This window comes from Mercenaria mercenaria, unplaced genomic scaffold (genome assembly GCF_021730395.1).
Source record: "Mercenaria mercenaria strain notata unplaced genomic scaffold, MADL_Memer_1 contig_3291, whole genome shotgun sequence".
Lineage (NCBI taxonomy): Eukaryota > Metazoa > Mollusca > Bivalvia > Venerida > Veneridae > Mercenaria > Mercenaria mercenaria.
The window spans coordinates 1,826-73,914 of record NW_026461416.1 but is presented as its reverse complement, the minus strand read 5'-3'; the positions used below and the strand labels follow the sequence as shown (position 1 = coordinate 73,914).

General features: G+C 32.6%; 1 protein-coding gene across 1 annotated transcript; it reads right to left on the bottom strand.

Annotated features, from left to right (window-relative positions):
* Positions 1-13,290: 13,290 nt before the first annotated feature.
* LOC128552921 (uncharacterized) lies at positions 13,291-51,462 on the bottom strand. The gene is made up of 5 exons (XM_053534000.1): positions 51,379-51,462; positions 49,844-50,501; positions 42,270-42,442; positions 29,299-29,519; positions 13,291-16,686 (listed from the first exon to the last, which is right to left on the bottom strand). The coding sequence occupies exons 1-5, from the start codon at positions 51,460-51,462 to the stop codon at positions 16,464-16,466; spliced, it is 1,359 nt and encodes a 452-aa protein (XP_053389975.1). The 3' UTR covers positions 13,291-16,463.
* Positions 51,463-72,089: the final 20,627 nt, after the last annotated feature.

Below are 72,089 nucleotides of genomic sequence, written 5' to 3'. Positions count from 1 at the left end.
CTTAAAATAGGAATTATTTTTTTCTATAAACTTTTAAAAATGTCATATATAAAAAAAAATGGTCGCCCCGGGGAAACAACCTGACCGCAGGGGCAAAAAGGGGTTTTCCACGGCGTTCCAAATTATAACGAAAGGGGAGGGTTTGTTTTTTAAGCCGTTAAATATACAATTTTTACGAAAAAAAGGGTTAAAACTTTTAATTCTCATGTGTTTCCGCAACTTTATAGTCTGTCAGTTACGTAAAAATTTTATACACCATTAATTCCATATTCTAAAAAAAATAAATCCGTGCCATGAAAAAACCAACTAGTAGGTTTCGCCCAGCATGGATCGAGACCACCTGCGCATCCGTGCAGTCGGGGTCGGGATCCAGCTTTTCGTTTTCAAAGCCTATTGGAATTAGAAAACATTACGAACACATGGATCCGAGCGACTGGGGGTGCGGGTCAAAAAACTAAAAGGTGGTTTTCTCATGCACGGCTAAATTTTATTTTTTTTTTCGTTCTTGGAGAAGTGGAGGCCTGCCTTTTTTTAGTTTCTTAAAAACTTTGCGTATTTCTTAAATTTTTTAACCCCCCAAAGTTTGCAACAATACACTAAAAAAAGATAATTTAATTGTGTCAAATGTTTAATCACCCTTTAAATTTCATTTTTATTACAAATTGCCTGGGATAAAAATATTGGGTCAGGTTTTTTCAAGCGGGCAAAAAAAATAGTTAACCCACTTACTACAAGTGATGGGTACTTTAAATTTTATGGTTTTTAGGTTTTTAACAAACCCTTTTAATACAAATTTGCGCCCGCGGGAAAAAAAGACGTTTGTGGTATATTTGAAGATTTACGCTGAAAAAGGAGTAAAAAGAGAACTGGAAAAAACCAGTCAATCGGAAATACGTCAACTTTAATTTGTAAAATGTCAAAATGGTCCTTGGAAATCGAAAAAAATTTACAGACAAGCTGACAATTACTTTTTTTTTGTACATGTATGGCCTGAAAGTAAATTTTGTTTTAGATGTATAAATGTAACGTTTTAAAAAATTGTTAGTACCTACCCTATTATAAAATTTTATTTTATTTAACAAAAAATAAATTTTATACAGTCGATTTGTCCGCATTTCACTTTATTTTAAATTTTAAAACTTCATTCAAGACATCGTTAGTAAACCTTTTCCCTGTAAATGCATCAGATAAAAAATTAAAATGCCCAAAGCTTTTAGTTATCGATTCACCCCACCCCCCCGTGTTAAAACAAAAACACTTTGAGGAAAATCGACAAATGGATTTTTTGTTCTCCCGTTTTATCGGTTTTAAAGATGTTATAAAAATGGTAATGCAAAAGCTATAGTATTATGTTTTTTGGGTCACTAAAAATTCTTATTTTTTCAGTTTAATAATCAAATTTACAAAATTAAAAATTTTTTTATTATTCCCAAAACCCCTTTTTTTAAAATACTTTGAAAAAAAAATACGCTTCACAACCGCTTCATAGACTTACAAAGTTGTAAAAAAAAATCTGAAATAGTATTAATTTCTTCAACTGAACTGATTTTTTCGAGAGAAAAACTTTTTCCCCTTCTAGACAGAGGCAAGAGATGTTTAATTTTTTGCAAAGTGCCATCTAAAAAAGCTTTTATTTTGTCAGATTCCGACCCATTTTAAAAAAATAAAAGATTGCAATTATTAACTTTTTTAAAGTTTTTCCGAGATTCCATTTTTTAATCAAATGAATGAACGTGCGTCCCGCCTCATTCATTTTTAAAAGTAGCTGGGTCCCTTTCTACGAAATAAAACTTCTACCCGGGAGTTGTTTTTGCCTTTCAATTTTTAAATTTTCCTTTTAACCCCAAGGGTTTTCATCAAATGATTTTTGCACGATTTTTTTTTTTTATTTCAAAACTTGAAAACTCAACTTTTGGTGATGACATCCTTGTAGACATCGGATGAAAGAAGAATGAAATAATAGTTAAAGATTTTTGTGAAAAAAATGACAATCGAATGAATGAACGAATGAAATATTTTAAAGGCTATTCCCGAATTTTTTTTATTAATTAAATTTAAAAAATTTAAACTGACTTTTTTTACGTTCTGAAAATTTTTTTAAAGCAATAAAAAGCAAACCCCTGTTTTGATTTAATTAAATTTTTAAATTTATAGTCTGGTTTTTTTACAAAAAAAAAAATAGTTTTTAAAAAATTAAAACATATAAACAAATAGTACTTACCGTGCTTTTCCCTTTTCCCCCGAATACAATATTCAGAAACGCGTGCGTCACTTGAGCCCAAAGTTATCGCCTGGGGGAATAACGCGCGAACGTGACGAAGCGTGTTCCCAACTGATTGGATACCCAAAATCTATGATTTAAAAATCCCCCAATTAAATTTTCGCTAATTTGTGTTAATTGGGATTCATCGAGTTTCTGATATGTCAATTTGCAGTAGAAAAATGTTAAAATTGTCAACGGGTTACCAGGGTTAGGGGACATGGCTACTACCGATTTGTCAAAATCATACAAATTTTTATCAATTTAAAGTTGCAGTAAAACTGTTCGGCAGAAAATTTTATGTACAGTTTATTTTCGTGGGGATGGGTAAATCGGTGTAAAACTTATATCATTTGATTTAAGAAAGACACTCATTAATCTTTTCCAATATTTTTCGGCGTTTCGTAATTTTTAAACATATTTGTACTTATACAGTAATCAGGGCAGCCATCCACGTTTCCAGGGGGTTTTAAAGTAATTGGGGGTTCGCTACCTGTTTTATCTTTATAAATTTTATTTTTTTTTTTAAAAATTTATTTTTTTTTACCGGGGCGGTAATGTTCTTTCTTTTTGTCTAGAATATTTAAAAAAATTACTTTTTTTACAAAGGGGGTATGTAACTTTTAATAAAGGACCTAAATACACGTGCGTTTTACAAAAAAGTGGAAAGTTTCAAAAAAATTTAGGGGAAAAATATGGCCAAAAATCGAAACCCCCTACCCTAAATTGGCGCTTAAAAGCTATGCCCCCAGCTCCGCACATGCGATTATAATATCAACTAAGAATTATATTGGAATATTTGTATCGCTATTCAGTTTTTGGGCTTGAAATGAATTTATGGAAAAATACGAAATATTCACATGTCTAGGTCAATACTAAAGACCCCACTCCCGAGAAATAAAAAAAATCTGCCCCAGTGTATACACAGTGGGAAAGAGGGGACATAGGGAAAATTTTTTTTATCAGTGCACACGTGTTAGCACCACATTCGCACATGTTAGATACCACTGCGAATGGCTGATAACACTGCGCACGTAAAACATCTTAGCTAACACGTTTGCATGTGATAGCTATCACGTTCGCAGTTGTAACGCACGGCGAACGTGAAATATTTCCAACGAAAATAATCGGATATCAGCCCCTTTTTTAAAACCCCTTTCTCGTAAATTACACTAACTATAAATAACACTTCCTTATGAAAGACATGCATTAGAAAAAAAAGCAGATCTTTTTTCGCTTTTTTTATTGATCACTAACCAGCGCCGTGTTAGTTTCAATGGGCACATGGAGTATAAAAGGCGTCACGCCACGTGATAGTTTTTCACCCGCACCGGTGAATTTCCACATACGACGTGGGAGCTAACACGTGCGCACAGAAAAATAAAATATTTCCTATGCCTCGCTATGCCACCGGTACGTACTATACTAAAACATCTGCAAAAAACTTCGAAAAAAAAGTCAAAGGAATGAAAATTTGTTTTTGCTTAAGATTTAAAAATTAAGTAACAGTTGAAAGGAAAATTTAATAAAAGGTATAAAAACATATTTTATACTCTTTAATTATATTAAACGAATACTCGGAGATTTGTGCTTTCTTTATTACCAAAAAAGCTATGTTATTACAGTTGGTTTTAAAATCGACCCACCTGGATTGGGTTTTCCCTGGTCGGTGGTTTAGATCATGATTCAAACCATTGCCCATCACCGAGCGGGTTAAGCCCCACCAGAAAGTTAAAAATTTTCCATTGAGGAAGACATTAAGAGGTGTCGCTCGTCACATGAAAAAATGCACTTAGGGCACCTGGGTATTCCTCCAACAAGAAAAAAGGGGGTCGCTAAAGGCCAAAATGGAGCGCCGGGCTAATCCCCCAACAAAAACCCCAAAAAACGACCTACTCGGGCGGGAGCAGACGATCGGATAAAACAACAAAAAACGTTGTTCGAATCTTTTGGGTCAGACACATTATATCGATTTTTTTTCGCTTAAAAATATTTAAAATTTATTTTTTAGTAAAGTACATACAAAGTCTTTTTTAACTTTTTTTTTAGACAAAATATAAATGGATTCTTCCCCGTTTTTCTATAAAATTTTTCCCGTAGCCCGGGGAAAAGGGAAAAAGAGTTAATTTATGCTTGCATTAGATTTTTACAAAGGGGGATCCCCGGGTGTATTATCACTACAAATAAATAGGTGATTGTTAATCCTTTTCTTTTTCTCAATCGGGTATTTAGATTTAAAAGTTAAAATAAACGGGAACCCCTAGATGAAATGATGGATTCACATGTTTTTATTTTAAATTTATACCCGTTTTGGCCGTGAATCTTTTTTTTAGTATGTCATTTATATTAAACATTTCTTTCTTTCAATATTGGCATTCATTTTTACATACACGTACACGTTTGAAAACATGCAAAACGTTTTACCTTTGAAATGGAGGAGAATAAATTTTCACTACACATATTTATTGCATCCCTTTTTAAAAAATAAATTATTAAACCCCTTTTCCGGCATATACGGGAAATATACGGGGTTGTTACCCAAACTAACGGACATATACGTCCCTACTTTCGAAATATACAAAAATTTTTTAAATCCCGTATTTTCCCGGGATATACGGGAAATAACGGAGTTTATACAAGAATAACGGGAAAATTTAATCCCCCAATTTTTAAAATATAAAACTTACTACCCCGAATATCCAAATATACGGGGAAAAATACGGGTTGTATACAAAAATTACGGGAAATTAAGTCCCGTATTTTTAAAATTACAAATTATTTAAATCCCCATTTTTTATATACGGGGGAAAAATCGGAGTTGTACACCCAAACATATACGGGACATATACTGCCCTATTTTCGAAATATACAAATTATTAAACCGTATTCCGGGATATACGGAAATAACGGAGTTTTATACGAAGAAAATACAAATTAAAATTTCCCCGTATTTTCGAAAAATTTCAAACATACATATCCCCTTTCCAGAAATACGGAAATATACGGGGGTTTTATATGAAACTATACGGGACATTCTCCCGTATTTTTGAAATATACAAAATTTTTAAATCCCGTAATTTTGGCAAACGGGAAAAACGGGTTTATCAAAGAATATACGGGAAATTTAATCACTGTATTTTTGAAATATACAAACTAAACATATCCCCTAACCAAATATGGGAAATAACGGGTTGTATATGAAACTAACGGGAAAAATACGTCCCCTTTTCGTAAAAATACGGATTTGTATTCCCGACACCAACATATACGGGAAATCGGTGTTGATACTCAGAATAACCTTTTTAGAATTTCACGTATTTCAAAAATATACGGGGGACGTTTACTAAAAATTCCGTAATTTTATAGTATACGGGAAAAACCGTATTTTATTATTACGGACTTTTTAAAAATACAAGCCCCCCCACGCCGTATTTTAGTTTTCCCCCTATTTCTTCCCCTATCGGGGAAAAATACGGGGGTCCCGTCACTCCCGTTTATTAACCTTTTTTTCGCAGTGGGGGCCTGGTAAACTTACAGACCACCCTTAAGGTGAAAGCCAAACAGCAGAAAAAATCGGGCAAATAAATAAAAGGGGGGGGGAATTCCATAGGGCTGTTTAACATGTCTTCTAATGATGTAACCATTTTCAATCTGAAAGAACAATAATGGGGAAAAAATATTCTATTCAAGGGAAAGCAGGGGGTTTTTTTTTTTGTTCTGTTTTAAATTTCCGTTCCTTTTACCCTTTTTAACTAAAAAATTTGTTTTCCCGTGGAAAAAATTTTCCAAAGGTTTTTCGCAATAATAAATAAAGAGGAAAAAAGGGGGGAAAAAATTTTTCATATTATAATTTCAGTTTTTTGCATTAATATTTCCGAATTGGAAACATTCAAGAAGTAACATTTTCAGATTATGTTTTTACGCGGTTTTTTTTTATTTTTGGCCCCTTTACAATCAAAATTTTAAAAGGGCCATTTTATTTCAATATAATGTTTTTGATTGAATTTTGTTTAAACTTCAAAAAAATTTTAGTTTCTGTTTTGATTTAAGTTTTTTCGCGGGAAATATCAATGCAAGGTTTATAAAACTGAGTATTCCCGCTTTAGGTGCCAAGGGAAAAGGGAAATTTTAAAAAAAAAAATACCAAAAAAAGTAACAGTATATCATTTTTATTTACTGGAAAAAATTTTTTCAATAAAAACCCGCTTCCTAGTCTGAAAATAAAAATGTATGAATACAAAGTTTGGTAATACACTATGTAATAAAGCACTGAAAATTGCGTGACTAGTTTATTTTCTTGGGGACTTGGGGGAATTTACTTTGGTTATTAAAAGGTAAAAGATAGAAGAAATTTTTATAATTCATCAGAAAAAAATTAAAAGGGTAAAGAATATAGTTTACATTAGTGTCTTTCCCCCATTTCTTTATTAACCGTTGATAGAATTAAAAATCTCGACAAGCTCGCATTTTTCTATTTTATTTACCTCATTTAAAAAAATTTAATTGAAAAACCCCATTAAATCATCTATGTGTTTTTTTTTTTTTGTTTTTTTGACTTAATTGAAAATTAAATATGCACACGCCCAGCACATTTTAAGTGAGGGACATGATTTTAGCGAGATAATCATAAACTCCTTTAAAAAGGGAAACTACTGATTGAATTTAGACCGACTTGACTCATTTTGCTGCAAAATGGAAGTCAGTATTGGGTGTTCTACATTTTTCGTAAAGGATTTGAAAGGGTTTTCCCAAAGATCAAAAAAGGGAAAATTTCAAACTTTTTTTATACAATAATTTTAAGAAAAAGGGGGGATCAGTTGGAGGGTTTGAAAATTTCAAAAATCAAAAAGCTGAGATAAGTCACCCTTCAAAAAAAGGATAAGGTTTTGTCGAGTAGATTGAGTTTTATCATGTTTAACTCCTACTACAGCTTGTATGCTAAATATGCGCAGTTTAGATACCATAAGGTAGGTAAAAGGGAAATAAAACAATATAACTCTACCTTTGCAGTCGGGGACTGAGGGTAAAATTTTAACAATCTGTTTTAGGTGGTAGAGTTTAAGGGTGCACTTATAGTTCTTCTTTAATTGCATTTATAGCAACGCGACAGGGTTTACCCCCAATTTTCTGCAACCACCCCTTGGGGTCTCTGTCGTTTATGGCCATTAGTCAACAATACCTACATTAGACTTTTTTGTTGATATTTTTCGGGAAAAGCGTACAGGAAAATTTTTTTCCCCGTTTCCAAAATTATTTTCAACGTTGCCTGGGGATTACCCGGGGGGCAATGCATACGCCCCTAAAGAGCGGGTGGCCCCTTTTTAAACTTAAACACTGATGCCCTCCCCCTAGGTGTGATAGGTCCCATCTGGCATAAATGTATCAGCATATTTTCAAATCTTCACCAAGAGATTTATGAATATTTGAATATGGCTCCCGGGTTTATATTTGATTCATATTAATTTATCATACCGAAAACAAACAAAGAATTAATATTTACAGAAAAATCAAAATAATTAGTTAAAAGATTTATTTAATGGACAATTACACCATATCCAATAAAGACAGTAAGAGTCTTGTCTATAGAGCACACCTAAATTGTGGCGAATTTTCGTTAGCAATATGATAGGTCACATAATCTAAAATTCCATACATTTAGCTTGTTGCGTCAAAGCAGAAACCAACATCAGTAACATTCGAAATATAAAAAAACCTGATAACTTCTTACTTTCTAAACGAAACGTATGCGTGATATCTCAGTTTCTTAATTTATTATTATTTTCTATCCGATCATCATACATTCGATGATAATTTAAAAAAACAAATGTAATCAAATTATGTTTATTTGGTTTTTTTATTCTATTTATTTATTTTTTTATTTTTTTTTGGAGGGTGAGCATATCATTAAAAAGAAAATAAAACGACAGGGTTCAAACAAGCCCAATTTAAATTTATATTATATGTATATAAGCGCCTCGTCATAAGTGATCGTTGCAATCTTTCATCAGTGCGAAAGTATCTAATCATCCAATTAGTATCACACGCGCAGAAATCTAAAATAGCACTGTTGCGCATGTGTTATGAAATTATAGATCATAAGCCTATCGCATGCTTTATTTTCTGTTCTGCGCAAGTGGTATGATCCTTAATTTTATAGCACATAAGCAACAGCGCTCTTTGTTTGTCTGCGTACGTGATGTCATTATTCATATCTCCTATTAAGAGATTGATACTTTCGCATCCGATTCGATTAAATGACTGAAACTATCAATTTTGACGTGGTGCTTTCTTACATTGTATATTATAGTATAAAATTACTTTTTCTTGTGTTCATGCATGTGTGAACCCTATAGATATTTATTCTTTTAAAATAATAATTTGCCGTTCGTGCCAAAGTTTAGAAAACAACTACCATTTATTGAATCGAAACTTTAATCATCGAATAGAAAATGATCTAACTAAGACAAAGCATGCTCAAACTTATATGAATCGTTTAGAAATAAGAATTTTCAAATGTTACTGCTGTTAGATTTGGCATTTAGCCTACACAACGTTGAAGTACGAGCATAAATATAGGGGTCAACGGTATGTAAAAGGTCTTAGCTAAACCTGTCATATTGCTTTGAAAAACGTCTCGTCCGGTATTCATTTATCTCGCGGTAAACATTTTCCATTATCATCCTCTCATGAATGCAATATCTATAAATTTTAAAGATAACTCTGATATGTGATTATCATGTTAAATACAAGGAACACTTTAAACGACAAAATAGTGATGGTACCTTTCCAAAGCATTCCCTTTCTGACTGAATGCATTTTATATTCATAAAAAGGTATATGCTCGTATACAAGGTCGAAATACACATCAAAACCTTGTTCAGACATGATTTCGCGCTGATCAGTGCAGACAAAAGGCATGTACTATGCATTGTGGATAATTATTAAAACGCACGTTCTATAAAAACGAATGTTTCATCAATATGTTCCCGTTTTGATTCTTTTGGTGGAAATTAAAGATAAGTACGCGTGTCTGTCAGTGTCATTCCTATTTAAGTAGGCCTACAAAACGTACTGACAGCACATTGCTCCGTGCATTTTGACGTCAGCTTGTTCCCTGTTCATGACGTCATACTTCCGATACATTTAACTTAATTAAACAGAAGTTAATGGACCATGTTACACCAGATAAAGAAGGTAACCAATACTAGCTCATAATACTTCGTGTGCTGATGTAATCTTATGTGTCTTGCCCAGTATGTACATAATTGGATCTAAAGGTAGTTCGTTCTGTTTATCGCAGCTTTAGTCTTATTCTTTCGGTAGTAGTTTGCGTTGCTGAGTATCTAATTATTTAGTATTTATATTAGCTTTCTAAAATGAATGCATCTACACATGGACCACTTTATTTCACTTCGTTGGCAACCGGCTAGGTGCTAGTCTGATTTCCCGGCACTGTCCCGGTCTATCCGGCGTACAGTGATTTTCACCAGACTAATCTGCAAATAACATACTAGTATTTTCGCGATATAAATTCGGATAAACATTTGAAAATTTGCGTTTATTAACAATGAAGGAAGAAACAATATTCAAGAGATATTTTCTTTCTTTTTTAAACAGGATACAATAGGAATCGATACAGGTTAGAAGTGTTTTTTTTAAAGCTCACGGGACATTCGTTGTTTCAAAGACCGCAGAGATTTTTTTCTTGTCATTCACGCGACCAGCAAAGCCCGATGGATGGGAAACAAATTCAACCAAAGAGAATGGGCGTTTTCGACGGCTATAGCTCCAGAGCTTGTTTTTTATTTGTCTGTTTAATCAACAGATATCGGAGCTAAAAAACAGAAGTCATCCTCGTCTGATTTTTTATCGAAATATCATGTACTAGTATGCATGCAATTATAATCAACATACGTACCGCTGTGAAATACAGTTAAAATGATGAAAGTGTATTCCTTATTATAAATAGACCAGTAGATGAGGGATTAGTTCAAGATTAGTTCAAGATGGTTGCATTTGATATTGAAATAGGAACAAAAATTGTATATTCAACAGTAATAAAATATAATTATACCAAATGACCGGAAACGTAGGTCTTACTAAATGTGGTACCCGTTTCTACTTGAAAAAAAAAAAACCTGATAATTAACTTAGTATCCGCATATTTTCCAGATAAAATCAGGCGGTTAGATTCCGCATGCCATTCTATTGCAAATCATAAAAGTCACAATTCTCCGAGTTAAATCACAACTAATGAAAAATAAGACGTAAATAGTGACTGTTTGAAGTTGTTTAAATAAAATAAATACTGTAAATCACCTACTTTGAAGATACAAGCTATTGATTTAACAGGGTTACTGTCACGTAACGTCATGAGTTTCTGCTGTAATTATTAATTATTTTGGCCTTATTTAACAATTTAGTGTCAAATCAGAGACAGGTTTACGTAATTGTTCATAATAGTTTAAAACAAAAACCATCTTTAGTTGTTGTTACTGGATATATTTCCTTTAAAAAATGTTGGAAAAAACTCCCATTGGATTTTTGAAAAGTACTCAGGAGACCGCTATTTGATACAAATTACGTTCTCATATACATTATATACAATAACCAATTGTTTATACACACTTTGAACAAAAAAAAATTTCCGCCCGGAAAAAATCCAGCACGCCAAAATATGGGGAAAAATCCGATTGCATTTTTAAAAATTCCAATCGGATGCCAAATATCCGATTGGAAATTGGAAAAATCCAATTGGACAAATTTTTTAAATCATCTTTTTTGTACATAAGGAAATTAAAACTAATGCAAAACTATAGCATTTATTGCTCATTGGACCCTAAACTACCATTCAAGCTAAAACAAAAGTTCCTAAGTCACTTAAAAATGGTAGCGAAGTTTGCCAAAATCCTGGTTTTGCAAAGATATCCTGGTGACTGTTTGTACTGAAAATGCTATCTCGTATGCCCTGGAAACGACTTTGCGACGAATGCGCACAGACAGAGTCTTTTTGTGATGTGTTGAACCAGACAGAAATGCTTTATTTTATAATTCATATCGCTTAAGCGAAATTAAATTATTTATCACATAATAAAAGTTATGTGACCTTCAGTCTAGAACAGAAAAACAACACCAAAAAAAAAGGATGATGGCCTTCGCATTGTTTAAATATCATTATACAACTCAATACAAAATTATAACATTTTTGCGCAATCAATTAGCCTAGTCCTCTGTAAACGGATGAACTTTAGAACTCTCAACCTGTGCATTTCGATCAGGTACAATTAGACATTTGCGAATTAAGACGAAGTGGAGTGTGAATACCTATGGCGATTGATTTTTAACGGGGGCCATCTCAGCATTATTATATCGTTTGCGGTAGGAAAAACGCGTGATAGGGTGATTTTCCTGGCTTATTATGCCACCACTACGCGGTAAGGGATGTATATTCGGCTTCGTCTGTTCGTTCATCCGTCTGTCTGTCAGAGAAAATTTTTAATACACCTCTGACAAAAAGTATTGAACAACCTTCGCAAAAGGTATTGAACGATCGTTATGAAATTGTGGGGGAATGTTATTTTCTAACCAATGTGAAATGTAGGTTAACTTTGAAACGGCGTTTAATTCTGGGTAAATAAGCCAAATAACAGAAAAGCCTTGTAAACACCCTAGAGTCTAAATTCTTTACCGGGCTGATATGAAACACAATCATAAAATTGCCAATTCTAGGTCAAGTTTGAAGCTTTTTCATCTAACGTTAAACGATAAGACAGGAAATTAAATGACACAAAAAACATTCTTTAACCTCTAAATGCCATATTTACTACATCAAACTGAGGCAGAACATTTCTCTTTATAAATGTAGAAATACTGTTATCTATATAGGATATATATAATATATAATAGAAAAAATACTTGAAGCACTCTTCGAACCTTTTATCTATGTTGTCACTCAATTTTACAAAGCTTCTGACCAATTCGCAATACACCTGGACCATAGTTGTGTTCAAAGCGAAACTATGTACGTCGGACGACGACGAAGGACGATTCACTGGGCGATCACACTTACTAAACTTGACTACATTGTCTCAGGTACGTGAATGTAAAGAAGGACATTTCAATAAAGTGTAATAATGTCAGATCACAAACTTTTGGTAATATATTTTTAAAAAATCGTTCTTTGACTTACAGACGGACGGACAGACAAAACCAAGTCTATAACCCCCACCGCGAAATGGTAGAAAAACAAGCAAATTACGTGAATTTATATCCCTCGCTAAATAAGTTGTTTCGTGAATGAGGGGAGTATATTTTGTTCAAGATGTACACATTATTTTTACAAATTCTATGGGTGAAAATCTGCTTTGTAGTGATCTATAATTTTCATGGTGACATCAATGGATAACATGTATTTTGTTTAGTGCGAATTAATTAATTTCTGAAACTATTAATGGGCAATAGTTCTGTAGTTACTGAAGAGATTCTGATTGTTATGTTAGTACCTCAGTGGGTCGTAAGTTCCTTTCGTTAATTGTTGGTATTTTCAAACTTTTCGGGTTTTAAGTTATTCTCTAGACTTTTCGTTCTCTCTTTTTGAAGAGTAAGCAACATGTTTTTTCGGTTTTTAGCGGTTCCCGCAAAGATGTTAAACGATTCTTTTCATGGCCACACGGTGTAAGTTTAAGGCTTTCTCTATTTTTCTTTGATATAAAACTTCTATCATATATATTAAAGTAGACTATTTTCCGCATGTAGCGTACTCCAATGCCTGCTATGTAAATTTACATTTCGTACTAAAATATTTCGTACCCGATGTTTCGTACCTGAAATCCACTTTAGAGATTACATTTTTATATTCTTTTTTATGCATCGTAATATGAATGTATTCAACTGTTTTTTAACAAATGTAGAAACTGTTTTGACATAATAGATAATTGTATTTCCTTTCTCTGTTGTAGCTTTTTACCATCGCTCAATAAAGGTGTACCACAGAATTATTGGGTTGGTTAATCAACTGTCATAGGGACAGAACACTGATGAAAGGCACGCATGCATCATCGCCCTATAGTGGTCTATAATTATGTTAAATTGAAGTTACTTTGTTATGTTAGACTTTATCGAATGCAAAATATTAAAGGTCAATAACTCAGTTTAATGAAAAACTCCTAACAAACACGCGAGTACACCACTGCCCTATGGTAATCTGTATTTGTGCTTCATGAAGATCCATGAATAGGTTACTTAAATACTATCAAAAACTCCTATGTTTTACCAAATTAGGAGGAAATATTCTGCTTTTACTGCCTAATTTGGTGTATGTGTGTGTGTGTGCAATATATTTTTTTTTTATCAAATCAACGGAAAAAGCTCTGTTTTACTTGGTAATAAGGGATAATACTGTGCGTGAGCAAAGGCCATGTGCTAATTAATATTTATGAGAGGTTTGGTTATTCTATCTGAAATACTTTTTGAATTGTAAGTATTTTTTCAAGACAACTCAAGGGCGAAAACTCTGGATCAAGGGGAATAATTCTACGAACGAGCAAATGATTCTAGCTTACACACTGGCGAGAAGGTCGGTGGTTCTACCCAGGTGCCTGCTAGTGATGAAATAATGCACGGAGGGGCACCTGGGGTCTTCCTCCACCATTAAAGCTGGAAAGTCGCCATATGACCTATCATGTGTCGGTGCGACGTTAAATCAAAAAAAAAATGCACACAATGCATTTCAATTTCCGACGGACGGACGCACAGCCGCAAGGACGGGCGAACATCCGGATGAACAACACAAAAACAATATGCCTTCGCTTTCTTCAGTGGATAGTAAGACAAATCTTATTGTTATTATGGGCATGTATTTTCGTCTGCACATAATATAAATATTTTCGTCTGCACATTATATGAATTAAATGTTGAGATTCCCCCCTTAAAATATCGATCGTCCTAGGTGTCCACAGTCCAGTTCGTCTTAATTCGCAAATTTCTATTAAGGCTATATCTATACGGATAGCAACTTTAAAATCTGCCCAAGGAAAAAATAACAGCCACGGATCTTTAACTTTGATTTATGATTTAATCAATATGAAACAAGCAAATTCAATGAATTTCCACCGAAAGGGTTTGTGGTGAAGAATGGCAAAACAATTACATACGACAAAAAGTTAAGGATGTTACTAAGAAGCTAATAATTTCATGAGTCATAATCAGTTAAACAGTAAACGTTGATCCTGACTAATGAAATTATTTTGAATGGAATTTGTTGTGATCAGCTTAACTTTTAGAATTAATAGGAGTTATTTGAAATATGACCTTTAAGTGTAACTAGAACGAAATATTGTCTTCGAGTAGTTTGGCACCTAGTGGTTCTACAGAGAAAACATTTCCTGTGATGTCAAGAACATAACATACGTCATTATATGCCAGGGATGTCAACAGGAATACATAGGCGAAACGTGCAACCTCCATAATCGAGTTACTCTACATAATCAGCACATCCGAGACACTACCAAGAGAGTACTGTATGTAAGTGAACACCTGGACGTTTGTGCGGGAACGCTATTCCCGAAGTACAAAAATTCCCATTTTTTAAAATGTTCACGAACAGTGTAGTTAACAGGAAACAAAAAGATTTTTTTTATATCAGAAAATTAACACCATTATTGAATAGAGACGGCGCATTTACTTAAAAAGTGACAGAAACACGTTAGTTTAAAGACAAACACAAAATAACGCCATTAACATTCGTAAATATTTTACACGACGTCATATTAATAGAGTGACGTCCCCTGTTTCTATTGAGGACGTCACATTGTTTAAAATCGATTTGATGGTATTTTTGAAACCGGTAGTCGATTAAATATTCATTTGATAGATATATAAACCCTGAATAACCTGGTTTCTTGGAACATTCTTTTGTATATGATCTATGATCGTTCCAAGATCCCAACAAAAGAATGTTCCAAGATCCCAGGTACATATAATGGCACATTACGGAATGAATAGAATTACGTTATATACCGTCGGATGTGCAGGTAGCTATGTAAACAAAGCGTTTCGCTGCCATTATCATCATTATGGGTTCAGGGTCTACGTCTTCCACAAATTTTATACGTGTCATGTTATTTATAGTTCATCTATTAAAAGTTACCTAATTTACCCGTTGTAAAACAGTGGAATAAAATTGTTTTAAACGTATCTTCGATAAAAAGACAAATCACCTGTCACTAACTTTCCAGAGACTATAAGAGAAAACAATTAAAATCCATAAAATATAATCCATAAAATAATGCAAGAATAAAACAGGTATCGGTAACATTACATTATATTACACTATAAAATTCAAAGTGCCAGTTCAACACTAACGGACAATATATGATGATTATGATGGTTTTAGAAATGACTTAAATATTTGCAATGCAACTTGTATGAGACTGTAAGAAAACTGTACGTCATGGACTTTACTAATCTAGGATATAGAAAGCTATATCTTATTAAATTTTTAATCTTATAGATTGATGAAACAGATTCCGAAATATTTTACGGATATGTTTTGTTTTCTTAAAGAAGTCCTCGGTTCTATCTAAATAACATTATACAAGACATTACATGTATACATGCATTTACGATCACATTGCATAGATATTTTACTGCTTAAAGAGGATTCCTTACTGTTCTTACACCTATCTATTAATTGTCGCTATGAGAAGGTGATGTTTATGCCTCGCTCCCGGTCCAGAAACTGGACATTTCTGTTATACTCTTGAGAGGCCCCTGCCTAACTAAGAGGTCTGTACTTTCTTCCCTGGAAAGACGGTTTTGCGTGTATCAATGCTATACAACGGTCATGTTAAAGAACCAGGCTGTTTATTTGCAAAGAGGTGGGCTAAGATAGCCAGACAGGTCTGTATCTTAAAAGGATTTCTCTCTATCTGTTCTTGGGACTTTATTCCACTCTTTATTCCACGGGCGCTATAAGAATCTGGTATTATAGTATAATAATAGACTTTTTCAGCAAATTTTTGCAGTTAATCATATCGCAGACAAAAAACTAGTGACTTAGTGAAAACAATGTTTTGGGATCAATTTAGAGAAAAAATGTTTCTGTGCAAGCAAAAAAAAAAAGAAAATCACACGCACACACATCGCAAATATCTGACTTTGCACAAAATTTGCCACATTCTCGCAAACATATAGTTTACAATAATCAAATACGTAGCTGTTTATAGGCTTGAAGGATTTTTTTTTCCAGTGTAGCAACGTTCATCTGTTTAAGCGGTGAAAAACGCACTCTTCTAAAGTCGTTACACGTTACATTTAAGTATTTTACAGTGCCATTTCTATAAATTTTTGCTGTAAATGGGTCCAACCATTGCCGTCTGCACAATCGGAAATGGTGAATTGCAGCCTTGACAGGGTCGAGAAATATCCTGAAAAATATATTAAGAGAAATTGTATCAACATATTAAATGATATATATAAAGCGGTACTAATAACTGGCAATTAAGAAAAAATGAGATGCTTGATATCCTATGCGTATTTTTCTTACAAATTTGTTTACCAGGTATATTTTGGTTATGACTTCATATTAGCCTTTTTGACGACCATTTTGAGTCGCTTGCCAAGATTAACTGCACAGGTTTTCGTCAACTGAAGTTGATTATGTTGTCAGAAGTAGGCTTATTTGTCTAAAAGTGTGCAGTTATTGGTACCAAAATTTAGTGCAGTTTATTGCCAGTTCAGTGTGTTTCGATTATTTTCAAAATTTTGACATTTGTGGGGATTACTGGCTAATCAAAGCCAACGGGTCAAAAACGGAAGTTGTAAATATATATATTTTTGTCAGATGATAAAAAGGCGGCCTGTTTCTCAAACATTATTTTGTTTAAATTTTGTGTGTGACCACCTCTACTATTTATTCCAGCATTCATATGGCAAAGCTTAGGCCTAACGTAACAGTAGAATGACGTCACGCCATTCTTGAGTAGCGGTTGCCATTCAATATCTGCTGGATCTATCGTGCACAGCAATTCGACCTGTTAGCTGAAGTTGCTGGTGCAAAAGAATTATGACATTTTTTGACACCCAAACGTTATGCTGACGTAAATAATGTCACTTCAATTTGCTGAGTTTTATTAGGTCGTGGCATTTTATTACAGCATATATCTGAAATTAAATGCGTTTTTTTCACCGAAGTTATAAGAAAATTGACAAAACACATTTTTGTATACGTTTTCATTTCCTATGGGCAGCACGTGCAAATCGTGCAACAGTCCACTACCGCTATTGACTCCACCCAGTTCTTATAGTGAAATTGAAGGAACATCAATAGTGCATGCTTCGAGCAAAGTATGTTGCAAATTGTAGACGGATACATCTTTTAGAATTGAGAATATTCAGATTTAAAAAGTGCACACTTCCTTTTGCGTTTGAGTTTCTATAAAAAGGCGCGTTCCACCTAAATGAATACACTCCAAATCGGCGATTATACGTCGCCACGGATGGTCGTTAACACAAACTGGTAAGATTTAGCCCATTTTTGTATCAAGAAGCATTTCTCAACTATTTGAATTGAGCCAGTTGAACATGGCATTACTAAGATGTTTATGTTTAACATATTATCAACAAAAACTATAGGTAATTACAAACAATAGCTGCCAGGAGTATGTTCATTTGCTTTTTGGATGCTGTAAAACAGATTTACACAATGTGAATGAAAACTATCATTTTTAATTTCTTATAATGACGTGCATTAATATCAGACAATGAAGCTGTAATTCAAATTTTCACAGTTCAATTATGCCTGTCTAATACAAATTAATTGAAAGCAAATGTGGGTAAGTAAAAACGCCTGTGAAAACTGTCCTTTTTAAATTCTTTATCTGACAATCATTTATATCGGACAAAATAAAAATCGCTTTACTGACTACAAGCCTTGTATTAGGCGGATTGGAACAATACACCAAGGTTGTGGTGGGGTGGTCGGAGTGCACCAATTTAAACAGTATTAAATTATTATTATTAATATATCAATTCTGCGCTTTCTCCGTTCACTTCAGATCCAAAATGGTAACTCACAAAATCAAGCTTTTACTGCCCTATCAAGCGCCGTAATTAGGACACTTATCAAAGGAAACATGCACCTATCACACAGCGGTTTCGTACAATCCTCACACCGTTATAAATAGCACCCGACAAAAATGGATGTTCAGTATGTACGACACATGAGGGTAGATTGAATTGTTAAACTGTCCAACAGGTCAACCCGAACAACTTTTTGCACGAAGAAAGTACCATTTTCTTGATTTTTGAATTTCAAACATTTGTGATTCAATGAAAGAAATTAGACCTAAAATTAAACAGGGAATGCCACGTACCAAAAACGCAGCCTCCACAAAACGAAACCCACAGCACGCAACCCATACTTTGCGTACAATCTATCTTTATAACATGTTTTGTTGTCAAAGAAATAGATTAGCATAAGTTTTCAATGAAAATTTGTATTCAAGACCTTAGCAAATCGATTGTTGTAAATATGTTGTGTATATTGTATCGATGTATCAATAAATAGAGAATATGTGTTTATTTTAAAGCGAATATAAAATATATCTCACTGGAAAGTGAGAAAATTTCAAATATTCACATGAGCGTGTTGCGCAAGTGAATTTGTGAAAATATTCTTTCTTTGAGGTGAGATATATTCTATATTTACGAAAAGCAAACTAATTTGCTTTTCATTTCATGTTTGATTTCATCGAGATATACATTTTGCAACAAATTTTAATCTCATTGCGAGAAACAGACGTGCGTAAACGAACTTGACATCAGACATGTTGTGACGTTAGACAGACGTAAGCGACATAAAGTTCCATTTTACGTTATTTTTTTGCTGTATACCGAAATATAGTATAAAGAACAAAATTATTCAACGATCTAAACAGTAATCTTTAAGTGCCGTGTGTTATTGTTTATTCTATTTATTTAGACAGAGTGTATACTATGCAAGCAAACAAAGTGTGAAATTACTTTTCTTTGTTGCCTTGTTTGCCTTTATAGGATTTTGTTTTATTTTTGTTTGGTTTTCTTATTACCCTCATTTTCATTTGGGATTCATATTTTACTTAAAAGCTGAACAGTTTACGTATTTTCCCACCAATGTTGAGTGTATGAGATAGATCTGGACGTATTTAATAAAAATTTCTCTCGGATTAGCGATAATTCATTCAAACTAAATCACTACCACAATATACCAGACTGATTCCGGGAAAGCGCCTGGTAGTACAAACGAAAACGCACATTCCACAGCAAGTCAACTAACCCAATAAGATTACTTTCGCTGCTGCTTAATATATACGAGCCCGAATTGTACTACCCATTTGTACTGATTAGGTTGGACGCTGCTTTATATACGAGCTCGAATTGTACTACACATTCGTACTGGTTCAACATATGTATATATATACTCAAATCTGTGTTTCCATGTCTCACAAATAATTAGTGACACTTTAGTCCTTTTAACTGTTTGGGACCAGAGAAGCTATATTTTTTCTCTCTGAAAGTAAATTCAATCTCGAGGATACATTGAATATGTATATATAGTTTGCATTAGGGATAAAATTGAATTCAGATCAGTTGACTTTCCCATACGTGAGATCCGCTAGAATACAAGTTCGCATTGAAAATTATTATATAGTAGATAAAATTTATACGAACTGAATTACACTGGCTTCCAGTTAAGGCTAGAGTTATATTCAAAGTCTTAATACTAGTCCTCTGTGTCATCAATGGTACAGCTCCAGTATATCTGAAGGAAATGTTTGTACCTACCCGACAACTGTACATACTTCGCTCACAAAGTGACACTAACTTTAACATCCCTAGACGGCGAACAAAATTAGCAGACAGATCTATGGCTGTCGTTGGTCCCAAATGGTGGGATGTTCTACCTAGCTATTTGAAATACATTCAGTCTGAAGTGTAGTCTTATTTAAAATATCAGAAATGGTGTAAAATAGTATTCAAACATGTCCAAATCTCTAAATCTAAGTTCTAGAATCCTGTTCATATTTTGTATGTATATATTTTAAATGTGTGTTATTTAATTGTAAAGCGCAATATAATATTTTAAAGTTTTTGCGCTATATAAATGCCATTTATTTGTATTTATTTGTACTATAAAAGTCCTTTATCCAAATATTTATATAATGATCATCAAGTGACTCTAGTCTCAAGCCGCTTCCCTTTTAAATCCAATATACCATTCCTATTTCTTATTTCATCAAATGCTTAACGGAAAGTATTTTTTTATTTTTTATTTTTTTTTTATTTTATTGATTTCATTTTCATTGAATATAGTTAAAGGCTTTGATTGAAAATAAGCTGATTTATTTATTGTATCTGGTTTTTTTTTGCAAAAGGTTATTTCTAAAACAACATGTATTTTTCTATCTTTTAAAGTTTTAAAATCTGATTGAAGAATATCAAATGAGTGTTTTATAGCAACATATAGTTGATATCTATCTTGCCTATATGTAATTTTAATTTAAAATTTCTTAATATATTGATTTAAAGACCTCTCAATTTCTCTAAAAGGCATCTATATAGTATATTTAGAGAAAAAAATCATTAAGCAAAAACAAATCAAGATTAAGTGGAGGTAAAATATTTAGATCTATACTTTCTCCCATTTGTTTTCATTTTTTTCTTTCACGGCACAATTTAATTAATATCAAGATCTTGAGATGCTGCATAAATACTTTCATATGTTCTTTCATAACCAGGGTCACACTCGGTTGCAATAACTCTTTTAGGAATGTTTCGACAATTATTTGGTCTGGCACAACCACATAATCTTTCATTATTTTCCTCTTCTGGTAATAAACAACCACAATCCCATTCAAATAAATCTATGTACTTTTTAAAAAAAAAAAGATAATGATCTACAATATTTTGCAATCACATGTTTTTAATATAACGTTTCTTCTTTATAGTACTTTTTATATGAATTTTTATCTTCATTTGTTATTTCTCCTAAAGTGCTAGATAATTTTGATATAATCATTGTATCTACCTTTCAATTAACCATATATATAATATACTTATAGAAAGAAATCTTTAAAAACGCACGTAAAGAAATAAATGTATTTAATGAAACTATTTTTTTGTATTTCTGTATCCGTTAAGTTTAAATTTCTTCATATGCATTTCAAGAGGCATTGAACAGTTATTTTTTCTTTCTTCATTTCTAACAGTATTGTAAAAATATCTTGAATAACTTTTCTCTCATTTTCTTTATTTACTTTTCCTATCCGTGATTTTGTCATTAGTTGTTTTATTTTGTGATGATGCAATTTCAAGTCCTCTTGTCATGAATTTTTAGTTTATTAATAGATATAGTAATTACCGATAGAACGGCGCCAGCAACTGCTACAAATAGAGTAATAACAGGAACAAGCTCTAATGAAGCCGAGCAACCAAAAATACCTGCTGTAATTTGTAATCCTGTATTTACTCCGCCGCAAAACTGATAACATTCTTTTTTCTGTAAGCAGCAGCAAGTTTAGTCAAGTAAATAGTTAATTGATCTATTGTTTTTTCCATTAGAAATTAGTATTTCACTCAATTATATAATATTATATTTGTTCAAGATCACTAAAATAAACCCAACTATTAATTTGAATCCTGAAAAACGAACTGATGGCAGGCCGTTTGATCATTTCATATACTACCTCAATATTACGTCAATTCTTTATTTTACTCATAGAAACTCTAAGATTGATATTTCCATGATTTATTTTCATTTTATAAATGGCTAAATGAAATAAAAAGACATATCTTAATAATATGTAATTCAAGGAATATATGTATGTATGTACACTAATGAGCCGATAGGTGAAACTAGTTTGTATTTTTATAATTAAATACTGTTGGAAAGGCATGTTTATTCTTTATTTTTATTTATTTATCTTTGACCTGCCTACTTAACTCAACAGTAAGAGCGCGGGTCCCAGCGTCGGGAGGCGTATGTTCTCCGCAATGATTTAACATTATCTCCACCTCAGATTCATGTGTGAAAGTTGTCACTTACTTACGGAGAAATGATTTGTATTCAAACTTGTACAGAATACGGGACCACTAGTTAAGTTAGCTGTCAGCCGTTACATAACTAAAATACTGCTTTGAAGACGGCGATGAAACCAAATAATTATCTATCGTTGTTATTTTAATCACATATTTAAAATCCTGTTGGCATATCTCTCATATGTTAACTATAATTTTGGTTTTAAACTGATGAAATAAATATCAGATATAGCGTCACAATCGTACAACGAATCAAGTGGAGAAAAAAATCTGAACAGAATAGAACATATTTTTAATTTCACCCAGGCATTTTTAATGTAGCAAGGGTAATATAACAAAATTTGAATGGTTCAGGTACAGGAAAATATACTAATGTTACAGTTATGACATAACATGTAACAAACATTTCAAGGTTGAGTAAAATAAACATACAGTCAATATTAGTGACTGTGAGCAGGCATACATTTACCATTAAACGCTAAGGAAAACCTAAACCATATTACGTTTAGTTTACTTTTTGACAGAAAGATATAATATCGAAAATGGATGTCTATTTAGGATGGGTTAGGGGCAATGCAAAAGCGTGCTTGATACGCACCTTCATTACATCACTTTGCTGAGAGTAGTTCATATATTCTAATGAACTGTATTATCAATAATTATAGAAACCCAAGAAATAGGAAATATTTTAAACATAGAAGAGTTTTGAAAATATTTATATTTGTATCATCTTGTAACAAAATGGGTTTTAATTATCAATATGTTAAGAGAATCGATCGGAGCTACATGTGAATATCGAGAATCTCATGCGTAGAAAATTTTACGTTTGTCATTCATTATTTTTGGCAGTATTATAAAAAAACAATCATTACCGATGCTATAGTAATTACGCACTGTTGTAGTAATTCGAAAAATAACTTTGAACTCTTGCTATCCTAGGTTATCGTTTGATACAAATTCAATAATAATTTGTTTTCTAATTTTTCTCAACTATTATTCACATATTAGAAAACTAGAAATTATTAAAAAGCATATTAATTGCAATTTCACAATATATGAAAGAAATATTTCTTTAAAATTCACTTGTATAGAACACCATCACCGGAGCCAATAGACAAGTTGTCATCATAATTGCTAAATTGATTGTTTATTCGATTAACCTACACGTGCCTGTACATCACCATGCAATTCATATAGGCGTGATTATCCAATTAATGGTGATAACTTGTTCGAAAGAAGCAAAAAAAATGGAAATTAGGACAGAATAGGTACTAAATAACAGTAACACAATATTGCACATGTATGTATATTTATTTAGTAAGTATGCTTAAAAATGATATTAGATTTTAAATGATAATTGCCATTAATAAACTGTCCAGATCGGGCACAGAAGTCCATTTATATTCATTAGTATATGTCCGATTTAGAATTAGCAAAAGGTATGAGAGGTTCGCACTAAATATTTTCGTAGTTTGAGTTTGGCGCTTTAAGCACAGTTATGTATAGGAAATATAAAGTATACGAGCCAATAAAAGTGATAGAAAACATACACTGAAATGACAAATAAAAGCAATGTTTTAATATTAGAGGAGTTATTTTTCGTATATAGGTATGTACATAAATGAGCATAATAAGTAGAAAAGATAAAGTCAAAACAAGAGCAAACTGTAGAGTTAAAGCTAATTTTCTCATTTTTTAAAGTTATTTGCGTAGTCGCGTTTGACGCAGGTAAATTAATATACTTGTTAATTGTTTATTGTTTGTGAAAGATCTTTTATATTTCGTTTGAAAGTGTGTTTGTATAGGATTTATATAGTGAGAAAATACGAATTCAAATTAAATGTAAAACAAAAAAAAGTGATGTAGTTTATTTTCGTAATAATATCTTACTTTCGCAATTTAGGCGAATCAATTTTAAAGTGGTATATTAGTAGTATTCTGGAACCGTACTGTAAAACCAGAACACTGTGTAGCCATATTTCATTTCTACACTTTTAAAGCAGTAATCTATTGCGAATGTAAGGAATTAAAAGAAGGCATTTGTAATTTTATTTGCGATAATCGATCCACTCATTTGACTTGCCCACTAAGCTCTTGACTGGCTAAACAAATCTCGATTCGCACTTCCCGTTTAGGTATCATTTGATTGGATGATGACAAAGTTAACCGCTAGTGAAACCGTTAGTGCCATGACAGTGTCAAGGGCGTGTATAAACGAGATTGCACGGAAATTTATCGCAACCTCCACTGTAGAACATGAATGTTTGCTCATACTTGAACAACGCATACATTTGTTTTAATTTTTACAACATTTTATCCATGTTTAATATTTGAGATAGTACTGACATTAAAGTGAAGATTTTACTCACATCACATTCAGCAACCCGGTTGTTTTCACTTTAAACAGAATACATTACATCATTTAACCGTCTTATTCTCAATTTCTTTAATACATCGTAACTAATTATTCAAATTTACATCTTAATACAAGTTTAACATATATCGTGTGAAATACGCATTTTTCAAACAAATCAAACATAAGGGCTTCAATGATAGATCCATAGAAAATCTGACCGTATATAATGCAGCTATGCATAAGCTAATATTCTTACACTTCCTATTTATTGAAAACACCAATCAACAATATAAAAACAAAGACAAATTTCAGACAGGGAATGCCACGTACCAAAATCGCAGCCTCCCGAAAAACGAAACCTACAGCACGCAGACGTGCACACCACAAACACACACACATACACGTGCACACATACAAAGCCAACACACGAGGACAAAAAAACGAACAAACAAAGGAACACACACACACACGCGCACACACATAAAGCCGACACAAGAGGACAAAACGAACAAACAACCTTTAATCAAATAAATCGGTTTCTTACTTTAATAGTTTCGTACAGGTTGATAAAAGTTGTAAAATTCTTTTTTCTATTGAGACAAAACGCAAATGGCTGCTAACAACATAAAATGCACAATTGTCATTAGAATAATCAAGTAAATTATATTTCATTCGTTTTACTTTCTATGTTTTCAGACTATTCTTTTTATCGATAAAACGACATTCAGGACCCTAACAAAATTTGTAATTGTATTAACAACATATCATAATTGTCATTTACTTATTTTTTTTAGCCTTTGTACGTTGCTTTCCAATGTTCACGTTGATGCCTTGCATTTGCTACGATTTAAAGTTAACATTCTTAATTTAATTTATTTTGATTTAATTTAACTTTTATTAAGTGGTTTAGTATATTTCTATCATTGATAAAACTACAATTAAAATTCTTATACAAGCCTTAAAAGCAGTCATCACATAACTGACAGAAACGTTAATTAATACTCCAGTGTTTTGTTAAACTAGTGAACAAAACATATCTTTTAAATAATATATCCTTCGACGGCCAAAATATATTTCATTTTAGGTAGATTTAATTAATTTATCACTTCAGGCAACTGAAACATAGCTTTTAATTAACATCATATCAAAAAGATTCTTCTCCCGCTGCTTTATCAGGAAAAATACAGATTGCCAATCAAATGCGCTTTATTTCTATAGAACCACTATTTCACTATTTCATCTTTCTGTCGTTTTAAATTAATAAATAGATTTTCATTGTGAAATTGCATTCATATTTCTTTAAATCATCCCAAAATCAGTCATATTTTATAAGTTTCAGCATTGCATCATCGTGATCCAGATGAATTTTAAGTTAAAAAGTACAGTTTTTCAGTTCGCCAATCAATTAACAAATCTCAAATGCTATTGCTGATATTTAGGACATTATAACAGATAATTAAGGCCGTATATGTAAAATGTAAACCTTTGAGACATTAAGACTAACCAATTAGGGAGTAAGCGGATGTTAGGTAGACTAAACGCGTTCTACTGTACTGCTAGGTAACCTGTAATTATACTGTGTCTTATAATGGTGGTAGTTTGCTAAAAAAGTATCCCTGCTTGTCTTTGATGCAAATTGGTCACATTCGCACGTATAAATATGGAAACCTAAACCTGAAAGGAGTTTTATATCAGTCATACATAGAGATACTTATTCTGTAAATAGCTAATCAACAACAAACAAAAAATACCATTCAAACCGTATCCAAATTAAACAGGTCTTTTGGAAAGTTTCTGCTACTTTACAACATTAATGGATTAATGGTGTAAATATAATCTGAAAAGTAGATCCCTCGGAAGCACCTAGAACAATGCAAACAGTGAAAATTGCAGACTCGGTTTGATTGAGTCTGTTCATGAACAGTAATGGAAAATGCAACACTGCCCACGCCCCCTAGCACCGGCTTAAGCAGTATTCAATCTTCAAATCTAAATGAGTGGAAATCAATGATCCCGAAGGACCAGAAAATATAACAACACTGAGATGAAGTCGGGGCGACTTTTTACGGCCGCCACACAGCACTTAACACCCGCTGTTGTGAAGTAAATATAATCTGAAATGTAGATCCCTCGGTAAGTCGCTTTCGCTTTTAATAAAGGAATGCCATTGAAAAAAGAAGGAACTAGAGCTAAGGTGATGAATGTATCCCCCGCATGCACTGACACAGTACATTGCAATTTGACGCACACAAGATTGCATAATTATGTGGACTGTATGTATATAGACTGTATGTATACAGTATAGTAACAAAAAACAAAGTCCCATTACTATGCAGAATATTTATCTAAAAGAATGTAACATGCACCATGCACAACTAGGGTTGGTACTGATCACTTGTGTGAAGTTTCATTAAATTGTGTGCAAGGGTTTGGTAGATTAGGCACGCACAAGATTGCATATGCAGACTGTATGTACATAGTATGTTAACAAGAAACAAAGTCCCATAACTCTGCAATTTTTGTCGCTGAAAGAACCAAACATGCCCCATGCACAACTACTGTTGTTACTGATCACTTGTGTGAAGTTTCATTAAATTGTGTCAAGGGGATGAGGAGAGATGGTGCGCACAAGATTGTGTCTATGTATATAGTATAGTAGCAAAAAAACAAAGTCCCATAACTCTGCAAAAAAAATTTCTGAAAGAACCTAACATGCCCCATGCACAGCTACTGTTGTCACTGATCACTAGTGTGAAGTTTCATTAAATTGTGTCGGTATTTGCTGAAATTCAGTTATTCCTTTTTTTAATTCTTCATTGAATATTTTTCTTTATCTTCCCTCGTTGTAAAATCTTAGAAGCGGCCATGTAATAAACTGAGAAGGCCTTATATCTCAATTGAGATTGTAGACAGCTACAATGTATTGACTAACTTTAAAGGGACTAACCTACATATTTTACGCCTGAAAGTAATTTCTCTTAAAGTCCATAAAAAGTGAGTAATCTGAAAGTGACTTGTAAAATCTTATTGACATTTTATGTGCAAAATATTCTTAAATATAATCAAAAGTATTGTGCAGAAGGATGTAAACTCTTACAACGCTTTTGAAATATTGCTGATAACTTTCGTTCTCCTGGCATTTTAACCAAAATCCAACCTTTATTTTCATAAACTTTATCATTGTTCAGTATCGTATATACATTTTTGCAAAACGTAAAGGAAATGAAGATGTTGAATTTAATTTTTCTAAGATACAGGAACAAAGGTTCATAGAATACATTTTATATTCATAATCCTTCTCACAATTTATTCTTGTGCTGCAGAAAATCGTTTCTTCACAGCTGAAACTGTCAAAGGCAGTCTGCTTTTGACCTGTCTATTAAGATATATGAATTTTATTATACATCTATAGCACTCTTTTCATGATTAATACGGTGTCTTTATATTTTGATATAATTACTCAGGCAATCACTCAGGGTGCCAAATTTATCCCTTATCTAATTTATCAACTACCCTAATTTAAAAGACTTTTGCTAGAGAAAATGCTACTTTTCTCGTTTCCAATTTCGATAAAGCCTTTTTACTGGTTGTATTGTAAAGAATTGTAATATGTGGGCCTGTGACGGACGATGTTTGTAAAACCCTTTCCTTTTTTATTTAGGGCTGTTCCAGGAAAAAAGGAGGGGGGGGGGGTCAGAACGAGTACCTATTACTTCCCCTAGGTGGGGGTATTTTTTATTTAAACTTCCTTGGTTGGGGATGTAATTGGTATTTTAATTTAAAAAAATATTTCTCGAGATTTTCTATGCGAGTATATTTTTATCACGGACAATAATGCGAATTCGATATTTATTAATTTGATCGACGTTTTCTTACGCTCAGTGAAAAATGCTTGTATACGGTACACGAAACGTACGGAATAGTGCACTGAGTATCCGTGACATCTCTTTGACTTGAAATACTATTTCACTTTACATTTAAACTCTAATTGTTTAATAAGTCATTAATATTTAATTTCATTTTGTTTATGATCCAGGTTGCATAACTATTGTTCGTTATTATTGTAATTTTCACGTGTAATGTTATACATAGTTTGATATTGTTCCATATCAATCAAAACTGCTGCGCCTCTTTTATCTGCTTCTTTAATAGAATGAAATACATTAGTCTATTATTTCAAAATAGCTTTATCAAATTCAGTCGTTGAACTGCTTCTCAAAGACATGAAATATGTTTTCAATTCCCCCAGACTGACTTTTCGTGTTTCAAAAGTGGAGAACAAGTGAATAATGGAATATAACGAATAATTAACCCGAGATAATTCAGTGTTGCTTGGGTTTAGTTTTGCCAATCGTGTGTAAAGACAATATATCAACAGAATAATGACAAGGTGTTTAAAACTTTGGAATTATTTAATTCATTAAGACACTAAATCCTGTCGGAGATTTCAAGATAGCATTCCTTTCTTCCCTTTACTAAAAGTGGTCTGAGGGATTCAGAGTCTAAAGCTTACACGCATGACAGTTAGGATATGAAATATGCAAGTACAAATATATCTACTGATTGACGTTCCTTCATATAACATGAAAATTACTTATATATTCACCTTGAAAATCCTGTTTTAGGATAAATAGTATGCACTGTCCCTTCTCCATATTTCACTCTTGATGGCATGAACATGTTTTTTGGTGCTTCTATTAATGGTTCCGTCGCCTCTCCATATTGGCCAATTTGAAGCAAACTAGTTGTGTTTGTTTTTTCCCAGGAAGTAATGTGAACATATGCAAAAAATGTTACCACTCCAACATTTCTTCCAAAGGCATCTATCTTTATAAATAAGAAAGAATATAGATCTCACTAAGGAGTCAAAACAATAAACACCAAACTGTATCTAATGAAATGTTTGGATGTACAATACAAAATGTATGTCTTTATCACGCTTGTTAGTTTTAATTATCTTTGGTTTACTCTTCTAAAATATATTATTGCATCCAATTAAAATCCCAGACCCGCAACGCCACCCACCAGCACACACTCACACAAATGGTCTACCACGCATTTACATTTTGTACCGTCTAAATAACATAGTTCAAATTCTGTTAATTGTGCGGGAGTGTGGGAATACACAGATCTGTATCCAAATGAAAACGTCATTTTAGGCAAAACCAAATTATTTGATAATTTTTTGGGTACCAGCAGGTATAATGGACGCTAAATTTTTAGTAGTGACCTAAAATTGTTTTTAAAAGTGATACTTTGGGCTAAAATATATAAAGGATAATATTGGAGTATTGGAGTAAATCACCGAAACATAGGGTATGAACTTTTTGCTAGAAAATATAACGAAAATTCATTAAACACTGGACTTTTTGAAAGATAAAATGGAAAGCTAAACGTGTTTATTGGGCTGCAATGGAGAATGTAGCGACTCTATACAGACAGTGATAAAGTAATAGTGCAGTATAGCACGGAGATAAAAATATTTTCAATTAAACGCATGAAAATCCCGTGCATAGTTTACCTGTACAGCTGAAGTGGGAACCAGCAAATTTCATTAAGAAAATCACAGTGTACTATTGTATGCAGCTTTGTCATGCAGTAAAATATAATTATGTCGCAAGAAACGAAAGAAGTTAAAGTGATAGAAAAGAATAAAAGTGAAATTGAAGATGAAAAGAAAAGAAAAAGAAGTGAACTGAGCAGCGTGAGCAGCAATTTAGATACAAGTAATTTAGACACAAATACTGGTGCAAATCCAACCAGTGTGAAACAGAAGAAAAAGAAAAAGAAAAAAGATCAAAAAGACACTATAGGAGAAGAAAATCCATCTATAAGGGAAATGGAGTCACAAGCTCTAAGTAAGATAAATAACCAGTTAAAAGATATTAATGAAAAACTATCGAGAGTAATCACGAAAGATGACGGTAATTTAAGGTATATTATACGAGACACATTCCAACAAATGAAAGACGAATTTCTAAACTCGGTTTATAACAGAATTGATATCCTTGAGGGCAAACTATTTGAAAAAGAATCAGAAAATGAACACCTGAAACAAGAAGTCTCTCGACTTCAAACTAAACTGAAGGATCAAAAAGAAAAAAAATGATAGCTTACAAGTTGAAATGGAAAACAAAGATAAACAAATGCAAGGAAGAATAAATGACTTAGAACAGTATAGCCGAAAAACAAGTATACGGATAGATGGCATTGGAGAAACACCAAGAGAGTCACAATATCAGACAGAGTCAAAAGTCCTCACTACCCTCAACAAATACATGCCAAAACTGAAACTAGGGATAGAGGATATTGAGATCGGACACCGACTCGGGAAACCAAAAGATCCGAAGGCAGATAAAACACCTAGGCAAATCATTGTGCAATTCTGTTCACTGAAAACTAAAAGTGAAATTGTTAGGCAAAGAAAGCTACTCAAAGGCAGTGGCATCTATATCCTAATGAAGACTTAACTAGGCTCAATCAACATGTTCTTTCATGTATAAGAAAGAAACAACCTGACGAAGTTGAAGCGGCGTGGTCCAGAGAGGGCCACTTATTCTACAAAAGTAAAGCAGGATCTATTCACGGAGTTAATTTTGAACAGTACCAGGAATGGATAGATCTTCCGTGGCCTGAACCGCATAGATCAAAAACACAAAACAGCGCATGGGGTACATCCGGAACGGCGGTCGTACAGTCAGGCACTGTGAAAGATAACACAACTTAAGCTGACCAGCGGAGCAGAAAGTGTAAAAACTGTGTTTGATTTATAAATGTTGAATGCTATATATTAGTGACTTTAGAAAAAAAACCTGAATGGTTTTGGTTTTGGTTGCTTTGTTTTTGTAAATATAATATGCGTAATAGAATATTTTATAGGAAAAATACATGTAGAAATGAAAATGTACGGTTATATTGAATAAGATAATGATTTTTACATCTAAACTCACACACAGCTCGTTTTAAAGCAAGTTTTATATTAAAAGAAACAAGTATATTCGTGATACGGAATCATGAAAGAATATTTTATTCCGCAATATGAAATCATGTAAAATATGAATAAAACAAAACTGTTATAGCTTTAGAATGATTGTAATTTATTGAACAGACTACAAAATAGAAGATCTGCTCTTGTTGTTTTGTATATATTATTTATAAAAAATAATACTAATTCAGTAGCTTGTAGTCTGTATAGAAGAGATATTATACTCTTTGGTTATCCACTGACTGATGTTTTATAAAATGAAAGTTGATGTATATACTCAATATAGTCTATGTTCTTTTGCTATTGACAGTGAACAAGATATAAAAAATATAATACTGTAGTAAATCGAAGGAAGGGCACAGCATTTATATGTTATACGTATACTATGCTTTGCGGGTTTTTTTGCGATAGAATATGTTATGATTTTAGTGCTGTCATAGCTCTTTAGTACTTAGACATTTGTATTGATAACTACACTTAAAACATATTATTAAAAAACTATTTAAAATATGGACAGATATAAAGGACACTTATTTAATATGTTTTTGTAGGAGCACTATGTTTTTGCTATTATTTGGCGATAGAAAAGGGTATGAATTTTGGTGTGCTGCTATAGCTTCTCAGAATACATTTGTATCGATAACTTTTAGGAGAGAGGTAAAGTACACTTAGCTAATATGTTGTTGTGGGTGTGCTATACTTTGTTTTCTTCCAGCTCTTTATTATTTATTTGTATTGAAAGCAATACTTATTAAAGGTATACTCATTAAAACTCTCTAAAAATGAAAAGATGTAATAAAAACGTGCACTTATATAATATATCTTTAAAGGTGTACTATACTTCAAAGTTTTTTGCTTGTTTCTTTTTTGCGAAAGAAAAGATTATGAATTTTAGTGTGCTATTACATGTATAGTTTTTCAGTATATATTTGTATTGATAACTATACTTATTAAGGGTATACTGATGAAAATAATATTCTCTTTAATATGGAGATATGTAAAGTATAAGTGTTAGTTAAACTTCTACTTTGTTTGATTTGTGATAGAAAAGAATATGAATCTAGAAAGTTGCTATAGCTCTGCAGCATATATTTGTATTGATAGCTATACGTATTTAAAGTATAATGATCAAATTTCTCAAAATGTGGTCAGATGTAGAGTGCATTTTTAAAAATATTTTCTGTAGGTATGCTATGCTTTGGATTTTTTTTCTGCAATAGAAAGATTATGAGTTTAGTAGGCTGTTATAACTTTTCAGTTTATATTTGTATTGGTAATTATTCTTATTAAATTATACTGATCAAAATATATTTTGTAAGGGTGCTATACTTCGCGTTTTTGTCTCTTCGATAAAAAAGGTTTATGAATTAGGTGTGCTATTATAGCCCTTCAGTATAATTTGTATTGATAACTATATTTATTCAAAGTATACTGATCAAAACTTTCTTAAAACAGAAACAGACGTAGAGTGCGCTTATTGAAAATGTTTTTTCTAGAGCACACTTTTTGAATATATTTTTTGTAAGTGAACATTGCTTTTGTTTGGTTTTGTGGTATAGAAAAGGTTATAAATATAGAATGTTGGTACAGCTTTTCAGTATATACTTGTATTGATAATATACTTATTTAAATTATACTGATCAAACTCTCTAAATTATTGATAAAAAGTTAATATATTTAATATGTTTTGTAGGTATACTATACTTTGCGATTTTCGTTCTCTACTTTTCTTTAGAAAGACAAACACAGGTATTTATCTTTTAGAGAAAATATACTTAGTGAAGACGTCTTTATTATGTAGATTTTTTCGCAAAGACAATGATATCTATTATTATTCGATATATTAGGACTTTTATCCTAAACTGACCTTACCATTTTCGCTCTTTTTTCTGGTAAGGAAAAAAATAGGGATAGAAGAAAAAAGGAAAAGAAATTACAGTACAGTAGCACTTTATTTTGAAACATGAAAAAAACTATATATAGATATTGTAAAACACTGAAAAACAAAGTAATGTCATTAAATAACTAAGAACAAACAAAAAATATATTGATTCAGTTCACGATTATTAACCTATTAACCTATGGGTCAAACATGAATGGTTTTAGCTTACAGCATATTTTTGATCATATTTAGCATTACGCTTTCTGTAACAAAAGTAAAGGTCACGAACGCACATGTATGTGTATGTATGTATGTATGTATATATATAAATATGTATATGTATATATGTATGTATATGTATGTGTATGGGTATATATATGTATGCGTTCCTGTATGTAGTTGCTACATGTCTATTGCAATAAGATACAAATGAACAAAAACGAATAAGTTAATGTGTTCACCATTTCTTTGCGTTTTGTATCCATCTGTCGTGTTTCTGAATAGAGACTTTGTTTTATGTAAATGAGTATTAAGTTGTGTAGTCTCAATGTCAGAGGGATAGGAAATAAGTCGAAACGTAGAGTTATTCCATTGGCTAAAACAGCAAACATGTGATATATATCTTTTGCAAGAAACTCACTTAAATAACGATAAAAAGTAGTACTTGGCAATCAGACTGGGGAAAGGGATCATATTTCAGTGGGGAAAAAAGTAACAGTGCAGATACATGCATTTTGTTCAACAATTATTTTGCATTTGAAAACATTAGATTTACAGAAATAATCAGGGGTCATTTAATAGCAATTGAACTAGACATTGAAGAGAAATCTTTTCTGATAGTAAACATATATGGACCGAATAATGGTGATATTTCAATTTTTAGTAAATTAGAAGAATTTCTTACAGAGCATGAAGGCAAAAATGTTATATTGGGAGGCGATGTAAATACAGTTTTAGATCCAGAATTAGATAAAAAGAACGGAAATTCAAATACTCATAAAAAATGCAGAAAATTATTAAAAGATGTAATGGAAAAGTTTGGTATTTGCGACATCTGGAGAATAAAAAATCCTAAAAAATCACAATTTAGTTGGCACTCTAGCGATAAACCGCCTATTTTTTGTAGATTAGACTATTTTCTGATATCTCAAAGTCTTGTCAATAATACAAACTCATGCGAAATAGATGTCGGGTATAAGTCAGATCATTCAAGAGTAGGTTTAACACTGAATATACAAAATCAACCGAAAGGAAAAGGATATTTTAAACTGAATAACAGTCTCTTATTAAAAGATGACTTTCAAAAAGAAATAAAGAATATAATCAAGGAAACAGCTAGGTTAAACGAACAGGCAAATCCAAATACTCTTTGGGAAGTTATCAAGGGAAACATTAGGAATGTAACTATAAAATACGCTACAAAAGTAAAAAAAGAAGAGGAAAAAAAGGAAAAAGAATTTCAGTTAAAAATACAAGACATAGAAAAACAAATTTCACATGACAAAAACAATATTGAAAAACTAACAGAGGAATATGATAAGTATACAACAGAGTTAAATGAATTAAATGAGAAAAAGATACAAGGAATAATTATGAGGTCAAAAGCTCAGCAAGTTGAATATAATGACAAAAATAGTAAGTTCTTCTCAAACTTAGAAAAACAAAACTATGAGAAAAAATCTATGAAACAGATACATGTAAACGGAACTATTATAACTGATCAAAAGCAAATTTTGAAAGAGCAATAATGTTTTTATCAAATTCTATACAAAAAAGAAGAGCAAAAACATCACAATTCAATTTTATGGATCCACAAATAAACACCCTAAGTGAAATAGAAAATAAAACAATAAGTGAAGAATTAACAGAACATGAATTCAGCATTGCCTTGTGAAGCATGAAAAACAATAAAAATCCAGGATCTGATGGGTTAAAAACAGAGTTTTACAAAATATTTTGGAATGATTTAAAACAACATTATATAAAATCCGTTAAGTTCTCCTTTGAAACTAACTCTTTAACAGAGCTGCAAACACAAAGTATAATAACGCTTTTACCGAATCCAAACAAGGATACAACATATATTGAAAACTGGCGACCCATTAGCCTGCTGAATACAGATTATAAAATAATGGCTAAAGTAATAGCTAATAGAATTAAGAATGTTTTACCATCGTTAATAAATAATTGTCAATCAGGCTTTATGAAAGGGTGACACATAGGAGACAACATTCGTGTTATTTTTGAAGTTCTTGAACAAATGGAAAATTCAGAACAGGAAGCAGTCTTATTTTTCTCTGATTTCGAGAAGGCCTTTGACAGCCTAAATCATAATTCCATGTTTCAAACAATTGAATTCTTCAATTTTGGTAATTACATAACAAAATGGATAAAACTGTTTTACAAAGAAGCAAAAAGTTGCACTATAAATAACGGTCATATGTCAGAATATTTTGAAGTCGAAAGAGGTGTACGACAAGGATGTCCCCTTTCCCCTTACTTGTTTATTATTTGTATAGAGTTATTATCAAACTGTATTCTAAAAAACAACGATGTAAAAGGAATACATATCAATGATATTGAAGTTAAAAATGTGTTATTTGCTGACGATGCCACTTTTATAACTGATGGATCAAGAAAGTCTTTTGAAACGTTAATAAGTACATTGTGTATATTAGACAATTTTAGAACTATTTCCGGTCTAAAACTAAATGAAAAAAAAGTGTTAAGTATTAAAAGCTGGTTCAATACGTAAGACAAATTTTAAATACTGTACAAATAAAAAATTTAGATGGACATCAGATTCTGCGCAATCTCTAGGAATTACCTTTTACACATATATACAAAAGTCACAATCTAAAAATTTAGAAACAAAAATTGAATCCTTTAAGAACTGCCTCGAACAGTGGCAGCATAGGAAACTGACGCTACTGGGAAAAGTCACAGTTATAAAAAGTTTTGCTCTACCAAAATTGATTCACTATTTATCTGTTTTACAAACCCCACCAAAACAAACAATAAACCAATTAGAAAAAAAAACATGTTTGAATTCATATGGGATAAGAAACCGGATAAAATTAAAAGGGAAACAATAAAGAAAAACTATTTAAATGGAGGTATAAAAATGATAGATCTTTCCAAGTTTAATAGAGCATTAAAGGCCTGTTGGGTTAAAAAGTTACTGGATAATAATAACAAATCAATAATAAAAGCTATTTATATAAATAAACTAGAAAAAATAGGAGCAAACTTGATTTTTGAATGTAATTTAAATGAAAGAGAAATATTAAAAAAATATAAGACAAATCCCTTTTTAAGAGATATCATTACAGCGTAGATTGAAATCGGTATTCTGTCCGAATGCACAAATGTAAATAAAGAGATAATATGGAACAACAGGAAAATAAAAGTAAACGATAAAACATTTTTCTATAGAACATGGTTCGACAAAGGTGTGTTATATCTCGAACATTTATATGATTTCTGAAAAAAATCAATTCTATACATATGAAGACGTTAAAAATCTGTATAGTCTTCCTGAACATGACTACTTCAAATACATATCTTTAATATAGTATACCTATAGAACTAAAACAAAAAATCAAGATAGAAAATGTACCTTTAACTTCAGAAAGAAAAGCTATTTTGAAAAGGTTTACGGACACAAAAAGGGCAAATAAACTCTTATATGAACATCAAATAAAAAAAGAAGCACTGAAAAATAAAGCTGAAACGAAATGGGAGAATATTATTTCAAAAGCAAATTTAATATGGAAATCAATATATAGAAATATCTTTACAGCAACGATAGATAGTACATTTAGAAACTTCCAGTATAAATTTATACAAAAAATAATAGCGACAAATAAACTTCTACTAAAACAAGGTCTTATCGAATCAAACCTGTGTGATTTCTGTCAGATGCATGTTGAATCCATTGAACATCTTTTCTGGGAATGTCCACATATACAAACTTTTTGGAGAGATTTGAGAAAATTTCTTCAACAAAATAACGTACATTTAGAACTCACATATGAACCAGTTCTACAAAGTAAAGCTAAAAATGGTATCATTTTAACAGCAAAATATTTTATTTATAAAAATAAAATAAATAAAACTATGCCAATTTTGGAACATTTCTTAAATTACTTGAAGACAAGATTGGAAACGGAAAAGTTAATAGCGCTACAACATGACAAAATAAATGAATATTACCATAAATGGAATGGATTCCCTCTACAAATAACTACATAATTAAAAAAAAAAACTCTCTCTAAACATACTTTTAGATTGGAATATGGCAGTTGGATACAAAACGTAGATATACAACACTATATCTGCTGACATCACATATGTATATAAGGATATGTGTGAGTTTGTGTATGATTAGCGTGGGAGGTTGTTTTGTATGAAAATGTGTATGTTTGAGGGTGGGTGTGAGATTGATGTGAGATTTCAAGAAATTTCCTGATGTACATTAAACAAATGATAATATATGAGCATCAAGGTATAAAAATGAAAAACAATAGAAGCAGACATGTATTTGATATATAAAACTAGTTGGTAAATTTGTATATGTATTATGTAACGTTATTATTATTGTCTGCATGATGTACATAAAGGGAAAACAATAAATAAAATAAAAAAAAATATTTGTATTCTTGAAATTAAATTATTTTACACTCTGTGGACAATAGATTGTGCTATAATTGTTTTTATTTATTTATTTTCTTTAAAACCAGCTGAAGTTCAAGTCTTGTTAATTTCAATGTATTCTTGATATTCTCCAATGATTTGTCGGTCATATTATTTATTCATTTTATGTTTGAAAAGCGTGGCGGGGGACTCGTATTATTGAAAAATATCTAAGCCTTTGAATAACTTCGTTTTTATTAGCACAGTATAGTGACCTGGTAGTTTAGTGGTAAACAGCTTGACACTCATTCCAAAGGTCTGCAGTCCGAATGCCTGTCACGGCACTGGAAATTTCCGAGGTAATATTGAGTGTCTCCCATCTAATTTAGAGGCTTGTTCCGGGAAAGGCTATGTGTGTATTGATGCCATACACTGGGCACATTTTAATGAACGAGACTGTACCGTTAAGTTTAAATGAAAGGTTTTGCAGGCTTCTAAACTTTAAAGACAACTATATTTTTTATATATTGTTCCCCTAGATCTGAGCACATTAGTCCTGAAACATTTCCTTTTATACTATTTATTTACCAATCACTTTCCTGTCACAAAGAACAAATGCCGTTTTTTTTCGATTATTATATAGTTTGATCAAGTTTAATTTCTTTATAAACATAAAGCCAACAGCAGATATTTGAATCTACAATAAAATAAATAAGCTGATATATTTTATCCCCTATAATTGTAACATGAAAATTTCTACTTCGGTTCTATATACGTATTTTCTCCGTCGTCAAACGGTGGAAAACATCATTGATAGAACTATGATAAATTGTACTGGCTTTTGTGTGGGACTGTAAATACGTTTTGATTTCAACGAGCGGATTAGCTCAGTTGTATTTCAGGATTGATGTCTAAAACTATGACATCAAAATTCTTCATCCACAATTATAGATAGAAACATTAAGTCAAATAATACTACCACTGCCTTTTTATTTGATAATTTTGTTTACATATAATTTGCAAACTCTTAGATTATTAGTCTGTACATATTTCACAAAATTACGTGAACAAGAACAAACATCGATTAGTCTTGTTGGCGATGCAACACTTTCTAATTGTGGGGTAAATTGTAACTGCATATTTCCCGAATTTAGCAATGAGAACTGAAAAAAATATAAACATGTTCCAATAATTTTATAAAGTATAGAGTATCCGCAGTCGTTCGGATGCTAATTATTAATTTACTCGTGCTATGCATTTAGATCTGAATTTTAATAACTGATAAAAAACAATAATAGATTAATTTCTTCAAGCTATTAAATTTGAAATCTTTCATTAAACTATCTAATATATTTTCTTTAAATGTATAAATTCCTCATTTAATTTATCTAGCAGTACTGAATATACAAATTAATTTTGCATATATATCTGCATTCATGATTTTATGTCATGCAGTAACAAATGATTGTTAACAGTCATGCGATAGTGATAGTACCAATTTATATTGTGTTTATCTATAGATGTGCAAATTCTATACTACCATATTGCTCTGACCCTAACTCTTATCATAACCACATAGAACTAGTAAGTTCTTGTGTGTGTGTGTGTGTGTGTGTGTGTGTGTGTGTTCGGTTTAACGTCTTTTTCAACATTTTTTTCATTCATATAGACGACGGTGTCTACTTGTAGCAGTGAGCACAATGCACAATTTTATAGTGCTGCCTCACTGGAATATCACGCCGAAGACGTAGGATGAAGAAAACAAATCTAAGTTGCACTGGACTATTTGAATGAAAATTCAACTGTATGGTTTCAGACATTATTAAAATGTTTTAAGCTTTTTACTTTTGCATACAAAAACTTATTGAACTAACCCTTTGGAGCTTTAATCCATCTACTATGGACTTCATCAGCCAACTGTTCTTCTTTATGATGACTGGGGATTAAGATTAACATCATCCGAGGGCCTGAATTTTGTTCATGCTGTGTCCAATATGTACGGTAATTGAAAAAAGGCTGGTTCATACTTGTAATGGACAAATCAACTAACAAAGAGATTTTTAAGTCGCTGTTGGAGGATTTAAACACGTATAAAAAGTTACACGCCACATTTACGCTGTCTCATTGGAATCCATGCTTATTCTTGACCGGGAATCCTCTTGGTTTGAAAGGGGAGGGCGTTAATGAGGTGGTGTACGTCAGAGCATACAAAGCCGACGCTGAATAGGGACGTGGTTGTTTTCAGTTACCACATATATGGGACACAGCATTGATATTACTCACACCCTTGGGATGTGTTAATAATAATTCCCAGGCAATGCAAATAAGATCAATTGCCTGATGAAGTCCAAAGTAGATGGATGAAACTTCCAAGGTTAGCTTTCAAAACATTTGTGTGTAAAAGTAAGAAGCTAGAAACAGTTTTAATAATTGCATTGCACTAGACCATACACGGGAATATATTGTCCTTACACTCACATTATATTCGGGCTCTTTCTAAAAACAAGAATCTATAACAGAGTTATCAATGTTCACCGTATAGGGAGTTTTTTTTTATTTCACATATTGCATACCAGTGCAACATCTTCTTCTTGGAAAGATATGTTTTGGGAGGGAGAGTATGCAGCATATCTGTATTGTATATAAATAATGACTTTATATCATAAGGAAAGCAGGTAGTTTGAAAATGTTTTTGTAATCTAAAACTGGTGAATGTAGTATTTGCACTTTAAAGCCCTGCTCCCGTCCTACCTTTTAACATTGAGTTGTCACTGAAAAAGCATGAAAACCCTGACTATGAACAGTGACACTTGTTAAAATAGAGTCTATTTTATATAAAATTCTATATGAAATACCTGTGGTTTTGCGTGCTAAAGTGTGGCACGTGGCCATTAACTGTTACCTATTGTAATCATGGGTTGCATACACACAAAAGAATTTGAATAGCCGGGGAGCAGGGCTTTAAAGACTAAATGAGATAGTAAGAAAAAAAGAAATAAATATATAATGAAACCGTCTTACATAAGGGAGGTAATTGATAAAAAAACGAAATGCATTACATTTATATTGTACTTATAAATCTTGTTAAATAAGGTACATACGAGAGGAAGTCATTGCCATTGTTGGACAATACAGAGCTGCACTTCTTATCAACCTAATGCTTCGCAATCATAATGAAGCTGTATTTTCCTATATATACCTTAAACTACAACTTGTGTTTGGGTTTGCTTCTGGAAGTTTAAACTTATTCATAGCCTTTTTAATCTTTATCAAAGTACACCTTGACCTCTACGTGTGACTTTGATCTTTGAGTAAGGGATCTGGGTCCTGCGTAAATACGCCGACTCACGATGGTGAACATTTGAGTCAAGTTAGTTCAAAGGTTATTTGCGGTTGAAAAAGTTGTGGACCGGACACGAACGGAAACAGGACGATAGGAAGAACGGAAGAACGGACGGAAGAATGTCTTTACTTTTTTAATTTAACGTCGCACCGACACATGATAGGTCATATGGCGACTTTCCAGCTTTAATGGTAGAGGAAGACCCCAGGTGCCCCTCCGTGCATTATTTCATCACGAGCGAGCACCTGGGTAGAACCACCGACCTTCCGTAAGCCAGATGGATGGCTTCCTCACATGAAGAATTCAACGCCCCGAATGAAGCTCGAACCCACATCGATGATGGGCAAGTGATTTGAAGTCAGCGACCTTAACCACTCGGCCACGGACGGAAGAATAGACAGTATTACGCAGACCATTACTATGGCCTCTTTTTTCTCTCTGAAGAAGTGGGTGATGGCTAATGCCTCACATGGTAATGCGTATGAATGGTAAGTTGAAGACACCATACATATTCTTAAGTGATAACTATAACATCAAGGTTGCAAATAACGAGAACTGAATTAATTATTCACCTGTTTTCAGAAGTTCCCAATAACAGACAATGCAAGAATTATATGTATTTTGTAACAATGAAGTTAGGCCTTTACCTGGAAATCGTGCTTTCGCATTAAATTGCACAACGATAGGAATGAGGAAGACATTTCTGCAATGCAGTAAGCGTTAATTACTTACCAGTGTTTTCTTCGTTGGGTTTTTTGTAATATCATGTGGCAAAATGAACTCATCCGTGTCTAAATCACCAACATAATTATAATATTTAAGTCGTTCTCTGCAGTTCCAGAGTCCAACTTGTTCATCGTTGTAAAGTTCGGATCGAGGACTGTGATTGTGTCTATTAATGGTATCTAAATAAAGAAATAGAAACAGTGCATCACAAGTAAAAAATGATAAACGTATCATTTTGGCAATTAGTTGACGATGTAAGTCTATTTTATTTAAATGTGTGGAAGAAACATTTGCCACATTGTACGATTTGTTTACCGAAACAGCACACATGTTATATTTTGCTACAGAAATGACGTTTACACTTACAATAGAAACTATAATATTATTTGATTTAAGGGCAGTTCGTGTTTTTGGCAGTTTTTATACTTAACAAGTTCGCTGTAGAAACATCCAGGTAATATTTAAAAAGTGTTTTTTCAGTGGGTGGGGGTGGGGGGGAGGCGGTGGCGTAGATGTAAGCGATTTTTGTTTTAACACCCGTTTTTAGGTTACATTAAGATAGTAAACCCGTAATAGTAATGTTTAATAAATGCCTTTTCTTGACACAGTTCAAGTTTATGTGTTTCTTTTTAATTTTGTATAACAAATACAAAACACAACATTAAACTGTCGATAACATTTTTTACTTTGGAGCCTTAAGTAAAAGAGTTTAATCGAATAGAATTTACGCTCCAACACTGTAAAATTATGCCCTTGCTCTCTTAACTAAAAAATAGCCTATAAAGCCAACCTACATTTATTTCACAGTATGTAAACTAAAGAATAAATTCAAAATAAAAAACCTTTGCCACATGTTTTTGGTATTTTCAAAGTTGCTAAACCTTTACCATCCTGTTTCGGGAGTTAGATGTACCTTTATACAGCATAAAATAGCTAATCAAATGAAAAAATTCTGCCTTTGTAAAACAAATCAATAATAGGTATTGAAAAAAACAGTTTATCTGACTTGATAATTCATGCCAAACACCGACGGAGGGGAAGGAAACGGTAAAGGGCGAAATGGGGTCGGGATGGTGGTGGGGGTGGAGGGTGAGAACCCGAAGGGGAAAGCCGAACAAGGACGAACAAACAAGGGAATGCTATTTAGGAGAATGAGAAATATTATTTAGGAGAATGACACATATTTCCTTATAAAGTTAAATGTAAAGCAGCAGTTTAAATACCTAAATATATAATTATCTCCCTTTTGTTAATCATGAAATGGTTAAGAGTGTTGAAATGAAAAAAAATGTTTTAAAAAGGCACTGTGAAGTAATGACTTTTATTGAAATCAGTAGAAATATACAGCTTTTAAAGTCAAATTTAAATAGAGGCCATAATCACAAAAAGATGTAAATAGATTTTAAAAAATGCATTGTATATTGTATATATTTTTATTACTAATTTTGTGTTCCTGTTTCAAAATTAAATAAGATATAATTAATTTGATGTGCATATCCAAAAAGTGTAACATTGGCCCTTGAGATAGGTGCCTTGGATTTACATGTGACATTCTCTCATTACTATCACAAGGGTATAATTCCATGTTATGATTTTTTGACAGAATAATACTGCACGGAATGATATAAAAGTATGAATTGTGAAAACATTTAATATCAAAATGTAACATATAGCTTATTCTGTTAAATGCATTTGATTTAAAAATATGTGACCATGAATGTTTGACATAATTATTATGTATTTAACAAATCATAAACATAATATCAAAATGTTTCGGCAAAAAGTAATAAGGATTTGGCATTTTTTGTACTATATCATTCATCTGATAATTCTCAAAAGTACAAAATGAAAAGATAAAAAATAATACCGTAAAAAATAGATAAAGTTTTTCAAGTCCAACTGTATGGACATAATTATGCAAAATACAGAATGGCTACAAAACAAAGGGTCTAAACAGAGACTATAGGTAAAGTATAAGAAAGTACACTGACATTCTTTTTCATGTTATTAAACAAAACAGAGTATCTGTTTCAATGTATCTTTCTGACAAATAAAATATGATAATAACATATTTTTTGTAAATGTGGCACTAGACCAGACACTACACTGACTATAAATACATTTCTACAGTTTTTCTCTTATTGTTGAATACAATTCCATAAAGACAAAAGCCAGTCTAATTTAGAGATTTTCATACAGGAATGACGATAAAATTATCATGACATTGGACATAGGATATAGACTGGCTCAGTTTACTTCATTTAGTCATCAAAATGTAAAAAGATATATCAAAGTCTAGGAGCTAGCCTAATGTGGCACCTGACAGCATTTTACTAACTCCATCACTCATGACATTCTCATACACATATGCAAAATAAAATTCTGTCTGTGGAATATGCTTAGTTCTTATGTAATGAGTTTGGACAGAAAAAAATAACTAAAAAGTTTTACTTAATTTTCCTTTCACAAAATCCACTGCATGCAATTGACATCAACAATAATGTTTGTGGAAAACTTCAAACCAAAGAAAATACTAGTAAGATTCTTCGCCAGTGGTAGTCTCTCACATGTCTAGGAAGCAGCGGCTGTGATTAAATCAAAGAGAAAGATTTCTCTATAGTTTATGTAAGATAAAAATGTATTCCTTTTTAGCTATTGTCCAGTAACTAATTAATTTCTGGCTGTTGAAATACAGCACTTCAAATCCTATATCATGCAGTCTGCCTAAAAATCTCTCTTTCAACTAATTTCTGTTCCCATTAGTGTGCGTGTCATGGTCGTTGTGAGTGCTGTAAGATTTCATAGCTTCTCTTTTTTATAATTTATAAAGTAACAATAAGTTTGTAAACTACTTTAATTCTGTATATCAAAATTCTATTATTCGAATGCATGTATATAAGCAGCCTTAATATTTTCAAGTTCAGTTTATAGCTGTAACAGAGATGTCTGGGCAAATCTAAATCATCAGATGTTTAGACTGAAGAATAAAAAAAACAAAAACAAAAACTATCTGACAAAGTGACCATCCGCTACAATGATAAATGTGTGATACCGTACTTTAATTCACTACAGTCATTAAGAAATACTGTATATATATTGATTTGCAGTTTTGGGGAGTTTGTGCTTAAAATGTAATAATAACCATAGTTAGTTATGGTTATGCTTAATAAGTTATGTAATATTTCTGAAACAAAAATCATCCCTAATGAAAAGGCAGCATTTGAGTTAATAAATCATCTACCATTTTATTAACATCTGAAGGTCATGCATATGAACATTTCTAAAATTCCTGCAACATATTACATTGACTAGCTCTTTGGCTTTGATATTTATTTCTATCGTTTTTTTTTGAAAGTTGTGTTACGTTATCCTAGGTCCAATGTTACATTCAGTTCTTTGAGAAAACATCTTTAAAATAGACTGATATTAATTGTGTCACTATCATGGAAAACAAGGGAAAATCACAAAAATCTGAAATTGTGTGACAAATTATTTACTCATAGTCTAGTGGCCAGCCTATCTCTAAACCCCTTGATAACACTGATCAGTATGTATGTACAGAATGATACGCATCATTTAATTGGAAACTGACTACGATTGAACCGGCCTAAATGGCCACCTATTAAGCAGCCACTTGTCTTAAGCAGCCAATAAGCTAACTTCCCAAACATGGTCTTATAACAACTAGTCTGAAGTAGTCACCTGCTTTAAACAACCACTTAATACCCACTTAATACTTCCAAATAGGCATCAACATAAAGAATGATAAATAAACAACAGTTGCTTCAATAGCTCAATGGTTATGTGAGCTGAATACGGTCCCTTGTTGTGTCATACCAAAGATGTGGGAAAATTACTGGTAACTCCCTTGCTTGACACTCAACCTAATTTTAGGGGTTGTATCAGATGTTAAAATAAGCCCTAAGGCCATCATTTTTGGTGGTACAAGAACTTTGAATCTCATGTTCTTGTTTATCATAATTATGCTACTACCAATAATCATTATATATGTTACTTTTAATTCATTTGTTATTGCATGTTCAACGTATCTCATCATGATTTTAGACGGGTCAAAGTACTCTTTAAATCAGACTCTGCACGTTTTATCTGATTTTACAAAACTATCAGGGTTAAATATAAACTTTGATAAAACTAAGGTTGTATGGATAGGAAAAAAGAAATATAGTAGTGACAGTATAAAAATACGGTGGAAGATGTCATGAAATCAGCATAGCTTTAAAATGTTAGGCATAAAGTTTCATGTAGATCTTAATAACAAAATAGAACTAAATTATCATGAAAAACTGGAAAGGGTTCAAAATTTAATAAATCAGTAGAAAAGGAGAATTCTCACACCTATTGGTAAAATAGGAGTAATAAATACATCATTATGTTCACTGTTTAATCACCTTATTATTGCATTACCTACGCCACCTGAAGCTGTAATAAACAATTTTAATAAAATGTTGTTTTTTTTTTTTTTTTTGTTTTTTTTAATTCATCTGGCAGGAGAATGTCAAAATCAAAAATAATGTCATGGTTAAAGATTATCCCGAAGGAGGTTTAAAAATGATTAATATTACTGCTTTTATAATGGCATTAAAAACAACATGGTTAAGACGAGTAACAGGCGACGCAAGTTGAATAAGCATTATTGAAGAAAAATTTGAAATGCAGAAATTATTTCATTGTGGAAAACATTATATTGATAAGCTAGTAAAAGAAACAAATAACATGTTTGGAAAGACACTTTTACCGCCTTTTTATACACTTATCGGAGCAATTCCTATTGATGCAAACTCCATTGGAAAATTTCCACTATTTTATAACAATAATTTGTTAATAGATACAAAAAGTGTTTTTCTAAAATCATGGTTTAACGCTGGTGTACATTACATAAACGATCTTTTGAACAGTGATGGCTCTTTTGTATCAGTAGAAGAATTCAACGAAAAATACAACCTTCGAACAAATTACCTAGCTTTTCAGGGAATGCAAAATACAATAATACAATTAAACACTGTTTAAAAAATATGGTTTTACTGTAAATAACATAAGTGCTAGTTATGGACCAAAGTTACCAACATACATTAGATTTATAATAAAACATAACAAGGGGTCAAAAATAATGTATGACTTTTTAAATGCAAACACATCAAAGCTAACGAGTCAAGAAAAATGGATAGAAAAGTTAAATCTGGACTTTGGCGAAAACGAATGGAAATGTATCTACAAATTACCTTTTAAAATCACGAAAAACACAAAGATACAATGGTTTCAAATTTTGAATTCCACATAGAATTATAGGAGCAAATGATCTGTTGTACAAGATGAAATATTAAGATAGTCCGTTGTGCTCTTTTTGGAAACAGGAAAACGAAACAATCGAACACTTATTCTGGAAATGTGACACAACCAAAAATCTTATAAATCAGCTCTTGAAACCAACAACTCACCCATTTTCTTCAGTGAATGAAAGTATAATGATATTTGGATACAGCAAAAATGATGAATCGTCAGCAGCCAAAAACCTAGTAGTGATTTTTGTTTCAAAAACTACATTTATCAATGCAAAATGCTTAATTAGTCACCTACAGTAATAGGAGCTAAAAATGTTTTACATATTATTCAATTTAATATTGAAAAAAGAAACGGCAACACTAAATAAAAATATCAAACATTTTAAAAACACTTGGAAATCTATGAAAACTCTTTTGCCGGAGCTGTGCTGATTAAGACTGAAAGAAAAAGTAAAATAACCTCCAATATAACACAAAAAAATCATATAAGAGGTGTTTTTTTATTTTAGATTTTCTAAATATCTTATTTTCTATTCTATACAGCCAATTTATTGATGTAAATGAAAAAAGATATTATGTAGCCTTGTAAAGGTAAGAAGGGACAGAGAGAACCAGATTAACTTTTATGATGCTAGACACGATTAGATCTGCCTATGGGACCAGTGTGGATCATGATCAACCTGCACATCTGTGCAGTCTGATCGAGATCTGCACTTTTCACCATTCAGTTAGCTTTTCGGTGGGTAAACACCCCTACAAATAGTTAATGGGTCTGTCTAAATTGGATGATGGACAAGTTCGTTACATAAATTTTGCAGGGTAGGGGCTAATATATAAATAGAGATAAAGCCGACAAGTGTGAGAGGTTTTTTTAAGAAAAGAAATTAACTTAGTGTTTCTGAATGTTTAAATGTTCTTTTCTGTCATCATTGGAAAAAAATAAATTGGGCTCTATTGCTTTTCTATTCAAGCAAGAAATAAAACCCCTATTACAAAAATGTATTTGCACATAACATTTACGTATTATTGTTATAATGTTATAATACCCTGTAATCTGTAAGACTACTAGGGGATGTGCTTCGACCCTTACTGGTCATTTAACGAGGCAAACAAATGGGGTCACCTTTCAGTAGGGCCCGAAAAAACATATTTCATCAGAAAGAGAAGAAATATATACACTGAAAATCATCTCAGCAAGTTATTATGGTTTGTCCTGTCCAGTTTCCTTTATATTCTATATCTATTTTGGCAATTTAAATAGTTTTTAATATATTTTTAAATAAAACCTTTAGGTAAACGTTTAAAATGTTTATTATACAAAACTTATTGGCATTAAAAATATTCTAATAGGTTTAAATATTGGTATTTAACAACTATAAGTAGCAATTTTATTACCTCCCTTTATAAATACAGCATATAGATCAAGCATGTTTCATACTTATATATATTTGTTTTCATTAGTTTTAACAGTTTATGCAAGAGAAAGAAAGGTACATAGTGCAAATATGGGTAAGTTTTATACAGAATAAAGAACATTTTTAGATGGTGGGCCACTGCTATGAGTTACTCTTGTCAGCGCCGCATTCACTTTTTTTTATTTCGATATTATGTAAGCAGAGACAGTAGAAAAAATCCAGTAAATAAAGAAAATTATGCACTTGAACTTTAAAGAGACAGTCGGTTGTTAGGCACTGTGTGCCTTTTGATTTTCCATTTTCATATATTCATTGTTGTAAGCAACTTCAAAATGTATTGTTAGTTTTTTCCGAGTTCGTGTTTACTAGATCTTTTGCGAATAAATACGAAGAAAGTGGAGAACAACATCTGTTTCTGAACTGTTTAGTAGGGGTATATCCTACTTTTTTCTTATTCTGAGTTACTTGCTTCTCCTCTAAATTATTTGGCATTTTAACCATATTCAGCGCGGTCAGGAAGAACGATGAAATTTTTAATTTATTTTAGGCCCTACAGCAGTACTAAGTAATCCTATTTTCCAGTTTCATAATTATTGTACTAACTTTTCACCAACAGCAGTATTTTTTTTTTATTTTTTTTAACAAAAAGATTTAACGAAATATTTAACGTAGCTTCGCTAATTTAACAAAATGTTTATTGTTAAAAATTCTGAACAACATATCTGTTTAGCAGCAAAGTTTTACAAAATAATTAACAAGCCATAAGCTATTTAACGAAGATATCATCGTTAAAAATTCAACGAAAGTTTTGAACAACTGGGCCAATGTCCTTTAATATATATTTAAACACAAACATTTTATTTACCTTTAAAAGGAGCATTGATTTCCAGAACTTCAGCGAGTCCGTTCATTTGATAGTATTGTAACACAGATTTTGTCGACGACTGAATGGTCGATTCAAAGTGCACCAGAAACCTATCCACTCCCAAAGAACGATGAATTTCAAACCATTCTACTAATTTTCTGCTGTTTGGGCCACGACCATAAATATATTTGATACATATTGCCCACTTGTTTTGCTTTAGGTTTGAAGACAGAACTATTGGTTTGACGTAATCTTGTTCATTATTTGAACAGTTTGTATTTATGTGTGCAAGTGATACTCCTTGGATATCTAAGTAGATTCCATGTATTTCACATTCGACGCGCCTGGCCCTTATCAAACCCATATTATAGCAACATTGCGTTGCCTTTATTACTCGCGATGGAACTGCAATATGAGCACTGTTTAAAATACAGCATTTGACAGTGTCATTGATCACATTGCTTTTTTGCCATGCTATTAAAGTAACCTTTCTTTTAAGTGGATAATAATCTTCTTCCTCCTTGCCACTCGATTCCATCATATCTACAAATGCCGAATACACTACAGTGTTTTGGTTTCCTTCTGCATTTTTATTTTTATCTGCTTTAAGCTTGCTTCCAAACGGAGAAATGGATGGAGCCTGCAATGTCACTTTTTTCTGAAATGAGAAATGACTTTCTATTATCAAATAGTTGATGGATTCTGAGCCTCCATGATGGAATTGTCATAATATTTGCATTTTCGTCTAACCTCAATGTAAGTTATTTACAGGTTATTTATAGCAGTTGCTATTTCTGCAGCAAATACAGCCGTCTTCATTAGAAGTATAATACTTAAGAAATCAAATATTAGTATGAGGAATATGTGGATTGTGATTGTATTCTTTGTTAATGCATGTATATTAGTTCTAAAGTGTTCCCCTTGACCAATCATGAATTTGAAAGAGACTGTCGCGTTCTAAGGTTTATCATTACGGTATCATAAGGTCAAAGGGAAGAATTTAGATAAACTGTGCTGTACATTAATGATTTTTTTAATTTGCCACCTAAACTGGTTTAAACATTGTGTCTCAATGCCTTTAATTTTTTAGAAATGTTAATGAATGTATTTCTTTACTTATTGCGGTATATATTATAGTATACATATATATATCTAGAAATATTGACCGTTGCTAGCACAGTGCGTAAGAGCTAAGTTTTATATATGGGTCAGCGGCGGAAATATTTGAGAAGGTCATTTCAAGACCACACACATATTTAAATGCCAAAACAAAAATTTTGAAACCGCACTTCTTACATATTTACGTTAGCAAAATGTTGAGTTTTATGTTCTGATTCTAAAAAAAAGCACTGCAAACGCATTTATTGCATTCCACATTTCAGACAACAATATATATTAAATTTAGTCTTTGCGCAGATGAAAAATAATGATGATTTATAATAATATGTTTTAAGAATGTAAAGGAAATAATGATGTTTGTTTTGAGAAATCGATGCATATATAAGATATCTCATATTAACTGTTAAAGTCACTACGCTACCAAGAATTGATATGAACGCAAGATGATACTCTCTCTCTCTCCCTCTCTCTCTCTCTCTCTCTCTTTCTTCAGCATACATTAAGTGACGACAGAAATAAACACTTTGTTCGAAAATGCATCTTTCTTTACGAGCAATGTTTACTTATAAAGTGTTCTTCTACAGCAGAGAACGGATTTCAACACTTCTGGCAAAACGTTTTATAATATACTGAACAGCAAAAGAAACTATCCAGATGTATAACTAGGAATTCCTTAAATCTAAAAAAAAAATAATAATAATTTATAAATTTGACCTGTTGTCTTCATATACTGTCGCAAACGAGTTCACTTTCATGGGTCTACGAATGTGCACATCGCAAACTATATAAAAATGTTTTGGAGAGTCTTAAGTTTCCAAAACCAGTTGATGCCAGAATCCAAGTGCAAAGTGCTCAAGTTCAAGATGGCCGCCAATATGGCCTCCGAAAATTAAAAGTCATACTATACAAACTGACTTGACAATATATTTCAATCTTATAGGCATGGTCCTAATTTTATACAAATTTCTGTTGCAGAATAGATTGAAACATAGTATATATTCTATCTTAACGTAAATTGAAATATATTCTTATAAAATATGGAGGATATTGCATGCAAAATTATACTGTTTAAGATACATTCCTTTAATAATTCTATTATTTTTAATTGCTAGATTATTTTTACAAATGTGTTTTCTTTTCTGTTTAGAAATTTCATAAACTTTATCATCAGTATTTTACATGACAGCCTTTATTTAATTTACCTAACAATCAAGGACAAAGTAAACAGCTGAGTGGGTGGGGTAAATCTACGTACAGTGAGTATAATATTATAGTGTAATACTTTAAAATTCATGTTAAGTAAAGGGTTTTTAATGTCCAAACTGTTTGGACAAAACAATCACGTAAAAAAAGAATTATTATATGGTTAAAATTTGGCATATACCGACATTAGTAAAATTAAGTTGAATAATGGGTGTGGTTAATCTGCAAATGATGAAAATATATTATTTTCACATTATGACAATGTTCAGTGCTTAAGTAAACATATGTTTCTTAACTCTTTCTATAAAGTAATTAAAACAGAAATGTTCATTCGAAAATTAAAACCACATTTTATAAAAGATGTAGCAATTACATAAGATACTGATTGAATTACTTAGGAAATTTTCATGTAAAAAGAGAATGTAAAAACAAAATAATTCAAATACAACATACGTAATAATGTCTTCGACATTTTAAGTTTACTTGTAAGCTTGTTAGATATTATAACAACAGTAAAACATCTAATACTGCTCTGCAATGACATCTTTTTAAAATATGAATGAATAACATTTATAATGTTAATTGTAAACACAACATACATTGAACAAATGTAATTGATATAAACTCGCATAATATGATTTAAGTAATCTTAGTCACTAGCATACATGATGTGTATTTTGTGTACATTTTTACATATTTCAGTGTCTTATCTCCTGTACACGGGAAAAAAACAACATTTTTTTTATTTGTTATTTAAGGAAACCTGTTTCTATATATTATACTGCTATAGTTACCTCATACTACAAAATGTAGAAAATCCTTAATTTGAAACAGGCCATTGAGAACATATGTAAGAGACTATCTGGAAACTTATTAATGGGGTATATTTGTATACGTAAAATTCACACAATCATGCATATAATGTTTTTGCAATTTAAAGTATACTTGTAAAACGCAAGTTGTTTTTGTAGAAATAAAATACATGTACTGCTCTGCAGTAACTTATATCTTTGTTAACAAGTTGCAACATGTCCAGGACACGGCAGTTCGCGCCATCTCTAAGACGCCGGTCACAATCATATAACACCGATTCCGAAGGAGTTTCATTCGTTGCCAGTGAAATACAGGGTGCAGTATAAGGTTCTGACTCACACTTTTAAGGCTTTACACAATCAATCCCCTAATATGATAAAAGTATATAAACCGGTAAGAAACCTATTACCTAACCCTAACCCTAACCCTAACCCAGAAACCTATTATCACAAGACATGCTGTCACTGGTCATGCCAAAAACTGAAACCATGATGTATGGCAATCGCACCTTTCATTCACTGCTCCAAAGCTTTGGAACTCTTATCAAGACAAGATTATGGAAGCTCTCACGCCAGCTGCTTTCAAAAGCCTGCTGAACACCTTCTTTGTACAACATTTCGTTAACTGAGTGATATATTATTTTTCTTTTCAAAAAATATCGTAGGACATTAATTACTTTTAAATATGTATGTAAGTTTATCTGTATGTTTTACATTCACGATTGAAAAAAAAAGAGTAAAAATTAGTAAAAGGAGAACTCTTCTTGTAAGTTCATTTTACAAAAATAACAACATATATTTGAACAAATGTTGACTGATAGAATCTGACATAATATGTTTTGAGTCATCTGCATCACTGTCAAAAACGATGCAGGCTACAATTTCAAGCATATTTTTACAAAATTTTATGTCTTTGTCTGTATCTAGTGCACTGCTAGCGCAAATGCTACACCAGTCCTCATTTCTAATGATTGAAATATATATTTGATAAAATATGTGGTGTGGAAATTTCGTAAGATACTGCCTGAAAAGATATAAATCGGGCGATGCTGAAAATCTTTTGATGGAAGATTTGTACAAAATGCATGCCAAAAACACTCATAGGCGATATTTTATTGGTATTTTTAGTTTACTTGTAAGACGTGGTTACTTCTGTTTAAGTAACAAACATGTCTGCATATTCAAATATATGAAAAATGAGAAAGTTGATTCTTTCAAAGAAGTAACATACACCTGAATGAATATGAACTGTAACAATCAGGCATAATATCTGTTTAGTCATCAGTACGAACACCATGGTCTATGCTCCTGTATTACCATCGCAAAAGCTCTGGAGCAGCTACTGGCTGTATCATTATTTATGTTTTAAGTATTTATTCTCTCCATTGTAATCATAACCGATGTCTCTTGCTCGTGGAATTGCCTTCCGCCATACCATTAACTGATAGCAACATCGTAGCAAGTGCTGGTAAAAACTGTTCTCTGTTGATGGAAGATTTTTTGGCTTCTTCACAATTAGATTTCATAATTACTGTCAACAGAAACTTCGATTGCTTTAACACCTTGCCCACCAAGGTTTGATTAATACTCCATTGTTAGTGAGACTGTTCCTTGCATTTTGCAGTATATACTCTCTATATTATTATTAACTGAACGAGCAAGGTTTTATTTGTAATGCTCATTAAGGAGCAGACAACTTTTACAATATTTTTAGAACAGAGTGCAGTCAATATTTATCCAAGAGTCATGATTTGAAAAAAAACCCTGATAATAATAAACACCAAATGGCTTTATGGTTTTGGACAAGTAGATCTTTCCCATATCAACGAAGAACAAGAGACTCCATGGGCGTTGCATATATTGACCCCAGAGTCGTGATTTGAGAACCGCAAGAGCATGCCTCATACCAATATCTTTGCTCTAGACCGTATTGTTTAAGACAATAGAGAGTTTGAGATTTCAACCTTAGCCTTCCCCTTCAACGTCTCTTGCGAAGTTAACGTATGAAGTTGAAATTCGATAAAAATTCCTTGAGATTTCAATGTTTAGAATGGACCTTACTTTATTTAATCCGCCTATTCAATTTATCCGTAATTATGATCGTTTTTTTTTTGTGCATTTTGATATAAATTGTCCAAAAGGGCGGGGATTTTACAAGAGGTTTTAAAAATGAAAATTAAATAAAAACATTTTTATTAATATAATTATCGCATGGATATTAGTGCGATTACGATAAAAAAGCGAAACAATGTGAACAATGTAAAACCTCGTTGGTGTTGCTCCAAACATTTAGATTTTATGTAAAATGATGACAGTATACAATTAATATTTTTCAAACAAAAACATGCAACACCAACTAATACAAATGCATTTGTCGAAATACTTTGAAATTAAGTTAAATATATGCGATAAAGCAAACACAAACGTTTAAAATTACATTAAAGACGCGTTTTACTTGTAAACACTCATAAACAATGTACCTGATGAAAATCTAACCTATGTTGATAACATAAGCTAATATACATATGTTATGGATACATTTAACAAGCGAATTAGAACAAAAGTAAGATAGTCTCGTGATAGTATACGTGTTGGCATCATGACGCTCTAAATGACTCTGTATAATGCCAAACTCCCTGACAGCACAATGTCATCTTGCTAAGTCACCATGTGTCTAGCGAAACAATCAAGAAATGTTAGGAAGTTGTCGCACAAAATAACATGTGGGCATATACATGTATTTGTTTGAATATACTATTTTTATAAGTAAAGAATGTGCAGATCGAGGAATTTCGGTTAGGGGGACACCAACTTTAAACAGAGGGTCACCGATTTCAGAGGTGGGGGGAGGGGGGTCACATCGAGTTTCAAGACCGATTTTCTTTGTAAAATATAAGAATCAAATGGGGGATTAACCCACAATGGCCCTCTGCAAGGCTCTGGGTCCGTGCATGTAAAGAATGGAGTTATCCCATACGTCTGACACAGGAAACTTCTCGCATCATGATATTATAGATTTGAAATTGTCTGATACCTCAAAAGAATTTTCCGTCTTACTAGTACCATTTTATGTTTATTCTTAAAACGCAACTGTCGTATAAAGTGTCAGACAGAAATGGATTGTTTTTATCTGGTAGTGAAAATAAATGTTCTACCAAACGATAATCGCGCGTTATTATTTATTTTTCAAGTAAAATGACTGTCATGCCGTGTACCTCCATCCAGATTTCAGTCTTTGATGCCGAGTATGTGGACAGAGTAGTTAAAAAAAAGACTGAAAATATCACATCTTCGGACGTTCAAAACTTCACTTCATACGACAAAAAGGCCAATCTAGTATAATCGATACCGCCTGGGGACACAAATATGCCGTAGAAGTTAAAGTTTGTACAAAATCTCAATGCTTCTCAAAATCAGTTGAAACCTTCATACTTTCAGGTTCAATTCAATGTATTTAGTTAAAATTATTAGCAATACAAAACTTCATTATTCTTATACTTATTGATAGTGTTCCGCATCAAATTTAGTCTAATTATACATATGGATAATCGAATAACTTAATAAGCAGATATCCTGAAACAAAGCTTTTTATTTCACATAGTAATAAAGAGAAGTCTTAGGCTTACTTGATATAACATGGAAAACTTTAATAGCAACGTCGGATATAAATAAAATACACGCATATCGGTAACGTTTTACTCAAAATATATATGAGAGACGTTGAAGGGGAAGGCGAAGGTTGAAATCTCAAACTCTCTAATATTTGTAAAAGGTTTTTCTCTATAGAAGTCTTTTTATACCATGTGCTCCCAGGGCAGGGTCAGTTTTAACCCAAAGTGTATAATTTGAACAATTTTGTTAAAGGAATACTACACCATGCTACAAAACTTATATCAAAACCATAGGCCATGTGATATTGTACCAAAATATTTTCAAAGTTTTCTCGTATCAAGTCTATATAGACCATGTGACATCCAGGGCGTGGCCAAATTTGACCCAAGGAAATAATTTTAACAATATTATTAGAAGACCACTAGATGATGCTTCATACAAAATATCAAAGCCCAAGGCCCTGTGGTTTTGTACATGACGGTTTACATACTCTTCTCTATATAAGTCTGTGTAAACAATGTGACCCCCGGGGACATATTTGACCCTAGTAATATAATTGAACAATTTCGGTAAAGGCCCATTATATGATACTACATACCAAATATAAGATCCTTATACCATATGGTTTTGGACAATACGATTTTCAACGTTTTTCCTTTATATAAGTCTATAAAAAACATGGGACCCCAAGGGAGGGACCATATTTCATTCTATGGATATAATTTGAAATATCTTGGTAGAGAACCACTAGATAATGCTACATACCAATTATCAAAATACAAGTCCATCTGATTTTGTACCAAAAGATTTTCAAAGTGTTCCCTAAACAAGTCTATGTTAACTATTTGACACCCAGGGCGGGGCCATTTTTGACCCTAGGAGACAATTTGAACAATAGTGTTAGAAAAACTACTAGATAATGCTTCATACACCTAGTAATGGCTGGTAGCCTGTGAAGACGTATTTTTGTGTGCTCCAATATTATTGAAAATTCTCGCTTAAATATAAAACATAATATACAACAACTCTACAAGCAACAATGGGTATAGATAACATGTTATATCGCATGCATTTCGGAATGTTTAGGTAGCATGCATTTCCACTACCGTCCATGAACAGGCTCAATCAAACAAAGCCTGCAATATTTTCGTTTTTGTTGTGTTGTGCGACCTGTGGAGTTTCTACTTTTTTCTATTTATACATAGGTCTGCAAAGGTAAGCAACAAGAGTGAACGTTATACTCCTTATACTGCTTGCAAAGGAAATGATATTCACTACAGAGTGTTTGCTTCTTGTGTTATCATCGCGTATAGTCTTTTAGTTACGAATATAGTGCTTTACATCTTCAAGGCAAACCTACATACAGGAGAAAACTGTTTTCTTTGCAATGATCAAATTATGGTGGGTTTACCCCGATTAGCTGATCCAATTTCTGAAAATTTAAATGATGGTATGGTAACTTTTTGTTTTTTCTCCAGTCCCTTTACATACTGGAGTTACTGACCAGCTCTGCAACAGAAACTGTTGTTGCTCTCGAGCGATATTGAAGAAAACCCAGGTCCGGTATCAGAGGATGGTGAAAATAGAATTCTGGCAGCAATCAGCTCCCTCGAGCACCGGTTGATGTCAGAAATCAAAGATGTAAAACTAGATATTTCTAACATGAAATCTGATATAACAAACATAAAGTTAGAAAGTTACAAAAATATACAGGAAATGAATAAAATTAAGCAAGACCAACATGAATTAGCGTCGGAAATGTCTACCATGCATAACGAGCCGGACGAATTGCGGGAGTACAAGGAAAGGCTACAGTTGGACTTAGAATATTTAGGCGATCAGTTTGATTTGAAACAAACCAACATGGAGGCTATGGAGAAGGATATAGATTACTTAGAACGTGAAATGCGAAAAGGTACTAGTTGAATTTCCGGCCTATAAGAAGACGGCAATGAATCAATTCAAAAGTTAAAATCTAAAGTACTGAAAGAAGTTCTTATGGTGGCTTGCCCATTAGAAAAAAATAGCAAAGTGACGATATTAAGTTTGTATCAAGAACAGGCGAACAGTCTGAAACCATTACGCGAGAATGGTTTTGTTAACACTGAGATTTGACGACGATAAATTACAAGTGTACAGCGGAAGAGATATTTTTGGAGAAAATGAAATTCGGGAAAGTGACGATTTAACTAGGAAGCAGAGAGTCGAGCTATCTAGCTTGAAAAGTCAGGGTTAAAATGATTACTTTTACAAAGGAAAACTACATGTTTATGAATCAGCTAATAAAGCAGATTCACGAGTTAAAATGTAAGCAAAACGGAAAACGGTTCAGAGCAGTGGTAAAAACGGCGATTCGATGTACATGGAACCTGTTGAAGTCAGTCCAGATCTTCATTCTCCAGATAATACAGGTTCGAATTTAGACGGCAATGAAATGGTGATGGCAGATGTACAAGATATGAATATATAGGACTTAGGCCGAGACCCTACAGACACTAACAATTTAAATTGCCTAAGCTGGAATATTGATGGGCTGAAAACACAATTTGTGATTTAGACTTAATATGATATTTTAATAAGTTTACAATTATTTCATCATTAGAAACATGGCTAACTAATGATATAGATATCTGTTCGTTTTTACCTGAGTATGATTATTATTTTGTTTCAGCAGTGAAAAATGCTGTAGCCGGTAGAGCAATGGCTGGCGTAGTTGTTTTTGTAAAGCGTAATATTAGATATTTTGTTTCACGTGTGTTACCAGAATGTGATTTTGGGGTGTTTTTTTAAAGATAGACCAGTCCTTTTTGAATACTGGTAAAGATCTTTTTTGCGGATTTGTTTATTTACCGCCCTGTTCTTCACCTCTCTATAATACTAAATATGTAAAGGGTATACAGAGGCAAAACTCAACGGAACTTATTCATAATTACGCTTGTAAACGTTATATGTGTGTAAATCAAAATGCTGTAAATGCAGCTGTTTAGGTGATTGTGGAAGAATCCCATTGTATATAAACGCGGCTAAAAGAAGTATTAAATATTGGTGTAAAAATTTGAAAATGAATGAAGATAGGCTCCTTAAAAATGTTATTTGATGATGAAAAATTTGGATAACTGTGGTCAGATCAACTGGGTTTCAGGTGTAATAAAATTATTATGTAATAATGGTTTTGGTTATATTTGGTTTAATCAATGTATAAATCAAGAAAATGTATTTGTACAACGTTTAAAGGATCGGTATTATCAAGAATGGTTAGAAACAATTACAGAAAGCTCCAAACTGTACTCGTACTGTCAACATAAGTTTCGCTTTTAATAGCCGCTGGTTTCTTTTTGCCACGCCGGTATTTGGCAAATTCAGCCCATATTTATACGCGCTTTACAAAAATGAAAATTGCCTTAAATTGTTACATTAACCCACCTATTTTAAAGTTAGTATGTTTTGATATGATATCATTACTAGTTTTTTGTTAATCAGTACGAGAAAATTACATTTGCCATGGCAAAAGCGGTTTTGCCATGGCAAATCGGTCTTTTGCCATGGCAAAATGTCTTGCCATGGCAAAATTATTTTACCATGGCAAGAAAATTCATGATTTTGCCATGGCAAAATTGCCATGGCAATTTTTTTTTATTTTTTCTTAAAAAGTGATTCTAACCATTTCCAAACGAATGTATTGGTAGAAATATGTTGTTTCATATCGATAACTCAGTTTTTTTTATTTTGCCATGGCAAAAACTGGCCATGGCAATTTTGCCATGGCAAGTTTCTGCCATGGCAACTTTGCCATGGCAAGATTCTGCCATGGCAAAATTTTACCATGGTAAGTTTGCCATGGCAAGATTTTGCCATGGCAATAAAAAAAAATTCAAATATTTTAAAGGAAGTTTGATAATTTTAGTGATTATGAAATACAATACTGACAGAAACAGAGAAGATTTTAGATTTCTTGGCACATTTAAATCAGCAAGAACAGAATCTTGCTACATAGATTGTTTCACCATTACTGGGGTAAATGCTGATTGATTTTCAGCAAGTATTTTTTTACTTCCTTGTTTTAATGAATGAGAATGTATGAAATGTTTTTGTAATATTACATAACAGTGACCGTGTGCCATATATTTTTCTATTTAGAACAATACAAATATTACTTAAATTACAGAACATATCTATTCATCAAATAAGTAAGTTTCTTTCGTTTATGAAATATAATATTAGTTATTATCACAGTATCTTAATCTTTGATGTTATATATGACTCGAGAATTTTAGCAGGCTTGGATAATCTTAGCCGCGCAAAAATAGAAAAAAATATCCGAACAAAAATGTTTAGCGCTTTAAAGTTTTTTTTTTATATATTCTTGATCTTCATTGAGGTACTTACGCATTCTAGACATAATTGTGAATACAGCGATTTTTAATGACGGATAGGAAGAATGTGTATCAGATTTTCCCTTGTACATAGGTTTGTGCAACATATGCTATGTTACAAAAATGAGCATTTTGCAATACCCGTAGAAAGTCACACACCAGCGAAACCGGTTATAGGTTCGATGCCCGGTCGCGTCATACCAAAGACGCACAAATGGTACTAGAAGCTTCCTCTCTTGGCGCTCAAGACGGTAATCCTAGGACTTGTCAGCCCGGTGTCAGTATAATGTTACTAGGTGGGGTATTATATCACATTTTAAGGCGTAATAGTTAGACAGCACTAAAGTTGGGCATTGTGCTCACTGCTACAGGTAGACACCGTAGTTTATATAACTGTAAATCTTTTGAAAAAGACGTTAAACCTGAACACACACTTAATTCAGAGATACGCACCGGTGCCAGATAGCTAGCATTTATTGGGAATCAAAACATGTCAGGCAGGCGAATTTTAAGTGCATCGCTACAAAGGCAGTTTTATTTATATAAACATATTATGAAATGACAGTATTTAAACACAGAAACTATTTTGCGGAAAGATAGATTTGTTTGTTTTGGGTTTAACGCGGTTTTCAACAGTATTTCAATCATGTAACGGCTGGCAGTTAACCTAGCCAGTGTTTGCTGGATTCTGTATCGGTACAAACCTGTTCTCTGCAAGTACCTGCCAACTTCCCCACATGAAAAAGAGGTGGAGGACTAATGATTTCAGATACAACTACTTTTATCAAATCGTCACGGAGAACATTCGCCCAGCCCGAGTATCGAACCTACGACCCCGCGATTCGTAGACCGAAGCTCTCCCTACTGACTAAGCTAAACGGGCGGGTATGCGGAAAGATAGAGCTCCTCAATTTTAATCACTAATGATTAATCAGATTTTAGATATGGCCGGGTTATTATCATTATTATTATTATTATCATTGTTATAATTATTATTGTAAACACGTTCAAATGCGCTTTACATATAGAAATTCAGCCACACAGGGCGCGAAATTCATCCTCTACTTCAGACTCTGAGCGGCCTGACCACAGGGACAGAATGAGATAAAGCCCCAGAAGTGTTAGAGAGAACATATTTAGATAAGGTATGTCCGGCTAACTTAACCCATCTCTTTGCGATTAGAAATTCTGCTATTTAAGGTGTCCAGTGTATAACACTGATTCACGCAAAGCCGTCTCTCCCGGGAAGAACCAGTACAGGCCTCTTAGTTAGGTGGGAGACACTCCAGAGCATCTCAAAAACTTCCAATGCCTGGAATGGAACTCGAACCCTGGACCTCTTGATTGACAGTCAAGCGTGTTACCGCTAGACCACCGGTCCGCCTAGAGCTGGACATAATTTCAGACTGAAATAAAACGAAGGTTATAATTACGTCACAAGTTGGACTATCAGACTGAAATAAAAATGAAAGGAATAGTCACGTTAGAAAGTGGACTGGTTATTCCCTACCTAGCGGGTAAAGATATTATGCAGGTAGTAGATCGCCTTCATATTTTCTTATCCTTTCCTAAGTTACAAAATATTCACTGTATGACTATGTATCAATGTATATGTTTACTATTTGGGAGTAAATATGTTTAAACTAAGAGAGAAAAGCTACAAGTCAGCATTTGTGACGCCATATTTCGCGTCATATTACGAAGTGATAGTGTATGAGTGAGTTAAACTAGACGGCGTGGATTGTAGCATCCATTTCCACTACCGTCCAAGAACAGGCTCAATCAATTTTATGAAGAGATATATATCAGAAAAAAATATTCAAGTTTCTTTCTTTTTATGCCCCCGAAGCGAGACATTAGTTTTCAACTGTCCGTCCGTTCGTTAGTTAGTTAGTTAGTTAGTTCGTTCGTTCGTTCGTCACAACGTTAACGTTTTGCATGAAAGCACTTTACTCGCGAACCACTGCACCCAGGACCTTTAAACTTCACAAGCATTGTTCGCACATTTGCACGTAAAACAAGGGCTAAATGAGCATTATTTCACTCGTGCAATGTATTTTACATACAATAAGATACTCAGCACTCAGCACAAATCAGGACCCATTTTAAATGTCTGCAACCTACATTTTCTTGAAGAATATTATCAGTGCTAAATAAGAATTAAAAAAGTGGGGTCATGTTTGATGTAAGAAAAATAATATCAGTCAAGCACACCAACTGAAAAATTACTAGTAGCTGAAAAAAAGATACCCCAAATTATACTGGTAGTGTATAATTTAAGTTTCCATGAAACATTTTGTCATGTTGTTATTTCATTATCAAAATGCTACCTACATGTCAAGCATAGATCTGTCACGTGATTTTACTCCAAAAAAATGCAAACAGAATAGGAAAAATAGCTCTACAGAGCACAAACATGAGGACTATTTGCATCCGCCATTACCATTTTTTATTCGCGCCATTTTTCTATTTAGTGTCTGTATGCCTATAAACGAAAGTAGGGTGTTTATTCTGCGGACCGCTATCTGAAATGCGGCGATATGAGGGTACCTGACTTCATTTAACTTGCATTTTACTGCATACTATTCAACACCCCCTTTTTCTGTTTTGATGAAGCAAATGTATGGATTTTTGTGGAAAACAGAGTTAAAATCTAAAAACTGTATCAAAATTGTTTTGATGTAGCTGAATTTTATATGAAAAAAAGAACATTTTTATTGGTATATAGCCAACACCAGACATGGAAGTGTGACCTATTTGCCCTCGAGCCAGCCACTCATTAAGAACTAAATAGGTATGTATTTAACAGATGTTAGATGTTAAAACAAGGGTTATCTTATCCTAGAAAAAAAATCTACAAAAATTGATTTATTTCAAGTGAAATGATGCTGTTGCGCCGACATTTTCGAAACACAGGTTGATACGAATGTTACATGATTGATTCTTTAATACTTGTTCTATTTACATATTACTCTTTAACAGCTCAATCACTTTTTCCTTTTATAATGTGGAAAGAAAATATCGCGTTTATTCATAATTATTATTGTTGTTATCATTAATATTATCATCAAAAGTATAAGGGATTACAGATTATTCTTTTCTTTTAACGTGTGCTATAACTGCTTGAGTTTAGCTCTACGAATATATTAAACCACATTTTTCTGAACTTAACGCTAATAAATACAGACGGACGGACAGAAAAATTATTGACGTAAACTGTGTTGTTGTTTTTTTCAAACAATATAAACATAATTATACATTTAAATATTGCCGTGTGATTGTATACAAATAACGTAGAGAGTAAGCATTTTTCAATAAAATATTTCTATTTTCATACTGACTGTATCTGACAAAATTTGTATTTAATCAAAAATATTCGGGAATTTGGCTGTTAACATAGACGCAGTGCTTCCGCTGCTATCACCAACATGATAATTATATTTGTAATAAATTACATGATCACCCCTAGTCCCAAAATAAAAAAGGTGTTGATAAGCGATAAACTATATATTTGCAGTAATTTACACATAAATAAATATTTTATAAACACTTTTCCTCATTTTACGGCTAATATTTAAGCCAAAAATGGCAAAGTTCCCATTGTATATAAACGCGGCTAAAAGAAGTATTAAATATTGGTGTAAAAATTTGAAAATGAATGAAGATAGGCTCCTTAAAAATGTTATTTGATGATGAAAAATTTGGATAACTGTGGTCAGATCAACTGGGTTTCAGGTGTAATAAAATTATTATGTAATAATGGTTTTGGTTATATTTGGTTTAATCAATGTATAAATCAAGAAAATGTATTTGTACAACGTTTAAAGGATCGGTATTATCAAGAATGGTTAGAAACAATTACAGAAAGCTCCAAACTGTACTCGTACTGTCAACATAAGTTTCGCTTTTAATAGCCGCTGGTTTCTTTTTGCCACGCCGGTATTTGGCAAATTCAGCCCATATTTATACGCGCTTTACAAAAATGAAAATTGCCTTAAATTGTTACATTAACCCACCTATTTTAAAGTTAGTATGTTTTGATATGATATCATTACTAGTTTTTTGTTAATCAGTACGAGAAAATTACATTTGCCATGGCAAAAGCGGTTTTGCCATGGCAAATCGGTCTTTTGCCATGGCAAAATGTCTTGCCATGGCAAAATTATTTTACCATGGCAAGAAAATTCATGATTTTGCCATGGCAAAATTCCCATGGCAATTTTTTTTATTTTTTCTTAAAAAGTGATTCTAACCATTTCCAAACGAATGTATTGGTAGAAATATGTTGTTTCATATCGATAACTCAGTTTTTTTTATTTTGCCATGGCAAAAACTGGCCATGGCAATTTTGCCATGGCAAGATTCTGCCATGGCAAGTTTCTGCCATGGCAACTTTGCCATGGCAAGATTCTGCCATGGCAAAATTTTACCATGGTAAGTTTGCCATGGCAAGATTTTGCCATGGCAATAAAAAAAAATTCAAATATTTTAAAGGAAGTTTGATAATTTTAGTGATTATGAAATACAATACTGACAGAAACAGAGAAGATTTTAGATTTCTTGGCACATTTAAATCAGCAAGAACAGAATCTTGCTACATAGATTGTTTCACCATTACTGGGGTAAATGCTGATTGATTTTCAGCAAGTATTTTTTTACTTCCTTGTTTTAATGAATGAGAATGTATGAAATGTTTTTGTAATATTACATAACAGTGACCGTGTGCCATATATTTTTCTATTTAGAACAATACAAATATTACTTAAATTACAGAACATATCTATTCATCAAATAAGTAAGTTTCTTTCGTTTATGAAATATAATATTAGTTATTATCACAGTATCTTAATCTTTGATGTTATATATGACTCGAGAATTTTAGCAGGCTTGGATAATCTTAGCCGCGCAAAAATAGAAAAAAATATCCGAACAAAAATGTTTAGCGCTTTAAAGTTTTTTTTTTATATATTCTTGATCTTCATTGAGGTACTTACGCATTCTAGACATAATTGTGAATACAGCGATTTTTAATGACGGATAGGAAGAATGTGTATCAGATTTTCCCTTGTACATAGGTTTGTGCAACATATGCTATGTTACAAAAATGAGCATTTTGCAATACCCGTAGAAAGTCACACACCAGCGAAACCGGTTATAGGTTCGATGCCCGGTCGCGTCATACCAAAGACGCACAAATGGTACTAGAAGCTTCCTCTCTTGGCGCTCAAGACGGTAATCCTAGGACTTGTCAGCCCGGTGTCAGTATAATGTTACTAGGTGGGGTATTATATCACATTTTAAGGCGTAATAGTTAGACAGCACTAAAGTTGGGCATTGTGCTCACTGCTACAGGTAGACACCGTAGTTTATATAACTGTAAATCTTTTGAAAAAGACGTTAAACCTGAACACACACTTAATTCAGAGATACGCACCGGTGCCAGATAGCTAGCATTTATTGGGAATCAAAACATGTCAGGCAGGCGAATTTTAAGTGCATCGCTACAAAGGCAGTTTTATTTATATAAACATATTATGAAATGACAGTATTTAAACACAGAAACTATTTTGCGGAAAGATAGATTTGTTTGTTTTGGGTTTAACGCGGTTTTCAACAGTATTTCAATCATGTAACGGCTGGCAGTTAACCTAGCCAGTGTTGCTGGATTCTGTATCGGTACAAACCTGTTCTCTGCAAGTACCTGCCAACTTCCCCACATGAAAAAGAGGTGGAGGACTAATGATTTCAGATACAACTACTTTTATCAAATCGTCACGGAGAACATTCGCCCAGCCCGAGTATCGAACCTACGACCCCGCGATTCGTAGACCGAAGCTCTCCCTACTGACTAAGCTAAACGGGCGGGTATGCGGAAAGATAGAGCTCCTCAATTTTAATCACTAATGATTAATCAGATTTTAGATATGGCCGGGTTATTATCATTATTATTATTATTATCATTGTTATAATTATTATTGTAAACACGTTCAAATGCGCTTTACATATAGAAATTCAGCCACACAGGGCGCGAAATTCATCCTCTACTTCAGACTCTGAGCGGCCTGACCACAGGGACAGAATGAGATAAAGCCCCAGAAGTGTTAGCATGATATTTAAGCCAAAAATGGCAAAGTTCATCAAATGTTCCCGATGGCATGTCCGTCGGAGAAGAAAATTGTTTTTCATATTCTATTAGACAATATTTCAACTACTTATTAAAAGAATTGTCAGTTTGATACCTTACTTTTAACGCTTTTTACTATAAAATGAAATTAATATTTTTAGAAAACAGATTAGCATTATACAGTCCCTATAGCAAGTCTGCAGATCGTACAGACGGACAAAACTTACCTAAGCTATTTATTTCCATAGAAATAATTGATATTCACCAACGTGTGTTGCTTTAGAGCCTAAGTTGATGTAAAATCCTTTTTTGTAGGAAAAATAATGTGTATTTTCGTGCATTTTTTCTTTTTTACATCATGGCACCCATGTTCGAGCCCGAACGACCTTTAGGGTTGCGTTGGAGCATTGCGCTATACTTTTTTTGAAATAGTTCTATAGTAGTTCTACAAATGCATGTAACTTTTATTAAGATACCTTAAAATACTTGAAAATGACCGATTTTTGATAAAAAAAAAGGAATATATTCACAAAATCTAACCTAAATTACCTCGACATGTGACAGTTCCTGTCAAGTGTCATTGCCCGTTAAACTTTGAATCTTCAATCTTGAATCCCGTTGTCGTGTGTCGCATTGAATGTCGTGTGTCGTGGTTAATGTTGTGTGTCGTTGTACATTGTCGTGTGTCGCGGTTAATGCCGTGTGTCGCGTTTTCAGGACAACACACACTCAAATGTTAAAATGTCGTGTGTTCTTGTACATTGTCGACCGTCACGTTGAATGTCATGCGTCGTGTCGTGTGGTCGCTTTGATTGTCGTGTGTCGCCTTCAATAAAATTACTTCGACATGCGACAATTCCGCTACATTTGCGCTATATAATGTCGAGTGTCGTTGTTCATTGTCGTGTGTCGCGACACTCAATTTTTACTGCAACATTTTTTGCCAAACCCTAGCGCGACAATGAGACATTCAAATGTTAAAACGTCGTGTGTCGTTGTACATTGTTGTCCTTCGCGTTGCAATTTCGTGTGTCGTTTCGTGTGTCGCGTTGATTGCAGTGTGTCGCCCTTTGATGTGGCATTAACCGTATTCCGTAATACAGCGATAGAACTTACATCATATTGCATGTGCAGGTAGCTGTGTGGTCAAAATCTTTACCTGCCTTGATTATGGATTCGAGACTTACGTCTTACCGTATTATTTATATAATATCCTCCATATATATATATATATATATATGAAGATTACACATATAAATACAATTTCAGACAATATTGAATATATCCAAGTAAACGCATATAAACACATTAGCAAAATAACTGATCTCTGGCTACTAAATTCTACGTATGTACATATACATAATTGCAACTTTTAAACAAGCATGAAATCTTGCTTTTTTTCAAACGTTATCTGTAAACTTAATAGACAGGAAAATTCTCACATTTCCGATCAACTTTATACTTAATTTATTGAGTTAAATACGCTTGTAATCTAGTTAATCGTTGTAGACAATGTCTATTAAAAAGCGTCTTTACTGTCTTAAATAAAAAGACAAATTACTGGTCACCAGCTTTCCCAGAAAATAAATACTACAAGAGAAATCGTTAAAATTTGTGAAATATGTTACATAAAATAATGTAAGGGTAAAAGCAGAATTGATAACATCACATTACAGTTTTTTAAATGTATTTGAATGGACTTCGAACCCGAGATAACATGCGTGGAAGTCTGACACTTTACCACTTCATCGGTTAACTAACTATACTAGTATCTATTTTAGTAATACAGGTACAAATATTGCGTCTGAGTACATGTCAGATCCAAATAATAGCAGTGTGTCATTTAAAGGATGAAAAGTTCTGGTTTCGTGAAATAGGCCGATTCTTTGTTCTCTAAATTTCATACACTGAAAGAAATAATGTTCAGCATTCTCGATGGGATACCCACAGTCACAACTGGGATTATCTCTTAAATGATTCCTGTATAAATCGTTATTCAGATTACTGCATCGGTTTCTTAACCTATACAATAATTACTTTGGCGGTGCATAAATCTATCATATATTCTAACCCATTTCAGTGAGAATAGCTTTGACTTGTAATTTCTACCAGTACCTAACATTTGATAAACCTCAACTTATCGCAAACGAATACAGTTACTCCTGCCCTTGCCTAGCTTCTGGGAAACAGATCCTTGATGAAAAATAGCAATATCAACATCATATATAACATTAAACTAGCTATTATTTTCTATTTTAGTTTCAGTCATACTTTGGTCTTTTCTTCATTCAAACTTTTGTAATACATGTTATAATTGTTTATTTCGTAAAAGTAATTAATTTTATGCAATAGTTAATTTTCGAGGGAAGGGCCGTTTACTAATGTTGGCAGAACTTGTGGTCCGACCCTATTGCTATAATTCAATCGATTGTTAATATCCATATGTTGATGTAATGATATAAATACATGTATCATAAGCAATAAAATATGTTTAAACTAAACAAATATTGCGTAAACCAACGAAAACGCCGGCAAAATAATGGCTAAGATCAATGACTGCGAGGTGAATACTTACGCACTATAGCTATACTTACGATTGACCCGATATATCATGCCACTCCCCTACTTATAAAGTTGTCTATTTCAGCCAATCAGGTTCAAAAGACAAAAAGTAAGTCACACCTCTAGGCAAGTCATAACAGGTGTAATTAACCCGTTATAGTTCGGCAGAAATCAACGGAAATAAGTTTGTGTATAGTCTATTGTCGTATCCAGCAAGTTTATTTATTTAAAATGTAGTTACGCAATCAATTATTTATGGATAATCGTAAATGAAATAAAATGTGATTTAACTTGTCAACTATCATATTAACTATTTGTATGCTTACGAAATGTTATGGTATTCTGTTGGTGAAAATTTTTTGACCTGAACATAAGAAAATAATTATCCTCTAATGTATAGATTGTTTACCCGAGTGTTTTTATGTTCTTTCTGTTTTGTATCATAGCCATCCATATATGGAAGTTTTAGGCATTCCACATTGCCATATACAGAAGTTCAGTAAGTACTTAAAATCCTTGCTTTACAAATGTGTAAAGCCCAGGTAAAATAAACCAATGCTAGAGCAGAAAATCAATAAAATACACCTTGCTGTCTACTGTTCCAGACACTCTGGCATACTTTCCTATCTAACAATGCGGAAACTAGCGTGCGGGTATTAAATACCTGCACACTTTTAGTTACCACACCCTGTACTCAAGAGTATAGGAATTATCTGCACCAAATTTGTCAAGAAAAAACACCGAGCTATGATACAATATCTTTTACCACTCTGCAATTAACGTATTAATACAATACACAGAATGGCAACAAGAGATAATCTCGCGTTTACAATGCGCATGCCAAGCGCCTCAGGTAAAAAATACCCCGTCGCGATCACAGCGTTACTGTTGTCACTTTTAAGCGGATAATTAGTGAGAAAGGAGCTTAGGGATTTATGCAGGTTTGTTTTCTCGAAATACGATTTCTGTACATGCACTTAAATTTTGCGGGACATTTACCAGACAATTTTTGATGTTATGTAGAGAATATGACCATTTAGAAAATAGACCATTTTTGCTTTCCAAGTCTTTCATACTTAAAATTTTGTCTGTAACATAGTTTCGGACGGACTGTTCCTCGAATATTGTCGCGCATAAAAGCGAGGTTATGATCGTTAAGTTAGTCAGTTATTTTTTTTTTCAGTTTCAGGATTGCTTAACATAAAATGATTATTACACTCTTCCAAATACATATAAACCAACGTTAGATTGTTTGAGTATTTGACTTGCGCATATTTTAATAATATATTGTACTAAAATAAAGACAAAACCTGAAGTAAAATGTGAAAACTACTTCTGCTGACTTGAAGTAAACGCTTTCTGAATGTTAGTAGTCAAAACTATTTGCACTCTGCTCTGTGGACCTCGGGTAATAGTTTTGACTGTTAGCCGACATGCCATTCAATAAGGTAGTGGCTAGGGATCCGGTAACCAGACCTCTAGACCCTGAGTCTAGATTTCTGGTTACTTGGCCTTCAGACAACCCGTACATGGCAGGCTAGAGGTCCAGTAATCCTTATAGATACTGAGACTTGTCTTGTATTACAAAGAGCAGACTATATTAACGGGAGATGATTTAAAAAGTTTGTTTCACCCCGTCTGGGGGTACCATGTAAGGCTTAACGGCACTAGAGCGGTCAGTAGAGATAATATAATCTCAGGGGAAACGTGTATAAACATATTAAAATCCTAAACTTCGTTCAAAAGAGATGGCGTCAATAATCAGGGCGGTTGAGCTTGTATATGCACCCCGTCTGGGGGTACCACGTAAGGCTTAACGACACCGGTGCGGTCAATACAAGGGATATATCCTCAGGGTGAAAGGAGCTATCTATTAAAGTTGCTAGGTTTCGGGCCACAACTATGAATAGCAAGAAATAGTTTTAGAAACAACGTAGTAACAGGAGCCGACTGTTTATGGAGCATATCAGTGGATAGAAGCCCGAAAAAGTTCTTAATACATGTATTATAATTTCTATTATATTAATTTAAATTTTAATTAGTTAAAATGTATATATACATATGCTATTTTTACTGTTCTATATATTATAATCAAAAGGCAAAATACTTTCTTACCAACCAGTATCTTTTAAATTACTCTGATTTTAAACATATACGTAATTCTAAGCCATAATTAGGCTAATTTTAGACAATGATTTTAAAACTAAGAGACATATCCTTGCAACCACTTTACATTTCGGCAAGGATGGTCACCACTTTTTACTAAATTAGTTTTAAATATATTTCTGTAGCCTAATTTTATTAAAACTTTAGGCAAAAAAATAAAATCAGAAATATGTCCTGTGTTTTTCGTCTTTCGGCAAAGGCCGACTCTGATTTTATCAAATTTTAGCTAGCTTTAACATTTTTAACCAACTTTTAGTCAATATTAACTTTTTTAT

What these genes read in the sequence shown, in the direction of transcription:
- LOC128552921 (XM_053534000.1), bottom strand. Translation starts at nt 51,462, where the DNA reads ATGTATGCTGAAGAAAGAGAGAGAGAGAGAGAGAGAGGGAGAGAGAGA. An exon ending in AATCAATGCTCCTTTTAAAG is followed by an intron (nt 42,443 to 49,843) that starts GTAAATAAAATG and finishes TTCTTTATTTAG; the next exon opens with ATACCATTAATAGACACAAT. An exon ending in CCTAAAACAGGATTTTCAAG is followed by an intron (nt 16,687 to 29,298) that starts GTGAATATATAA and finishes TATATTTTTCAG; the next exon opens with GATATTTCTCGACCCTGTCA.